This window comes from Pseudorasbora parva, chromosome 22, assembly GCF_024679245.1.
Source record: "Pseudorasbora parva isolate DD20220531a chromosome 22, ASM2467924v1, whole genome shotgun sequence".
Lineage (NCBI taxonomy): Eukaryota > Metazoa > Chordata > Actinopteri > Cypriniformes > Gobionidae > Pseudorasbora > Pseudorasbora parva.
The window spans coordinates 4,109,464-4,180,821 of NC_090193.1; the positions used below are offsets into that span (position 1 = coordinate 4,109,464).

Here is a 71,358-nt window from a genome sequence, read left to right on the forward strand (position 1 = left end):
AGTTTCCCTGAGAGCATATGGCTGGATGGCCTATATAATGGCAAACAATATTAATAAAAGCAACAGTACTGTACACTAAATTGCTGAAATCACCAAATGATGTGCAATTTCTGCACCACTAACGTCATCAAATGTAACAGCAAAAACTATTTTCAAAAAGTCCCCCATCTGCTGAGACTCAAACAGATGGTCCTGGCCCAAAGCTCATGGTTGAGCCAATGTTGGTGTTGAGCTGTTCAGGATGTTTAGACAGTCTTACAGAGTCACCGTGTTGCACTTTTCAGAGGACTCAAGCTATGCATGGCTTTCTTATAGTTAAACTGGGATATAGGCCTAGTACTTTAACATTACACAGTTCAACTTCACCCAAAAGCCAAACGTTTGCACTCAAAATTCTTTAAAAATATATGATCTGTTTATTATCTAAGGATGTTGATAGAGTCCGGACCTGACACATGGGGAAATGAACACTTATGACAAAGCATTGTGATAGTTGATCACCATCATGTCATTTCAGGGAATGCTTTACGTAGGGCCATATTCTGGCAAAAACAAAATGGTATTTTAATTCCTTGTTTTATATAAAGAGGTTGCTTTAAGAGGGAGACGACAGTGTGTGTCACCTCAAAAGACCCAGGAGAAAACAGCGACCCTTCTGTGCAGTTCTGATAGGGGCCCCTTAATTAACACCATTGATGAGCTCAGAACTGAACATGAAGTCTTTCAGCTCACTGAGAATGCTCTCATATTCTAAACGGCGGTAAAAGCCATTGTGAGAAAGGCGATTTTAACTGCACACTGCAGTCTGTGAGAAACAGAGAACTATCACAAGCCAGTGCAACCAAGCAAATAAGTATACGTGTGTTAGTATGTGTGTGAAGATACTTCGTGGCAGTGAATAGGGGGCACTGGGGCCAGAGAAGAAGGCGTTCAATGTTCAAAATAAGTTAAATATGTATTGCAATATTAGTACGATTAATTAGTCATACTATTCGTCTGGTAGTCATGTTAGCACTTATTAAAAATGAAAAAAAAAAAAAAACTAAATTGTATTTCGTTCGTTTTTATGTGCATGGCACCGGACAAATGGGTGTCTATGGTTCCAGTCCAGATTGTTATGCCCTTCCCTCGCTAACTTCCTTCCGTTTCATTTACTCGGATGTACGTCATTGCTTACGTGGCACAAGTGCCCACTACTGGCGAACATCTCAGTGGAACGCCCTCAGTCACTTGGAATTCACTATGATTGATTTATTATTTATAAATTTGTTTTATGTGCCACTCTATATCCACTGTAAGTTGTTAGAGAAAATATGTAAAATCCTATACACATATGAGCTGTTGGAGAAAAATAAAATTACACACAAAAAAAAAAACATATCAATATAGTATAAACTTTGACTGGGAACATAAGGTATTTATAAGAATTATGCGATTAAATCTCAACATAATTAATATATTATACACTGTTATGCTATTCATTCTCAAAAATAATTCATATATCACTAAGTTAAAGGAACTGTATGTAAGAAATGTATTTTAGTTAATCATAAAATGGCCCTGATATGTCACTAGACATTAATATATCATGTTAATTTCAAATACTTATATCACTGATAACAGTAGTCCGGCCAGGATATTGTCATTTAAAAGTTGTTGTTGCAGCCCTCAGCTGATGTTGATGTTGTCATGTTGTGTTTTGGCCTAAAGCTCCGCCCTCCACCTATCGACCAATCACGAAGTCAGAAGTGTTTCGACATCCGGGTTGCCAGATCTGCTCTAGTTACCACAGCTGAATTGTGGGATATAGAGCTGCTTGAAGTGTACATCGGAGTAGACTCGCTCCCTCTGTAAAAATCGCGGGGACAAGGGTCTGTCCATATAAACTTCCCTCACCCACTTCACGAAGTGGAACACACTTCAAAATGGCGGCGGGGATTCCCCCGAGAGACAGTGCTTAGGGAAGTTTGTAAGTGTGCTTGTCTAAAAGTGGAGTGGAACTATTAGACATGTATTTTTTTTTAAACACATGTGACCTGAGGCTGTGCTCTAATTGGCTCGTTTCAGATTTTAGCGGATTAATATTGTTTTTATATATTTTGGCCTAGTGTGATTGGACCGTTCTCGACTCAAGTAGGTGAAATATCTCTTCCGACTTCCGAGATTCATTTAAATTAAGTTTTTTTCTTTATCTTTCACAAGGCGTTCAAATGTAGAAATAAATAAGTATCATGGAGCTTGGGTGAACTTTGCTAGCTGGATGTGATAAGTTATGACTTTTATTGTTTCCTTGTTTGCTATTTCAAAGTCCTGTCACCAAAGCATTGTGGGCAATGACACAGAAGGTCAATGAAACAATCCAGTTTAACTTGAGGTGATCATCAGGGTCCAAGCATAATGGACATGTCTCTTTTCAAATAAAATAAGTGTCTCTTTATGGAAGTTTAAGTACTATATTAAAATAGACAAATAATATAGTGTCTTTTCTTGGACATAAATCTAGCCTGACAAGCGAGACACACATCAAGATGTTGGGTCTGGGAACTCACCGCTGACAGGCTCAGTCCGAGAGGCGGGATAAAGGCGCCCCGTGCTGGATTCTTAAACACCTCTGATTGGCCCCTGTGTTCAAATGCTCAACATATTAATCTGTGATTGGATACAATGATCAACACGCTTCACCGAGCATTTAAACAGACGTGGGAACGTTCGAAGGCAGGATCCCTAATATAGCCGTTGATAGACGAATCCGCTGTGACACCTGCTTTCAATCACTCCATGTGTGTCTGTGTAAGTGCTCGGTGAAGAGCGTCAAAGACGTCTTGCTTGTGAACACTATGGCCAATCAGAGGTGTTTAAGAATCCATTCAACAGCGCTCAAAATGCTAGAGGGAAACGCTATCGTCACATTTTTAACGATTCAGTACTTGGTACCAAGTCATTCCTTAATGTCAAAATAATTTATAAACAGTTTTATTTTTTAAATTGTGAAAAAGAGTAGAATATTCCCTTTGTTTTATGACTAGCCTGTTGTAATTACCAGGAGCTTTATATAAAAACAAAGAGTCTGTGCTACGTCCTCATTTGCAGAGCTAAGTAAACAAGTGTGTAGTTGTTTCCAGAGTTAGGATGTACTTGCACTCAAAGCAGTTTACTTAGTAGATGGCATGTTGCATTTACTGCACACACACACACACACACACACACACACACACACACACACACACACACACACACACACACACACACACACACACACACACACACGCACGCACGCACGCACACACACACACACACACACACACACACACACACACACACACACACACACACACACACACACACACATTATACAATACAGTATGTTGTATGTATACACTAAAGCGCTAAATAAACCGTTATAAGATGACAGAGTGATGCAATCCTAGATGTTTCTTATCCAGATCACAAAGCTTAGAGCTTGAAGCTCATTTGTCCACTCAAAGCACTTCAACTTTTGAGCTTAATTACAGACTGCATGCATGTAAACAATAATGTGCAAAAGATAGACTGCAAAGCTTTCAGTGAAGGTGCACATCATGCATTTCAGTCCAAGATCAGAACTCCTTCCTTTCCTTTTTAAATCCATCTATAGTTTATTGATGGAAAGGGCCTGCCGGACTGCAGATGCACACAGCCTGTCCTGATTCAACATAACACAACTAAACCGCAATCTACTTCCTTCAGGGAGGACTGGACCTCTACAAAACTAAACTCACAAGAATCCAATCCTATTCGCACCTCTAAACTGTCAGTAGCATGAATGTTGTTTGGTGCAACACGCAGAGCTGATGTGGAAAAGTTGCATGTGTCATGTTGTATTCTGGGCATGTTCGCTGTGACGGTTCATCCACAGATTATCAATGTATCTGCTCTCCTGAGCTGGTTATGTGATGCATGAGCTGCTACTTCAAGGTAAAGCGTTATCTAATGCAGTATAAGACCTCACACATAACCATTTCTTTTATTTCTGCGTGGAGACATTTTACCTTCGGCTCAGATAGCAATTAACTGTGCATCAACGCATCAAATGAAGACCGTCTTGATTTGATAAATGCATGGCAACAGTTGCTGAATTGTGGGTGTTGTGTGATGATACATACATGTACCAAATGAGCCAAGCCATCCTCATGCACTCACCATCTATTGCCCTTGCTGGAAGCACCACCTCCAAACTGTGTAAAACCCCCAAAAAGAGCAATCCGACCAGCAGCCTGCCGGCTGCGAAGCGCAACATTATATTTCACAGAAAGAAAGAAAATCCAGAAACAAAAGAGCAAATAAAATGCAAAAGCAAGGTCCGATGATCCAGCAGAACTGCAGTCTGATCACGGCTGATGCGCCTCTCCAAATGCGCACACTGGCGCAAAAGGCTTCTTCTGGCACGCACGACTCACGTATTCCTTGAATGCATGGCACAACCTATGGATAATATATGTCTGATACAGGGCATCACCATGGAGACAGTGCGTTCAAACCATTCCTTTGTTGAGGATGACAGCCAGCGCTCCGCTCTGTGCCAATGACACCTCTGAATGTGAGCCCGATTCGCTCTGTTGCTGCTGGTAACACAGATTGAGCGAAATGTGTGGTCCAATCCTGAACTAGTGATGTTCGACTCGTGAACCGGATCACTTGTGCATGAACCGCGAGTTGCGAGTCGGAGATCCGACTGTATGGGGACATATTATACTCATCAATATAGCCTACATTTATTGTCAGAATTATTATTATTTTATTTTATCACAGTAGCTAATCAGTCATTTAGCCCAGGCCTACACCTTAAATGTAATAAATACACGTAATAACATAAAGATCTGGGCAACACGAATATATCGGGGGGGGGGGGGGGGGGGGTAATTATACAGGCTATATATATATATATATATGGATGTATATTCGTGTTGCCCATATAATGTTATTTCGTGAATCTATTGCATTTAATGTGTAGGCCTATGACTGATTAGCTACTGTGATAAAATAAAATTAATAAGTCTGACACAAAATGAGCCAATAACTGATAAGTGACATGATTACTGAAGCTTTAAATTAATAAAAATATGTTTGTCGACGTGTATAAAGCGTGTAAAATTTCACGGGACGTAAAAGAGCCGATGTACTGGTCAACTGAAATAAACTGTTCAAAAGAACCGATTCCCACGAACGAGTCAGACTTCCCAACACGAGCCCCGCTGGCTGCTGTGTGACGTCAGGAGGAGAGCTCCATCTCCGTGTTAAGCGATGGAGAAGCGCGGAGCTTCGTGATTGGCTGATGTGATGTCGGAAAAGTGTATCAACCAATCAGCAACATATGCGTTGACTCGACGCCGAGAAATACGACACCCCCAATGCGTTAGAAGAATTAGAGATTTATTATTGCGAAACTGAGTACTTTGAGAGTTTTAACGACGTCAGGACATCTTATGTATATAACACGAACGATCTGTTAAGTTATTTTGAACTGGGGATAGTATTTATTTCAAATAGGAAGATTAGTTCTAGTGCATTGCAAAACACAGAAGCACAGGAGGACTATAGCATCCTCTTAATACTAACCTATATTCTCACATACTCATGTTTAGTTCCTGTTCTAATCTAACATGTTTAGTTCCTGTTCTAATCAGTGCTTTGAGGATTTAAAGAAAAATTAATAACACATAAACAACGGCGTGAAACAAAATGTGAGGCATATCTGAGCTTCTCCCAGGGTGTGTGTGGGAGTTTAGAAACATCTCAACTAAAACCAAGTAAGAACCAAATAAACACAGGGATAAACATGTGCATGGGTTGACACTGACAATCAGCCTTTATTCTGCTCAAGGCTCACAAATAGAAAATACTTTGAATGACTTCGTTAACAAAAAGGAAACACTTAGCTGGCAGCTAGCATTTGCAACAATTATTCCTTTTCTCCAAGAGGGCAGAACTGCTTACCATGCATTCAGAGCTCAGCTCAAATCCTGTTGTGTAACTAAATGAGTTTATCCAAGAATCTCACTGTGACCAACTGCGCAAGAAAATAACAACTTTCAGTCTAACGCACTAACAGATGGCCAAGAACACAAAATACTGTAGGCCTATAATACAGAAGGACACTTTGACAGAGAAAATGTTCTCATACACACTGTAAGAAATGTCCATAAACATGTGATACTGTTATAAGTAATTTTAGGTAGACCTATAGATTTTTTCACAGGTGTTTTACTCCTGTTTATTACTCATTGCATTGTGTTTTAGGGTAAAACGTAAACAGAATATTATTAAACAGACAGAAAACCACCAGTAGGTCTCCCTTTTCCACTTTTCTCTTTACACCCCAAAAAATTATTCTAGCTGTTTGCTGAGTTTATTTAAATAAAATAAGCTGAAACAACACAAATCTTTAGTTTTTTACTAAAGTCATTTTACTTGATTTTATTAGGTTAAATGAAATAAAATTTGTTAAATGTTAAGTTAACCTAAACCATTTGTGTTGAGACTACATGAATAATTTAAGTTGCGCTGACTGAACTGGGCAGTGTATTTCTATTTCCCAGCATGCTTTGCATAAGGATGTCTCAGGAGAGTAAATGTTGAAATGAAGTGCTGTTTAATGGGTTTTTTAGTGAAGGGAAAGACCTGTTAATGCTTTCATGTTATATTTGACAGTTATATTTGACATTTAAAAGTTGTTATGTTGTGTTCTTTTTTTTTTGTTTTTTTGAGGTTACTATTACCGTGACGTGTAGATCTTGTGGTTAAGCTATGCTGTTCTGAAACTGTGCTAATGCCAGTGATGAGAGATGCTTTACTTAATTATATACTTGCATGTTACAAATAGCAATTGATCAAGTGTTGTTGACTAATAGTTTTTATAGAAATAAAGAAAACTAATTCATGTGACGCAGCTCCCATAGAATACATATGGGCATCAGTTCTATCCCTCTCTATCCTACTTTATCTAAATGGATTGACTTAAAATAATTTAGTCAAAACTACTAAAAAAAAATTAAGTTAATACAACAAGAGTACAACAAATTTATGTAGTTAAGCTGACACTATGAAATTAAGCTGTGCCCAACCATAGTAAATAAGTTGAATCAACCTTAATAAATTAAGTTGACCCAACTTAAGTACATTAAATTGGAATAACAGAATTGCATAATGCTGAAAAAGAGCAAGTTAATTATGTGGAAATACTTTCCATCATTTTTTTATGTTCATTCAAAGAGTCATTTTTTTGAGTGTACTAACATGCATAACAGAACAACAGAATGCAAAGGTTGCAAAGACTGGTTTAATTCAGGGCATTTAGAATCCATAAGGCTTGCATATAAACTACCTAACAACCTTTAACTTTTTTTGTTGTTGTTGTTAAAACGATCCCAAATCAGTGTTTGAAAAAAAAATGTTCAAAACGATCTCCTGTTAATGCTAATACATACTAAATACACAGTCACACAATACTGATGTCAATAATTTGATTACAACGTAACAATAATAATAATTTGTGTTTTGTGATATGAGCTAAGCGATAGTTAGATTTGAATACAGGTGGTAGCGCAACTTACTGTAGGCCTAATGCTTTTTTTCTCAGTTGGTCAGAACAAAAGTGGCAGACACGTTACTTGTTCAGATTACATTTTCAGTGAAAATTATTATTTTGGTCATTCTTCCAAGATGTAGAATCTGCGATTCTGAAGTACAGTATTGGTGAATGAATGACAGCCACACACACTCCTCAAAACATTATATTAATCCGCGCTGAGGAACCGTGCCGATGCACAGCCCACGTAAAGATGATAATTCCACAACTAACTGCAATTGCAGGTTTCAAACAGAGATGGCGACAAAGAGGCAAAAGTTACCAACTGCAGCTTTAACTTTCATTGCATTTTATTTTCATGCAGCAACCGGATATATTTTATATTTGGACCATAACATTCAAATTCCAAGAAAAATCACATGTAAATGTTCTTTGAATCTTTGAGCTGTTCTTTGGGATAAAAAAATGTTAGTCTGGTTGTAAACAATAAACCTTTGCAGCCTTGGAATGACTTCATACACTGTTAACCCGGATAAGTTACCAGAACTCAAAAAAAATGAGGCAATCGATTGCCTCAAATTTTTTAAGTTGATTAACTTAAAAGTCACAAATTTCCAGAACTTAAAAAGTTGGATTACCTGCTACTTGTACCTTTTAATAACAGTTAAATTAAAGTGCTCATTTTGCCCAACTCAAATATTTGCAGTTTATGACTTACACATTTCTGTTAAGGTAACTCAATTATTTTCAGTTATTATAACAAAGTTTTGAGTTTTCACAGAACTTTAAAAATTAAGTACACAACCACACTATTTTATGTTAACAAAACTTAATTTGTGTTGGTTTGTGTTGTCATTGTTTCACCATGCTGGGTACTACCAATCAAAACTTCCCCATGGGTCCCAACATGCATTGCAGCAAATGTGTCTCACAAACACAAAGCAGCCAGAGAAACACTAATATTACACAGTCAAGGGTCTAGACCCAACTGAAGCAAACACTGATCTCCATCATGGTGACTTCCATCGAAACTATTATTTTCATTAAAACGGAAATAAAGTCAATCCGGTTAGTTATAAGTTGGTTCACATATTATTTTTAGGTTTAGTAACTTACTTACTGAATTTTTACTTACCGAATTTAAGATTGCACACAATGAAAAAAGTCTCCATCTTAATTTGAATTACCAACAGACGAGGTGAAAAGACCGCCTTTTGTAAATGTCCTCCAATCAGTGAATTAGTTCTCTTGTTGCCAGACAGAACTCCTTGAATAGACAATCGCATCACAATCACAAATTTTTGAGTTCTGGTAACTTATTTGGGTTAACATTATTTTTTTATTTAAAATCCAAAAGTTCTTACTGAACATGGCTCGTCAGAATTGCAATTCCTTTTTTTTTTTACTCTTTCATAGAAGTCAGGTTAATGTACTACATTGAAACAACATTTTAGCAAGACAAAAGTGAGCTATTTTAATTATTTATGATTTTGAGTTCATAAAACTTGAAATCTTAAGTTTATATATTTCATTCTTAGCATGTAATTACTTAAGTTGTTAAGTTAAAACATTTAAGTTGTATTTAATTTATGTTTTTACGTTATGCTTACTTATTCACAAAAAAGTTCCATTTAATAAAAAAATATTAGTTAAAATTACTCAAAATGAAGACCATGTTACATCAACTTGAATTATTTAAGTTAGTAGAACTTTTTCTAAAACTTTGAGTATACACTACTTAATCTATTTAATTAGTTTGAACGTTCGGGTGTTTGTTTGTTTTCTCCATGCACAGTACATCAATGTAGACAAAACATGATAAATAAGAGAAACTGTTATTTGGTTTTTAATGGTTTATTTGTGTGAAACACTTTTCAAATAAGAGCAAGGAGAGACAGAAAAAAAAGACATGCTAATGTTTATCTAATGATAAACGTTCAAATTACACACAAAAAAAGCTATTCTTTATGCTCTTTTAAAAAAATGCAAAATCATACAATAGATGGGCTCAGTACCTTTATGTAAACAGGAAGAACAGTAATAATAACCATAAAAGGTATTACAAAATTATTTGAAAGGTTTTTTAATGTACAAGTTTCCAATGTACGTTCAAAGGGACAAATTTGTTCTTTGAAGCGCAGTCTTTTGTACCTTTCTATTTGAGAGTGCATAAGTCTAAGATTACATAATAACCATCATCATTAAGCCATTAGAAATCTTTTGAAGCAGACTTTCTGTAGTTCTGCATTCATTTTTGCACAATAACTGCACTATGTAACCGCAGTCTATGATCCTGATTCCCCAGGACTCTCTTCTTCAGGAAGAAGATTCATTCTCTTCTGAAGAGTTTTGTTCTCTTCGTATTCAGTGGTTCACATCGACAAAGTATTTATAATGCTGCCTTGTAAGTGTGTGGGTCTGTGTCTATGTGTCAATGCATTAAAGACACACATGAGAAGTGTGTTACGTGTCAGTTCCAGTCACGCTCAAGCCACATAAACCGCTTTAATCGCTCACACTTTAAGAATTTAAAGATGAAGCTTAAACATGCTTTCTTTCTGAGGAAAGAGAGTGAACTGGCTCTCTCCGTGTTGCTCACACATGGGCTGGCATCCTTCAGAAATGCCCCCTTGAGGAAATCATGAACTACTCTTCTGTCCAAACCCTGTCTGCTTTATTGGCAAGTCTCATATGGCCACAGTGTCGCTTCTGCAGGCATACAAGGACTTTCTTGGGAAGATGGGCTAAGAGCTGAGTAGGAGAACAGATTTAATGCTTTGTGCTAATTCTAAGTGTGCCGCACCAGTCCTGAAAAGTGAAGTCAAAGTGCTCCGATCGCCCCCAGGTGGCTGGATGCAGTATAGGTTATAAACCCCACCTTCTAACATATAATCTAATGGCTCATTTTCATCCTGATCTGGTTTGCGTTTCCACCGCCAACAGTACGCTTATGATAGGCGTGGTGTAGCTATCAGCGTCTTTTTTACATAAAGAAAGTGACACTGGATAACAATGGACGACAAACAGCAGATTCTTGCTTCTAAGCATGTGGCTGTTGTCACACGAAGACACGAGTTAAGGCTGCATACAGGAAGGAAAAAGACAGCCGAAAATGCAGGGCGATTCTTGTGAGAAAAAGTGACGATTCTCTGTCAACCAATCAACAATCTGCAGTGAGTCCCAGCGGTTCAAAGTGAAGTCTTTGTTGTATATTTGTTTCAGCTAGTTGTTATAATTAACAGTGTATTGAAATATCAAAACAGATTACTTTTACTTTAAAAATGCCCAATAAAGCACTCAAAATACTACTTAAATCATTACTATTACTTTCCAACCTTATACAAAATTATACCATTTAGAATCACCACAAGAGAATAAAGTGCTGGATATTTTGAGCTATTTGAGTTGCCGTAGTTTGCTGTAGATCTCAAGCAATGCTGGATAATGTAGTCTTCCAGTGAGCGCCAGGTGTATCAAAACCTGTGTGTAGACAGGTTAAGCGTTACAGTAAACGACACAAACAACATTTACATCTTATTTGTGGAAATTAGTCGAACAGGGTCATCAAATGCATATTATTTTGTTTTGAAATCTCCTACAACAGGTTAACAAGCATCAAAGGTTAAAAAAACACTTTTATTGGTCAGCGGTCAATGATTCGTTGGATGGATCAGTCGCTCTAAATCCCTCCATTCTGTGAGCTACTCTGCTCTGATTGGTCAGACGGCCCAGTCTGTTGTGATTGGTCTAACGCTTACAGCGCACTAGAGGTCTTCACGGGGCACCCGAGACCCGTGGACCCGGGATCCGACCCGGGACCCGTACGGGTTCGGGTCTATATTTTAAATGGTCAGCCGGGTCCGGGTCGGGTCCTAATCTATTACTTCGGGTCCCGGGTCTGTTAATGTTGTAGCCTATGTAATACGTCAATCGGACTCGGAGAACACCTGGCCGTGAGAGTCAGAGCGGCTTGTGTGTTTTGTGTAACTTACAAATTGCTAAATTAGGATAAGAAAAGTGTGAGCCGGGAAATGAGGTTTAGAAATACACAACATCAACAAAAACTCAAGCTCTCTCTCTCTCTCTCGTTCCCGCTCTCTCAGCCGTTTAGAAAGCGGGCATTTAATGCATGCGAGCAGTAATAATGTACTCAAGAATATATTTCAAATCAGCAACAAGAAATGATGAGTGAATTAAGCATGCTTGGAACAATTAACGTTACAGAGGAATATTGTAATACATCACAATCAAGGTACAAGGAAGGGAGACAACGGCTATATATCATTAGGTAGGCTGACTGAGACAAAGTTATTTTTTGCAGCTTGTTTATTAACTTGTTAACAGCAGTTTATTGTGTAATTTATGAGACAATCGGGTCCAGTCGGGTCTGTGTCTTCCCCGCGGGTTCGGTTCCGGCTATCAAATAAAAGACGGGTCCATGTCGGTTCCGGGTACTATATTTTTGGCATTTCTCGGATCTGCACGGGTCCGGGTCCAGTTTTTGAAATAATAGACGGGTCCGGGTCGGATCTGTGTTGAACATTGCGGGTCTCTTCGGGTTCGGGTGCGAATTTTTGGACCTGTGAAGACCTCTACAGCGCACACTGGAAACAAACGCCCATTACCATAAACTTCAGTTCCAGACACTTCCTAAAGATGACGTTGATTTTACCATATCAATCCCAGCGCGAGTCCAATGATGAAACATTGGAAGTTCTAGTAATTCAACCTGAACCTCCACCGCTTGGACGACTTGAGCAGTTTCTCAGTGATACAGGACTAATCTGAGATACATTATGAGATGTTGAAGCTGTAATTCCTCATCATCAGCATTAACAAGAGTACGTCCATCAACAAACCATGTGTGTGTTTCTCATTTACTGTGGAGCACCAGCACTAACGTGAATGACTGATGTATGACAGTAATAACATGAGTTACGTACACAATATAAAAATATATATGCATCAATAATTAATAATACTCACAGGTTGTGATTCTGAGGCTGGTCTAAATAAACTAAGCACTGGTCTAAGTACTGACCCATCTTTCAAGAGCAAGCATTTTGCGACCCTCACGTTCAAGTCCTGAGATTTGAGAAGTAGTCGTCAGTAAAATGACGTGTCTGAAGACAGGACAAAGGAGGTCTTTAACCTTGCGCACAAGGAGATCTGTTTTCTCTCTGGAGAAGCATTCAGTTTTTCTGCTAGCAAATTTGGTCATGTAAATAGTGAATCGGCCATGGTGCGATTGAAAAACTGGCTTTTAAAGGGAATGGGAAAAGAGAAATTATTGGTTTATTGCACGTTATGCCTAAAACACACCCATGACTCATTAAGAGACGAGGGACAACACTTTTGGACCATGAGCTCGGCACGCCGACCCTTTTTTCTGCCGTTAAATTAGCCTAAGTGCACTTGCGCCATGAGCTTCAGACCATGAGCTCAGATCATTAAAATATCCCATTAACTTTATTTATCATGCACTTTCGACTTTACTTTTTGCAAAAGTTTACATTCACAAACAGTTGTATTACACACTGCATAAAAGGGAATATTCGAAAAGACATAGATGCACTTTAAATAAGTTTAGTTATGTGATGCTATAAAAACCGGGGTGTTATGTTCTCGATTGACAGCTGAGATGGACAGCTTCTCCGAGGGAAATAGTCACTGAGGCACCAACAGTCTTTTTTTCGGGATTTTCAGGAGAAGACTGGAGTTTCAACTTTGATTTCTACAACTGTTTATTTGGTACCTCGGCTCCACTTGCTCACTACTGCGCAGACTCTGGCTCTGACAGATCCTGTCAGTGCCATATTGGGACAACGGCAGCTTTATTGGCTGTAGTTGCAACAATGGAAGAAGGTGAAGGTTGCCACAGTCTATGGCCACTCCCCTGCTGGAAAAGCCAGCATTACTGGTCAGATATATTTTGATGCTGGGTTTTTTCTGCACAGCTTGTGCTAATGGTCATTCATTGGCAAGTTTAGCTGCAACAGAAAGCCATCTCTGGCTGAATTTAATGGACATCCTGCGGCGAGTTCAGAAGGACAAGATCTGTCTTTTATAGTGACCCCATTTTAGCCATCACACATATGGTTCTCAGATCTAATCTCTCTTCTGAAGAAACCTCCTTGGAGAATCCCAATCACAGACAATCTCTCTCATGTTCGGGGCTTGCTATTGCCCTACTGTCTAGAGATATGAAGACTATGGTCTGTTAACAGATGCAAATGAACAAAGACTTGGCTCGACTAAACTTTGAACGTGTAGTAAACAAGAACTTAAACATGAACAGAAACTCACCAACAGCAGGTGTATCTCCCGCCAGCGGCTGAAAGGCAACCCCAGCCGTTGTTGCACTTACTGTGGACAACCACGCACACACAGAAGAGCAAAGATACATGTCTAATATAGTTTGATAGTTGATAGTTTTAGATGGGCTGAAATGACAGGTAGGGTCAAAAGCCCCCCTTCAAAAGGGTCTAAGCCTGCTCCTGCGTGACACTGCGTTGATGGTCATACTTTTCTATTTCTGCAAATCCAACTATAGCCCCGTTTCCACCACAGGAACTTTACCCAGGAACTAGGAACTTTGGGTGGTACTTCGTGTGTTTAGACCGCAGGAACCAGGGTATAAATGAAGTTCCGGGTAAATATTTCCCCCTCCAAACGGCCCTGCTCGCGAGGTAGTACTTTTTCAAAGTTCAGGAACTTTCGAGGGCGGGACTTGGGCGCTGAACATGCTGATTGGTTTAGCTCAGGCAGCATTTTAGTTCAACCGGCATTTTTAAAAGTCTTTTGCGAGGTTCGTTCTGCGTTCAGTAAATATCAGTCTTTGCTCTCTGTCTGGTGGCGCGCGGTCGTCTCAGCCATCTCACGTTCAATGTCCGTAATAGCTGATAATAATATACATTGTCATTTTAAATCTAGCTTTACAAGCTTTCTGAATATGCTGCATGCTGCTGAATCTGCATATTAGTGCTCTTTTCTGTCGTTGTTAATTACCTCTTTAGTAAACCTATACATAACCAGCAAAAGCAGCACAGCTTGAATCTCTTCCATACTCGTTATTTTTTTTTTTTTCACCATGTAAACGACCTGACCGATTACTTTTAAGTGTGTGTCCTTACATGACGTGACGGCGCGCGGCGCGCTCATGTTGACAAGAGAGGAAAGTACATTTTTCTGAGGGGTAAACTTTTTATTTCGTAAGTTATGAAGATAATGTTGGAGTAATGACACAGCGTATATTGCCCCAGGCAGTTTTTACTTTAACTGCGCCTGACAGAAGATTTTTTTTTCTGAGATGATTATTACACTTTACAACAAATAGTTATAAATAATACTGTATTAGTCCTGGTGGCCGTTAAGAGTTGCTATGGCTACAGTAAACACACTCCAGCTTCTGGAGAAAACAGCGTTGACATTTTTGGTGCGGCAGACAAACTGCATGTGACAAAATGATTGCGATTGAAAGTCATCACATGTAAACACCAGATCGGTTTAGATAACGTCTCATGTAAACAGTTCACTAAATCTTTCAGTCGGTACACTTAAAAATTATTAATGTCCTTCACTGATTTGGAGGAACAGTCGCGCGCAGTCCTACATCACCGGACTAATTTGCCTAATCTTCTCGGAACTTTATCGCGGTCGAAACGCAGACAGCTGCAGGTCTGGGGGGGAGAAAAGTTCCTGTAAAAAAGTTCCTGGTACAAATTGTTCCGGGTAATTTTGGTGGAAACGGGGCTTATGATAGCACGAGCACGCCCTTATGGTGTGTCGTTCCACTGAAGCCTCATAAGGATGTGCTCATGCTATCATAGACGGAGGGTGGGAGAAGCTAGTGCCGTCTGCCAACGAAACTGCATGATTCAAAATGGCTTCAGACAATCTTCACACCCGAGGGTGTTCCCATTGCATCAACTACTGACGCAGCGTCTCCTTCCCTACCGAGGAACCAAAGTTACATGAGTAACTGACATTTATTTATCAAGTCGTGTTTTTGGATTCTTATTACTGTAGTTTTTGTTTGTTACTTGTTCAATAAATCAGCAACTGGGTTTCAATTTATCATGTGTCATGAGAGTTACATTATTAAAAACTGGCACAATATTTTTGGACATAACTTTGAACAGTGTAACTAATGTTAATAATAATTAATAATAATAATATTTTTATCATGTGTCATGAGTTACATTATTTAAAACTGGCACAATATTTTTGGACATAACTTTGAACAGTGTAACTAATGTTATACTATATTATTATAATATACATTAGTGACATTTCTACACAGTTGGATCCTTTAGGACACCTGTAAAGTACAAATTATAAAACTATGTGGTTACACTTTATTTTATACACTTTTTTTTAAGGTGGCCGTGTTACAGTAAAATTATGTATTTAAGTACTGAGTAATATTAATGTACAACATGTACTCACTATAGGGTTGGTGTGGTTCAGGTTAGCTGCATGCAATTAAACACAATTTATGTTAATTACTATAGTAACGTGTGTAACAAAAACACTGTAAAATAAAGTGTTACCAAACATTATTTCAGAATTTTCTCTGAATGTTCAAAACATCCAGTTTTCCCAATGTTTTAAAATGTTGTTTTTTCTTGGTTATACTTTATTAATGATAAGGGAGCATTCCATTGTGCAAACAAACGTTGTTTAAACAATAAATTATGTTTTGTTATTTTGTGCAAGAACATTTTTAAAGGCCAGATAGCTTTAAAAGGACATTTCATTAACATTAATGGAAGAATGTTTGTTTATAACTTTAAAAGAGCCTTGCCAGAACATTAGCCAAAGACAATATTGCCAAGACCTACAACCTGCTGTTCTTCTGCTCAGGATCGCCATTCATTAGACTTCTCTGAATCTCAATCTAATGAAAATTTATATTTTCCTTGATTAAATACAGAAATTAACACATGTGATATGTTGTATTAAAGCTCCGTTTAAAAGTAAATTTATGGTCATCATCAATATTACTTGGGGCAGATAGTGCTGAAAAAAATCCCATGTTATGAGTACAGCGTGTTCTATATCGCCCTTATTTGACTACAAACTGTGAGATGTTTCAGGCATGGGAAAATGCACAATGCACTCTTTGTCTCAACAACTTTAAACTCCCTTGGAGTTGTTGGTTTTGGAAAGTGCTACCTGTCTCCCTGAGTTAGGCTTTTGTGAGTCCTTGTCAAAACAGGATAAAGGGTCGACAAGTGCAACAAAAAGTGAGGAAGTGCCTTTGAAGTCAGTTCAATGTTAATGACCCTTTAATAAAATAAAATAAATCATTGTAATTGTGGCAGCCTACAGAGCAGACATGAGTTGTCCATGGAGGATCTTCTCCTAATATAAAGCAATGGAACAAACCATTGTATTCATGTAGATTTTTGCTACATAAGCATTACGTAACTGTCTGAAGTATTTTAGTTATGGTGTTAGTGTGAAACTCTTGGTATATGATACTGCCATCCAGTGGACAGAGGAGACAAAGCAGACAGAACGGCCTGATTGTCCACTTCAGTTTAAAAATCTTGCTTATTACTTACAACTAAAGGGTTTAGCTCACCAGTAGGCTACTTGAGTACTACTACTATTGCGAAAATTCTCAAATCAACAGCAGGCGGTCGATCCTTTTCCTATTTAGCACCTAAACACTGTAACAGTCTTCCCCAGACACACTCTGTCAGTTTAAATCTAGACTAAAAACACATCTCTTTAACCTGTCATGCACATAGAACATTAACAATTTATATTATTCAAATCAGTTAAATGATTGTTTTAGGCTGCATTAAATACAATTTGAGGTTAAATCTTCAAATGAAATAAAGTATCACACAACATTTCATTATATAGTTTTTCAGTTAGTTGTACAAGAGTCTGAATACTTTTAAATGTTACTACATAATATCTGCTCTGAATGCTTAGATGTGTTTTTATTTCTCTACAGAACATATAAATCAAATCCTCATTCAATGCCTTTGGCCTTTAAGTCATCTTTCACTCTTTTCAGGTACTTAGGATCTGGATAGCCGTTACTGAGGACAGAAAAGAAAGAAATACAAGTTCAAGTACAGTGATATGTAAACATAATTGAAACCCAAGAAAAACTTAAAATCTTTGACTAGTGGTTTTGCTGGAGATGATGGACAATTGAAAGCAGAATTTATTGAACTCATACCTTTTAGGCCCACCGTACTTGCTGGTCTTATGATGGATATCATTCCAGGTGACCACATTATCTGCACCTGTAGTTGTAGATCTCCCGACAGTAAAGATCAGTTTCTGTTGAAAAGCTCTCTGCAGCAGTGCGAGCACTTCATTTCCTTCACGATTGTCAGGTAAGTACGCTCGACGATGTGTCCAATAATAACGTTGTCCAGGGTTTGGATGTTTCTCCTAAAAAAGATCAGAAAAATAGTATATTACCAAATCCTTAAACTATGTAATAAAGCAAAATGATTGCAAACATTATAAACGCTATAAAGATAGCTATAGGCTATTTTATTATTTGAATGTAAAATTGTATGTTTGTAAACCTTTAATTGTATTTACTAGTTTTGCTAATTGTTTCCTAATGTAAAAATAAAATGGCACTTGTATTTTTTTTCCTAAAAAATGCTTCTTCTTTTTTTATTGCGTATTTAACCATGCAGCAAATGTTTTAAAATATTTAAAATATATAACTTAACTGATAGTATTAAACGTTAAAAATGTTAACTGTTGATTAATGGTTAACCAGTTAATTATGTCACAGTTTACATGTACACACTCACCACAGATAAACTTGTGCTCACATTAACGATTTTGCAACCAAGTTCAGATTTCTGCAGTACTGTATGTGTGCATAACACAATATTGCCAAAGGTGTTGGAACGTTGCCTTTACATGCACTTTAATGCCATCCCATTGTTAATCCGTAGGGTTTAATATGGAGTCGGCCCACCCTTTACAGCTCTAACAGCTTCAGCTCTTCTGGGAAGGCTTTCCTCAAGGTTTAGGAGTGTGTTTATGGGGATTTCTGACCATTCTTCAGTTTTACAGTCTATGATTTTTAAACTACATATTATAGAATCAAAACATTTTATACCCAAATGTCAAAACATTTACTCTAATCAATAAAGAACATTACTAAAGCCCCAGTCTTGCAGATCATTAACTAAAAAAAGTTGGTTTAGGGTTTAGTTACCCTTTATCCTTTTGTTGAAGCAATGGTCTGCAATGTCTCAGTGGTTCAGGAAGCCTCATTTTGCCATCACTATGACTAACAGTTGAGGTTGTAATATTTAGTAGTGAGGAAATGTCAGGAATGGACTTATTGCACAGGTTTCAACCTATCACGGCCCCACGCTTGAGTTCACTGAGCTCCTGAGAGCGACCCATTCTTTCTCTAATGTGTGTAGAAGCGTCTGCAGTCCATTTAGTCAAAGTATTTTAAATGTTGTCTCATCCATTTTTCATATGCAGGAATATGAGAAAATATGCATTGTGCCTTGATGACTGATTTGTTTACTAAGGAATAATGTGCAGTCAGACAGTCATTATCATAAAACATACCCTGACAGAATGCAAGATTTCAGTAATATTAATACTGAAGGCTTCTGATATCATTCTAATACAAGTGATAACAGAGACGCATGATGCCTCCAGTTGTGTTTGAATGAAGCGAGAGTGAGTCTGTGTTGTGATATGAGAGACATGAAAGTAGAAACTAAAAGATGTCTGTCTCGATTCTCAACAATGCACAAGACATACCAGCATGAGAAAAACTATAAACTATATGAGGGAAAAAAAATCACTACGAATCCAAACGATATAGAGGTTTCATCAGCTGTATTATGTATCTGTGTAATAATAAACAATATGATGTGTATGTCTAATGTGACAATTCCAGTTTTTACCAAATAAAAGTTCAGTTTGACATATTCTTACCGTTTGAATACCATTGGGTATGCTGTAGTTGATTTCAATAGTCCCACAATCTGGATATCCAGGGAGTCTCGATCTTCTCGTTGTTACAGTCATTGTTCCAGCCGGTTGGTTTCCCTCCAATATCCCATACACTTCCTTACACACAGGACAGATGGATCCCAGACTCTTCTCTAACTCGCTTATACAATCCCGACAGAATTCATGTCCACATTTCAGTTTTTTCTTGTCAGTGAAGCTGTCCATACAGATAACACACGTCTCCTCTTCTGCAGGAGCGTCTTTACTCTCATGTCTAGAACTGTCTTTTGATTCTTCACTGAATCCAGTGTCTGCTTCACTTCGTCTTCTGAGATTCACTCCCTCATCCCGTACGGATCCTCCCACTGCTCCGGATCCATAATCAGGTGTCTGATTCGGTTTGATTCCTCTTGCGTGAGGAAAGTCTCCTGAGTAACCAATCCATTTCTCTCTTCTTGTCATCTTGTCATCAAACACACTCTTCTGAAGTTTGTTCTTAGATTGTTTTTCCAGTTTTTTTGTCTCTCTTTTAATCATGTCTGTAAATTTCTTCGGTCCAAAGAACAGACAGTTTCTGGAAGACATAGTGAAAATCATCTTTGCCTCCTCTGATTGAACGGCATGAAGAGCCTTTTTAACAATATCTGAATCCATGTGATTATGATTAACGGCAGCATCACTAAAACTACCCACACATCCGTGAACGAGTTTGTTAAAGTCCTTGATGGTTTTAGACACAGAATCAGGGCTTGAGCTCTGCAGATGTTTGATTGAAACTGACACTTCTGCACGAATAGAAACTCCATGCTGTTTCTCAAATTCTTCTAACTCTTTTCCATAAGCGTGTTGCAGGTACCAGAACTCAAAGAGGGGGACTGTGAATCCAGCTGGTGTCTCAGAGGTCATTCCAGCAGTTTTACTGGTCTCAGCTTCATTTGGAGCTCTATCAGATGCAGACACGTCCTCAACATTATTTGTGTCTTCTGTTCCAGGCATATAGCTGATCACCTGAAAACACATGATGGGGTCTTGACTTTATACCATAAGTAAAATTTAAATTTTGATCAAATTATTGCTAAAACTCATGGATTTGTTTATTCATTTCTACTACTAGTAGTAGTAGTAGTACTACTGTGATAAGAGTCAGAACAGAAGAGTCAGAACAGAAATTATAGCATTAGTCAATCTCCTCTAGATGGACGAGGTGGACAATCATGGACATGTATTTCTTGGTGTAATGGTTCGAATTTCAAGCTACATATTTCTAAAGAGATGTAGATATAGATTTTAGGAAAGAGTCTTTAGTGAGTGTAACCACTACTAAATCTGAGACTATTCAGAGCATCACAGAGTGTAAATACCTTGGGATTGTCTTATATCATAAATTGAAGTGGGATAAATCGACTAAAATCATAAAGACTATATTCTCCCAGGACGTTGGTGTCAATGTTAACTCTTTAATATTAAAAGAGTTTTATAATGCTTTTATTGAAAGGGTTGTTACTGTGAGTGGAACTAAATAGTCCACGTAAAAACTTTTGCAAGTAAGTCGTTTGGTTTTCCCTTAGCATGCTTTGAAAAAAATGACCAAACTAGATCTCTTAGTAAAGCCCTGAAAATAATTTCAGACCACAGGCACACATTGTCCAGTGTGCAGTTTGAGCTTTTACCTTCAGGTTGAAGGTTATGAATGCCAGTGTTTTATAAAATATGGGGAAAACAATCCTTCTTGCCATAGGCAATTACGTTTTTAAATAAAATATAATCTCCTTTTTTTATAGCTTAAAACTGAGCGGGTCTCAGTGATGATGATTATGAGTTGGCTGTATTAGGTGATAGATGTGTTCTTTTTTTTCAACTGATTATGTGTGAACGCCAAGTGTATTGAAACACACTAAAACAAAATTTAGTTTCAGAGAAACCAAGAAAGACAATAATTGTGTTGTCATAATTCTACACAAAGTAAACATGATACCTTTGATGAGGGAATTCCATTCTTGTACAGCATGGATGTCGAGTATGGTACAGTCACACAATGTGTTTCATCTGGACAAATCCATGCAGTCACTTCCTTTTTTTCATGTTTAAACCGCAAAGGTATAGACTTGAGTTTTTTTAAATCTTCTAGAGCTACAGAGAAAACAAAGAGGCAATTTAATGCTAAGCCTATAAAGACAAAACAAAATTGGTAGTCTCTGGACATGATTCTATAAAATAAACTGTAACATACAGAATGTGTGCAGAGTGCAGCTCATTCAAAAGACAGCTCAATTAAATCAGTCAGGTAAGATATATTAGCAGTAAGAAACCATTTTGTTTAGTGATTTTACTGGAATGTATAGCGAACAGCAGAAAAGCAATAGAGAAGGGAACTGTGCTGTGTGTGAGAGAGAACAGTACTGCTTTTGCTTTCAATCACTGATGATAAGCATAGCAATTTAGCAAAACATTGGGGGGGGGGGGGTTGAATTCAGGATTCAAGTCAATCTCATGTCAATCTTGAGTACCTATAGAGTAGTATTGCATCCTTCATATCTCCAAAAAGTCTTTAGTTTTATTATATTTATAAAAGAAAGATAGGCTGTACTGAGTCTTTCCGGAAAAAAAAATAGCAGATGGAGGCGTATCGTGTGGGCGGAGCTAAAGAATCACGAGCGCGCAGCAGCTATTGCATGAGAGCCTCTGAAAGCTGTGACATCCTCAAGCGTGGAGAAGAAAACGTTACCCTAATAAACCATGGCTATCAATAAGATTCAACTAATACATATATGATCCAGAATCAGATCCGGAGGCTGAAATAAATTGAACAGGAGAAGCAGCAACAGCAGGACGTTCGTCTCTGTGGTATGGACTGTATTTAGTGGCCTGTCAACATTTGTGTTGGTTTACTCCTGGTATATGATGAAATGATTTGGTTTATGGAGTATTGTATGCGACTAAACCTTAGCAGTAGCAAGCAAAACGGTTTTGCACGTCAGAATAGTGTATAAAATACAATGGAGTAGCGCATTTGAATGAAGAAGCACGCTTTGTGAGAACAGAACTATAGTAGTCAGCTAAAAAAATATATTTAAACACACACCATACACCGCATGCTCCATTGATAAATTAACTATACATGATCATGTTGTTTACTGATGTTTACTTACGCGATGATAGCTAACAACATAGACATTTGAAGCAGTTTTACTCACCGCCTGCTTCCAAAGCAGTACCATGAACCTTTATCGTTGGGACCTGTGGCTAAGGGGGCGGGGTTCTGTGAGGTCTGCAGCGGGAGAGAGAGCTCAGAGCGGAGCGGCAGGTAAGTAGGTCAAGCACAGATGACGAACACCTATTTCTGATTGCAGTAATTGGCGTGGACAGAGCGCATTTAAGCCGCAGCCGGGAGAGAGGCGAGAGAGAGAGTTGGACTGGGACTTGAGAGACTGAGAGACTGACACAGAGAGTCTGATTGAGAAGAAGTGATCCATATCATGGAGAAACGGAGAGACTGACACAGAGTGTCTGATTGAGAAGGAGCGATCCATATTGTGGAGAAACTGAGTTATCACACATACACTCGTGTGTTGGTTTTGTTTTAAAAAGACTGAATAAAGAAAGCGAGTCCCAGTCAAAGCCGACCCCTGTCTTCTTCCTTCCTAACACAACGAACATTACAACAGGAATGCTCCATCAAAAGCACACTTTTTTGGTAACATTGTTGATTTCGTGAAGTCCTGAGACAGCAGTGACCGTGGAGATCCACTTTTGCAACACGACTGAAGTGTGATGTTGTGCCGCTTCCCGTCATTTGTGTGTTCAAATCGGTTCAAATCCAATGCTATGTGGGCGCGTTAAACTTGCTTGACGTCGCCCATAGGAATAAAGTGGAGCGCGGCACGACAGAAGTGTTGCACAGACGAGTGGATCTGCACCTTGAGAGCAGGGTTTATGGGCGTCGTGCAATTGGTCTCTTGCTCTGGTCGCTCGCGCGCGCACCCTTCCAAGAGAAGAGCCCGTACGGGCCATACAACAACATTCCGACCCGTTGACATCAAGCCGACTCATACTCGAAAAAAAACTCTCTGAAACTTGTGAGAAACCGGAAGGAGTATTTTTGACACAGAAATACTCCATCAAACGTCCAACATAGTTTTTGAAACTTTGTCTATGTTTAGGATGGGAATCCAAGTCTTTAACAGTGTAAAAAGCTCAGTATGCATGAAACAGCATTTCACCCCCCCTTAAAAAAAAGAAGCAATTCCAATAATTCCATTTAGTAATACTGGCATACGCACTTATAAAAAGCACAAATATAACTTATATACACAGCAAAATCTGCAGAGTTAAATCTGCAGACTCTCCTCAGAGTAAATGTAAAATTGGTCCCACTCTACAGAGAGTTAAAGATATCTCAAATATAATGAGATAATTAAGAGATTCATTAAGTGATGATCGATCATTCGTGATGAACACCTGCTGTTAACAAGTAGAATCACTGAAGTAAAGAGAAACACAAGAACTACAACTGACTTCAGCCACAGTCTTAGATGAAATCAACGGAAGATAAAAGAAGACATTTAGGCCCTGTCCAGAAGAACAGAGTATATTCAAAACCGTGGCTTTTTCTATGCGGTTTGGCCATTAGTACACTTGCAAACGTATTATCCAATCAGTGTTGTGGTGTGGACAGTGAAACCAGAGATTTCCGCTTGTTATGTCAGAACTGGCAATAACCTTTTTTCAGGCTTCTGATGGGCCAACATGGTTGTATGGTTAGGGTTATATTGTTGGTTTGGCATTCTCTTGACAGCGCTTCATAGCGTGTTTTTGCGCTTTCATGTGGATGCAATTTTTTATTAAATGGAGGAAAATTTGGAAATTTTGGAAATTACCTGTTAACGTGTAAACTATGCCTAAATCTCTCAAGATCTTAGCAGAGGAGGATTAAACAACTTGGATTAAGCAGACTGACTTTATTTCTGTCAGACGTCTACAGAAGCTCTTATTGAGAATTAACACAGGTTTAGATGTTGCTGTTATAAAATGTTTGGTCACCATTATGGTGATCAGTGTAATTAATAGATCGTTTTCAGGAACATTACTTTCTTTACTTTCTTGTCACAGATCAGGAATTCAGAATTTTGATTTCGAAATACATTGCGGGGAAAAAATGCTGACTAGTATAAAACTTGTGGCTTTTTTTATTATGTAGCATTGGAGCTACATACTGACTGAGAACTTTACAATAAGCTTTCATGTGTTAACATTAGTCAAATGCATGACATATCATGAACATTAATGAACAATAAAAAATATTTTATATAACAAACATATTAAACTAACAAAGATGAATAAATGTTTTAAATGTATTGGTCATTGTTAGTTCATGTTAACTAATGCATTTATTATATTTAGAAATGGGGCCTTATTGTAAAGTGTTACCCCATTTCCTATATAGTGACCAATTTCACATCGAGTGTTGGTCTAATGCATGTGGTACTTGTAATTTAGAGCAGTAGGTTCATAACCCTTAAAGTGCTTAAGCTATTAGTAAGTAGCTTCAAAACCACAGTAACACTGTGATCATTACTTTGTTCATTGAAAAGTAATCTGATAAGTTCATTTGTGTTATTAGCATGTTGTTACCCCAGCTTTTTTTTTACCATTGTGCATTAATTGGAAAAATAAAATATTTTAGCTATTTGAGATTTAAAATAGAAAAAAAAGTATTGTACATGAACTATCATAAATCATCATATCACCTGTTGATGGTGTTATCTGCACCTCTGCACAGGATGGAGGATCCAATAGTTTAAGATGGTGGACAGATGCTTTTTCTTCCAGTCTTGACAAACAGCTCTGAAGAGCTTTCTGTAATGTTGCTCTCCATCTCTCTGGAAATGGTTCTGTCCAGTCCACTTTGATTTTAAATTTGGCAATATCCAGTGGTGCTGAAGGTTTTGGCTTTTCATCTCCAGCTGTATAAATGTCCTGTTATAGGGAAAATAGTTAAGAATGCAAACTTACATGTCTGAATTTCTGAGTGAATGACTGAGTATGCAGATGTGGCAAATTCAGACCATCAACTAAATTATAGAATTTCTAGTGGTTTTATATTGTTAGGGTTTTATTCAGAGTATGATCCTCAGAAAAGCTATGGCTCAAACTCTATTTACTCAATACCTCTTCTGGCTGTAAATATAGCTGATCCGATGTGAAGTTTTGATGCTTCATGTCATCCAGAGTTGTTCTAGAGTCTTGACCTTCAGTGCCTGCTGTATATAAGTCTTCCTAATATTCGGGGGGGGGGGGGGGGGACAACATCTTGAAACACAATTTGAAATTTTAATAATACATTTACAACTTACAGTTTCTTTATTTTAACTTAATGTCTGGGATAACGGAGTAAAGCTGACTGGTGATGACAGAAGAACCATGAAATAATTATTGTCTGTCAAATCTTCTTTCTCCCACAGGATGATCCTGTCTTACTAAATCTGTTTGGTTTCCCCTGTTTGATTTTTAAGAACCATTATTTTGATGTGTATTTTCTGTTTCTATGATTCTGCTGTTTCACTTACAGTTTTGAGTTCCTGTCTACCTTTGTTTCTATTGCTGGCTTTTTTGTTTCCACATTTACTCTTGTTTTTTGCCATTGCAATTCATTACCAACACCTGTGCCTTGTTTAGCCTCACATACATTTGGCAAAACGAATCAAGTTCGATACAGTGCTTTAATGTGAAATGTGTTGCTTTTCTGTTCAAAACAGAAGGTCTGAAGGCCAGAAACCTCAGCTGTCTTGGCTGCCATACCAAAATCCATGAAAGCCATCTTGAGGCATTTTGGACTAGCATCTAATGTGGTGAACCCTCCAGTGATGGTATCACCTTCATCTATGAAAACGTTGTCTGTTGTCGCAAAGCTTTCTAGCCCAGCACTTCCATGTCCAGTGGCCCCAGCTTTTCCAAGTCCAGTGGTCCTGGAGGTCTTCCCACTACTGGCTGTGCTCTCCGTAATGGCAAGAGCCATCCTGAGTGTTTGGGCCACATACACATCAACAGCTTCTTCAGAGGTTGCAGTGTCTGATCCTGAACTCTCAATCTGCCATTTAAAAGCAAAGGAGGCTTCCTCTGAACCTTCTGTGCTCCAGTTTTGGCCTTGGAGGCTGCCGTTGAACTCTCTGTTGCCACCTCAGAGGCCAACTCTGAACTTTCTGTCATGTTCTCAGATTCTCCATGTTCACAGAATCCATGTTCACGTCCTTGGATTCTCTGGGCCCCCTGTCTCTGTTTCACCATGGCCTCCTGACACTAAGTGGTCTTCTGCCCCACCATGGTCATCTTTGCCAACTCCACATGGTCTTCTGTTTCACCCTGGTGGCCACTGGCTCTATCTGCTCCAGCCTCTTGTTCTCTCCAGCTCTGTCTGCTTTGCCTTAGTGGTCTCCTGCAGCTGCTTCTCCTTGGTGGTTGCCAGCCTAGCCTGCTCCACCCTGGCCCCCTGCTTTATCGACTCTGCAATGGCTCCCTGATCACACCTCTCTAATTCTATCTTCACTGGCTTTAGGTGTCAGCTCACATCAAGTTCAAGCCATTGGTGCTTGCTTACAGGACAGCGATGGGTCGTTATGTGTAGTGAGTTGGCTCACGTGATTTAAGTTTCGCGCTTCAGAACTTCCGTTAAGAGAACATAGTGAGCATTGATGCACCTTGAGTTTTGTGGTGCATTGTGGTGTTAGGTGTTGACAGTTTTGACCCATAGACCAGATATGCAAAATGAAGACCAGGAGTCAGGATGTTCAATCATCGGAGATAATTTTACTGAAGAATAGTTTGCAGTTTCATCAGTAGAGTCAGCTTCAGAGTCTCTCAGGGCGGTGTCAGGCCAGACTCTATTCTACCTTACACAAAATTACCACACCAGTTATACCAATTTCAAGGGCATGATTTACATCATTATGGACACGTGGAATATTACTGATTGTCATTAAGTCTAAACAATGAGTCACGCGAGAATATATAGGAGATGTTGTTGTTGTTAATCAGGATGTATACATCAGACAATCCCAAGATTGGGGTAGTATTGACTTCAGGGGAGCCCTAGAAAGACGCTAAGAGGTCTAGGGTGTGAGAAAAGCGGTCCAATCTAGTCAGAAGACCTGCACAGAACATGTAACACACACACAAGACTCTATGGCGCATCTCTCCTCCAAGGTTAGTGTGTCCTGTAAGCTTATCAACAGGACAAGATATCAACACCACATGACAAACGAATCTCCAGAAAAAAAAGTATGACTAATGTCATCTATCTCATTCTATAAAGAAATATAAAGAAATATAAAGACAAAAATGTACTTCTATCAATGGGAAAAATCACACTATATAAATGGGAAGAAAATCACAATTGGGAGACTCAAATCCTCCCACCCCTTCCTGTCCTGGGGTTACTAACAACAGGCAGGATTCACCTCTTGGAAGTTCTAACTTTCTCTCCAAGGCCCTGTTGGTCAGGCCCCAGAGATAGAGGTCAGGCTATCTATGTCAGGGCACATAGATAGGGGTCAGACTGTCTTTGTCAGACCATCTCTGGAAAGCAAATTAGACACCATACAGCAGACACTGTTCCAAAGCCGCGGTGCAGCCGAGCAGAAAGCTGGATCTCCCATGGTACGAAGCCTGGTGGTGGGGACTTGAAGAAGCAGGTGGCCTGAAGATCTGAGGGTGCAGGTGGAGGATTTCAGAGTGATGAGTTCCTGTAGATATAGAGGTAAATGTACGTTGATGCATTTATTGTCACATGCCTGTCCTGTCTTGTGTGCACATGTGGGTTTTGTCATGTCTTGCATGTGCTCCTGTCATTGTCTGATCCCTCCCCCTTGTTATCTGATTAGTGTTAATTTCTCCCACCTGTTCCCTCTTGATTTCTTCCCTTTATAAGCTCCTTGTGTTTGTCAGTCTGGGTTGGATCCTTGTGTAATGTCTGCGTCTTCCGTCCTCCCCGTGATTCTGTTGGTTTGTTTAAGTTTGTATTTATATTATTCTATTATGTGTTTTTCCCCCTCGTGGGTTTTGTTTTGAGTTTATGTTTTATTTTATAATAAATTATCATTTTCTGCACTTGAGTCCTCGCACCCTTTTCCCTTGTCTGTGACGTGACAGAAGGATCCAACCATACAATGAGGACTCAGCAGAGAAGTTCTCCCTCGGTGCCAGTCCCGGGGGTCCCGAGTCCGGGAATCCCGAGTCCAGACATGGCCTGGAGGGCTGTTATGGGAGGCTTTGTGGTGGCAGTCCTGCATGCGTGGAAGGAGCACAGGGCTTTATCCGAAGCCCCGGAGGGAGTTCCGGTGGTCCCAGTTCCGGTGTCATCCATAACTCCGGTGGTCCCAGTTCCGGTGGATCGTGTTCCGGTGGTCCCTGTGCCGGTGGATCGTGTTCCGGTGGATCGTGTTCCGGTGGTCCCAGTGCCGGTGGATCGTGTTCCGGTGGTCCCAGTGCCGGTGGATCGTGTTCCGGTGGTCCCAGTGCCGGTGGATCGTGTTCCGGTGGTCCCAGTGCCGGTGGATCGTGTTCCGGTGGTCCCAGTGCCGGTGGATCGTGTTCCGGTGGTCCCTGTGCCGGTGGATCGTGCTCCGGTGGTCCCTGTGCCGGTGGATCGTGCTCCGGTGGTCCCTGTGCCGGGGGATCGTGTTCTGGTGGTCCCTGTGCCGGTGGATCGTTTTCCGGTGGTCCCTGTGCCGGTGGACTCCGTTCCGGTGGTCCCGAGTCCGGAAACGGCCTGGAGGGCTGTGATGGGATGCTTTGTGGTGGCAGTCCTGCATGCGTGGAAGGAGCACAGGGCTTTATCCGAAGCCCCGGAGGGAGTTCCGGTGGTCCCAGTTCCGGCGGATCGTGTTCCGGTGGTCCCTGTGCCGGTGGATCGTGTTCCGGTGGTCCCTGTGCTGGTGGATCGTGTTCTGGTGGTCCCAGTTCCGGCAGATCATGTTCCGGTGGTCCCAATGCCAGCAGGTCGTATTCTGGTGGTCCCAGTGCTGGTGGATACTGCTGGACTGGAGAAGTTTCCCCAACGCCCTGCCTGCGCCGCTGAGGCGTCCTGCTCTCCCTGCGCCGCTGAGGCGTCCTGCTCTCCCTGCGCCCCTGAGGCGTCCTGCTCTCCGTGCGCCGCTGAGGCGTCCTGCTCTCCGTGCGCCGCTGAGGCGTCCTGCTCTCCGTGCGCCGCTGAGGCGTCCTGCTCTCCGTGCGCCGCTGAGGCGTCCTGCTCTCCGTGCGCCGCTGAGGCGTCCTGCTCTCCGTGCGCCGCTGAGGCGTCCTGCTCTCCGTGCGCCGCTGAGGCGTCCTGCTCTCCGTGCGCCGCTGAGGCGTCCTGCTCTCCGTGCCCCCCTGGTCCGTCCCTCCCGTGCCCCCCTGGTCCGTCCCTCCCGTGCCCCCCTGGTCTGTCCCTCCCGTGCCCCCCTGGTCTGTCCCTCCCGTGCCCCCCTGGTCTGTCCCTCCCGTGCCCCCCTGGTCTGTCCCTCCCGTGCCCCCCTGGTCTGTCCCTCCCGTCCCGCCCTGGTCTGTCCCTCCCGTCCCGCCCTGATCTGTCCCTCCCGTCCCGCCCTGGTGTGTCCCTCCCGTCCCCCCTGGTCTGTCCCGCCCGTCCCTAGTGGAGCGTCTGGTAGCCGCTCCTTAAGGAGGGGGTAATGTCACATGCCTGTCCTGTCTTGTGTGCACATGTGGGTTTTGTCATGTCTTGCATGTGCTCCTGTCATTGTCTGATCCCTCCCCCTTGTTATCTGATTAGTGTTAATTTCTCCCACCTGTTCCCTCTTGATTTCTTCCCTTTATAAGCTCCTTGTGTTTGTCAGTCTGGGTTGGATCCTTGTGTAATGTCTGCGTCTTCCGTCCTCCCCGTGATTCTGTTGGTTTGTTTAAGTTTGTATTTATATTATTCTATTATGTGTTTTTCCCCCTCGTGGGTTTTGTTTTGAGTTTATGTTTTATTTTATAATAAATTATCATTTTCTGCACTTGAGTCCTCGCACCCTTTTCCCTTGTCTGTGACGTGACATTTATGTGTGAGCAGGAACATTTTGTAGTCAATCCTTGATAAAACAGGAAGCCAGTGCAATGAGTGTAGGATGGGTGTAATGTGATCATATTTACGGACTCTCATAAGGACTCTGGCAGCGCTGTTATGGATGTATTGAAGCATTTGGATATTTCTGCCAGAAATCCCACTGAAGAGTCTGTTGCAGTATTCCAGCCTGGTGAAGACAAAGGCATGGACAAGTTTCTCTGCATCTGGAAGGGTTAGAAGGAGACAGAGTTTGGAGATGTTTCAAAGGTGGTGTAAGGAAGTTTTACAAATGTGCTTAATGTGGTCATTGAAGGTCAGCTGTGGGTCAAACCGAACCCCTAGATTTGTGACTGAGGAGGAGAAAGTGATGACCTGGCCGTCTAAGATGAGCTGGGATAAGGGAGAGGAGTGGATCTGATGAGGGGTGCAAACCAGTAGTGCCTCAGTTTTACTGGAGTTCAGCTGGAAGAAGTTACTTCCCATCAATGCCTTAAAGGGGGGGTGAAACACTCAGTTTCAGTCAATCTCATGTCAATCTTGAGTACCTAGAGTAGAGTAGTATTGAGTAGCACTCTATAGAGTAGTATTGCATCCTTCATATCTCCGAAAAGTCTTTAGTTTTATCATATTTATAAAATAAATATGGGCTGTACCGAGTCTTTCCGGAAAAAACCGAGCGCCTGGAGGCGTATCGTGTGGGCGGAGCTAAAGAATGACAAGCGCGCAAAGCGGTGACGTCCTCAAGCATGGAGAAACCCATCTATCTCAGCTAATACAGATAATGATCCACAATCAAATCTGAGGCTGAAATAAATTGAACAGGAGAAACGGCAACATCAGGATGTCCGTCTCTGTGGTATGTACTGTATTTAGGGGCCTTTGTGTGCAGTTTATGAGGACATGATTCGGTTTATGGACTATTGTATGTGACTAGACCTTAGAGGTAGCAAGCAAAACGGTTTTGCACGTCAGAGTCAGAATAGTGTAACGTTATACAGAACAACAATGGAGTAACCGTTAGCGCATTTGAATGACGAAGCACGCGATCGTATCGTTTACTGATGTTTACTCATGCGATGGTAGCCAATAGCAGAGACATTTGAAGTTGATTTACTCACCGGCATCTTCCAAAGCAGGACCGCTCTGTCAAAAACACACTTCTTTGGTATGATTTGGTGAAGTCCTGTGACAGCAGTGACCGTGGAAATCCACTTTGCGACGCGACTGAAGCGATGCCTTGAAGCTTCCCGTCATTTCTGCGTTCAAATCGGTTCAAATGCAGCGCTGCCTTCCCGGAATGCTGTGCTGAAGCGTTGAAGTCGCTCGACGTCACCCATAGGAATAAAGTGGAGCGCGGCGCGACATAAGTGTTCACGGACGACTGGATCTGCTCCCTGAGAGACTGTTTACAGCGTGCATTTCCTCTCTCTCCCTCTAGTTACGCGCGCGCGCACCCTACCGGGAGAAGAGCCCGTACAGCCCATACAAGGACCTTCCGCTCTATTTAACGTCAAGTAGACCCATACTCGAAAAAAACTCGCCGAAACTTGTGAGAAACCGGAAGGAGTATTTTTAACACAGAAATACTCCATCAAACGTCCAACATTAGTTTTTGAAACTTTGTCTATGTTTAGGATGGGAATCCAAGTCTTTAAAGGTGTAAAAAGCTCAGTATGCATGAAACAGCATTTCACCCCCCCTTTAATCTCCTCAAGACATGTGGTGAGTCGTGACAGTTGTGGAGGGGCTCAGGGCAGTTTTGATATAAAGTTGCGTGTCATCAGTATAATGAAAAGATAGTCCGTGTCTGCTTATGACAGGACAGAGGGGAAGCATGTAGGGGATGAATAAGATTGGGCTGAGAACCGACCCCTGCAGAACACTACATGTAACCGGGAGCAGCCTGGACTCACATTCTCCCAATATAACACGCTCAATCCCTTCAGAAAGGTAGGATAGAAACCACTGCAGTGCTGCTCCAGATAGTCCAACTGTATTGTGGAGGCGGTCCAGGAGGATGGTATGGTCCACGGTGTCAAATGCTGCTGATAGTTCGAGGAGAAGGAGCAGTGATGGTGATCCTGAATCAGCTGTCATTAGAAGGTCATTTGTCACCCTAAGCAGAGCTGTTTCGGTGATGTGGGCCGAGCGAAAGCCTGATTGAAATATCTCAAATAGGTTGTTATTTTTTAGATGATTGTGGACTTCCTTCTCTACGTAGAACCTTTGACAGGAAGGTGAGGTTGGAGATTGGTCAAGTAATTAGCAAGGACCCTCCAGGTCTAGGGTTGGTTTCTTAAGTATAGGACGGATGACAGCAGTTTTAAAGGCAAGAGGGACGTGACCAGTTTTAAGAAAGAGATTAACAAACTGGGTGAGGATTGGGCTGACAATGGGAATGAACGACTTGAGTACAACAGTCGGGATGGGATCCAAGGTACAGGTGGACGACTTCATTTTTTTTATTGTTTCCTCAATGTGGCTCTGCTGAACCTCAGTAAAGTGTGGAAGGGATGGTAATCTCCTGGGTGAGTGGTTGGAGAAAGGTGGAGACAGGGAGGAAGAGCCAGATATTGAAGAGAAAATGTTATTGACTTTAGAGCTAAAAAGTCAATAAAGCTGTTGCATCGCTCCACTGTGGTTTCAATGGATGAAGATGACTTCGGCTTCAGGAGATAGTTTACTGTGGAAAAAAGCTGTTTAGAGTTTCCAGTATTTTTATTGATGAGGTTGGAATAGAATTGAGAACGCGCACCTTTCAAGGACTTAAGATAAGCTTTTTGATGGTCATGGAAGGCAAGCTTGTGAACAGTTAGACCAGACTGTTTACAGCGGCGTTTCAGGATACGGCCCTCAGTTTTCCTTTTCCGCAGTTCCTGTGTGAACCAGGGAGCAGAGCGTTCAAAGTTGACTACCCGTGTCCTGATAGGAGCATGGAGGTCAAAAACACAGCTCAGAGATGTATTATAGTGATCCATTTATAACCACTGCGTATAAACAAAGCAGGCCCTGAAAGAAGCGTATGCAGCTTACAACACATCATTTGTGATTTAGTCTTAAAAATGACTTTGTTGTCAAATAACACCTCATGCTGGGTCCTTCCTCTCAGAATTCCTGACACTACATGCACCTCAGAACACAATATGGGATAGACCTTATAAATGATTAATCATTTCAGTTTGAATAATATCCATCAGTTGTTTGCAAAAATTATAGCTTATCAAACTTAATACAAAATTTGTATGATACTTTGTTCAAAAGATATAGGGCAAGAGTTACTAAAAGCTTGTGCCAGCGCAAAACCTCTTTTGGCATTAAAAACTATACTGTCAGGATTTACTAAAGACACACAGTGATAAATTAGCTGACCTTATTGCATATGCATTTGTAGGAGTTTCCCTTTCAGGGAGGAGATTATTTAAATGAATAATGCAAGGTGATTTACTAAGGTTTGCACTCGTCAATTTACTGGTATTTGTGTCATTATTTACCACACAAAAAAGCACGCCTTAAACCAGACGCTAACTGGTAGATTGCGTTGGAAATTATCAGTCTGTGTTCTTTAATTTGTGTGTCGTCAGTAGATCACATGCAGAACCGTCCACTCCCATCTGCGCTTTTATAGAATTGCTTTCTCACGCTAATTTGCCCTGTTTAGTAAATCTGTCCCATAAACGATATTTATATAATTAAATGGTTTATCTCTTATATGCAATTCATAAATGAGTTCTAAAGTTACTTACATATAGGTCAATATCCATTGGCTCCTCTTCCTGTGACATGGCTGTAGAGAAACTTCAATCAGCAGCTGGAAGCAAACTTTAGCTTTAAGTAAATAAAGTAAAACGAACCAGGGCCATAACCGTTGTGTACACATAAAACACCCTGGAAGAGGTCTACGCCACTTCCTACGCATAAATTGTGATTTATAAAAACAGATTTTTATAATCCGAATCATAAATACTGTGCATGCACACAATAGCAGCTCAATGAAATAAAAGAATGATATAAAATCTGTTTTACATCTAATATACCCATATCATTAATGGAGTTAAGCACTTAAATTACATTAAATCATTATCCAGAAGCTTAAAAAAAAATGTCATATTGTAATAAATAGGCATATTTGCAATGCTTTTGGACACTTCCTGTGGCATGCTGTATTTTAATGTTTTAACTACAGCTTGGAGTATGATAGCTGAGAAAATATTTTCACACAAATAATGATCAATAATGTGCAATAGGTAAATCTGTAAAGTTTCTATATCTGTAAAGTTTCCTCTGCAGTCCAATAAGAGCATTTATTGTTTTTATTATGAAACAATGTCTTATTTCCAAGAGCATTTTTAAGAGAACTTAACATTCAAAACATAGAAATGAATGGCATTGTAGCCTACATAAAGTTACAATGTACCCCACCTATGGGTATGTTGTCACATTTCACTTCCATTTTTTAGGGGTAAATGAAGAAAAGTGTATACACTGCATTAATGAAACAAAACCACATAATTGCACTAGATGTGTTAAATAAATGTTGGAGAAAATAAATACTCTGAATCCCAAGTGGATTTACACAAACTGGGAAAGTCAAAAAGCGTTAGATTGTGCCCAGCTATGTTAAGACTGAAGCGACAGTTTTTGTTTCGTTTTAGTTTTGTATAGTTTGTAAAGAGCTATTAAAAGAAATATACTACTTTTAAACATTGATTGATCTTTATGTCTGTATATTGTGGACTGCAGACGTCGCGTATGACAGTCGAAACTACGGTAGGCATGGGCGTAGATTACGCGGGGGACGCGGGGGACGTGTCGCCCTCACTTTTAATAAAATGTATTTTCGTCCCCCGCACTTTTACTGGGTCTCACCGATCCTAGTCGACCCGCTCCGAGCGGGATTCGAACCGGCGTTACCCTGCGCGGGGGCGGGCAAGGTAACAGGAACGCTAAAAACAGTTCCCTATATTGAGGGAACTTCACACTGCGTCGGAACGACGAAATGGGGATGCTCCCTAAGCATCAGCGGCTCTGAAGTCTGAATAGAAACTAGACCAATTCGATTGGCGTGCGTGATGACGTCATTGTGACGGCGTACCCGGAAGTATAAAAGGGGAGCCGGCGCATAATGGCGGCAGTCTTTGCTCTTCAGCAGGCGCTCTATGTTACATTGTCTGTCTATTTACTGTTGTTCTGTCCAGTTGCGATTGAGTTGTGTGTGTGATTAGTTTAAAAAGTGTGAAAGTATGGAGAGAGAGTACAAGCAGTGTGTGCATCCTTGCCCTCGCTACATCTCGGGCTCGGACACACACATGCTTTGTGTGCAGTGCCTGGGTGCTCAGCACGCTCGGGCGGCTCTCGAGGGAGCCGCCTGTGAGCATTGCGAGCGGCTGACACTCAGGCTGCTCCGCTCTCGACTGGCCGTGTTCGATGAGGCCGGCCAGCCTTGTGAGCCCCGTGGTTCTGGACCCGCTGTCGCTGAGGCGGCTCGGCGTCGCAGATCATGGGGCTCACAGCGGGATTTGTCAGAGGGTTTTGGGACTGCTGCGGCACCTTCCCAATCCTCCTCTGACAGTTCCGATGATCTTCCTCCCCGTGTGGAAGCCCGCTCTGCGGCATCTTCCCCCAGGGTGGAGGGTCAGATGCTCGTTCTCTCCGGTTCCGAGGAGCCGGAGGGCGCGGGCATCGAGGCGGGGGATGAAGCGGGACTCTGCACGTTTCATCCACCCGCCCATGAGGAGCTGGTTGAGGTGTTGACCCGGGCGGTGGCCAAATTAAAGATCGATTGGCCACAAGAAACGCAGGAAGTCCAGCCACCCAGCAGGCTGGACGACCGGTTTCTTTCGCACCGGGTCCAAACACCGCGCCGGGGCTTACCTTTCTTCCCAGATCTGCACGCCGAGGTGTGCAGATCGTGGAAGAAGCCCTACTCCTCGCGTGTTTCCAATCCCCCGGTGTTGGATTATTCCAATGTTCTGGGGGCACGCGAGGCGGGCTATGGGGCGATGCCGCGGGTGGAAGATGCTCTCGCGAGCTATCTTTCGCCCGAATCGGCATCGTCCCTGAAAGCTCCGGTGCTGCCCACCAAGCCATGTCGTGACACCTCGGCTTTGGTGGGCAAGGCTTATATGGCGGCTGGTTGGGCTGGTAGTTCCCTGCACACTCTTTCCATTCTGCAGGCCTACCAGGCCGACCTCCTGAAAGAGCTAGACGAGGGGGAAGGTCCCTCTCCGGAGGACATTCTAGAGCTGCGGAAGGCCGCAGATTTGTCTCTCCGCATTATCAAGGAGACGGCCCGTGCCATCGGCCGCTCCTTAGCTGGAATGGTAACTGTGGAGAGACATCTCTGGCTGAATTTGTCGGGGATAAAGGAGAAAGACAGATCGTTTCTCCTTGACTCCCCGATCTCGCCTTCTGGTCTGTTTGGGGACGCGGTTAACGCCGTGGTCTCCAGACACCAGGAGGCGAAGAAGCAGTCAGCGGCCTTCCAGCAATTTCTCCCTCGCCGCTCTAAACCAGGAAAGGCTGGCCCTAGCGGGCAGCCTCAGCCGTCTGCCAGCTCCTCGCATCGGCAGATACAAAAAGAGAGCGTCGCCTCTAGAGCCCCTCCTCCGGGAGCCTGGCAACAGAAGCGGCGCTCTCACCAGCAGCCAACCGCTCCTAAGGGCGATCTAAGGAACGTCCTTCAGGCGCGGAAGGCTGCCTGGAAGAAGTCCTAGCCTCGGCAGGGCTTCTAAGGGCGGTCCCCCCCACGAAGAGACAACCGAGGTTGTTCTCTTCGGGGCGCCCTGGGGAAATCAGTGTGGTAATCCCGCCGTCTACGACGCTTCGGGCCACATTGATTTCCTCCGAACGCACGCTGTCCCATCCGCCTCTGGAAAGACCTGCGGTGGGACAGTTCGCGCGTCCGCACATAGAGACTCATTCCCAGCTTCTCCCTGCCGGTCAGCCGCTTCAGGGGGTTGGGGACGAGCCTCGTGTAACACCCGACGCCAGCCTCGAGAGGCTGGTTCCCTTAGTAGATTATCTCGGCGCATGGAAATGCCTTCCGAGTATTTCTACTTGGGTCCTGCAGACTGTAGAAAGAGGTTACAGACTGCAGTTCGGTCACCCTCCTCCGAAATTCAGGGGGTTGAACTGGACTGCAGTGGTACCAGAGCAGGCTCGGGTAATGGAACTAGAAGTAAAAACCTTACTGGCGAAGGGAGCCATAGAACAGGTTCCTCCGCTGGAAAGGGAGTCCGGGTTCTACAGCCGGTACTTTATAGTTCCCAAAAAGGATGGGGGGTTGCGTCCAATTCTAGATCTACGGCATTTGAATCAATCTCTCAGGAGGTTCAGATTCAAAATGCTCACGATCCCCACCATCGTGAGTCAGATCCAGTCCGAGGACTGGTTCGTCACGATAGATTTGAAGGACGCATACTTTCACATCCCCATCCTTCCGTGTCACAGGAAGTATCTGAGGTTCGCTTTCGGGGGCGAAGCATACCAATATCGAGTACTTCCCTTCGGCCTAGCCCTCTCCCCACGCACTTTCACGAAATGCATGGATGCAGCTCTAGCTCCAATGAGACTTCTGGGCATCCGTGTATTGAATTACATCGACGACTGGCTCATATTGGCCCAGTCGTACGATATGGCAGTTCGGCATCGAGATGTCGTTCTGACCCATATAAAGTGCTTGGGGCTGAGACTCAACACGAAGAAAAGCGTGTTGACGCCATCCCAGAGGATTACGTTCCTAGGGATAGTATGGGATTCGACTACGATGCGGGCACAATTGTCTCCCGCGCGAGTCGAGACCGTACGGGCGATGGTCTCGGGAATAAGGCTAGGCCACAGCGTCACTGTGAAGCGCTTTCAGAGAGTGCTGGGGCACATGGCGGCAGCGTCCAACGTAATTCCGTTCGGCCTGCTGCACATGAGACCCCTCCAGTGGTGGCTGAAAACCAGGGGGTTTTCCCCCAGAGGGAATCCCTTCCGTATGATCAGGGTAACGCGCAGATGCCTTCGTTCCCTAGTCATATGGAAGAAACCTTGGTTTCTGTCCCAAGGGCCAGTGTTGGGAGCGTCCTGTTGCCGGAGATCCGTTTCAACAGACGCCTCCCTCACTGGTTGGGGCGCGGTCATGGACGGCCGCTTTGCGAGGGGCCCGTGGGAGGGCCGTCATTCCTCCTGGCACATCAACTGCCTGGAGATGATGGCGGTCTACAAAGCTCTCAGGAGCTTTTTCCCGGACCTCCGCGGCCAACATGTCCTGGTACGGACAGACAATATGGCTGTCGTAGCGTACCTCAATCACCAGGGAGGATTGAGATCGCGCCCTCTATGCAGACTGGCGCATCTGATTCTCCTATGGTCCCAAGGGAAACTGTTGTCCATCAGGGCAATGTATGTCCCAGGGGTTCAAAATCAGGGAGCAGACATCCTGTCGAGGCAGGGGCTGAGGCCCGGGGAGTGGCGGCTCCACCCGCAAGTGGTGGAGGCCATATGCGAGAGGTTCGGCCCAGTGGAAGTGGACCTGTTCGCGTCTCGCGAGACGTCCCACTGTCCACTGTGGTTTTCTCTCACGCATCCAGCCCCGCTGGGGTTGGATGCCATGGTGCAGACGTGGCCGAGGCTGCGTCTGTACGCCTTTCCCCCGATCGCTCTGCTCCCGGGAGTCCTGGAGAGGGTCCGTCAACAAGGGGTCAGCCTACTGCTAGTGGCGCCCCGTTGGCCGACCCAGGGTTGGTTCTCGGATATCATAGCTCTGCTGGCAGGTCAACCATGGCAGATTCCTCTGAGGAGGGATCTCCTGTCTCAGGCGGCGGGCACGATATTTCACCCCCGTCCGGAGATTTGGAACCTTTGGGTCTGGCCCCTGATGGGGCCAGGTACCTAGAGGCTGGCCTGTCGGCAGGGGTGGTAGAGACCTTACTCAGCTCCAGGGCTCCATCTACCAGGAGACTGTACAGCCTCAAGTGGAATGTCTTTTCCACTTGGTGCGGGGAACGTGAGGTGGACCCAGTTAACTGCCCGGTGGCTTCAGTGCTGGAGTTCCTCCAAGATCGTTTCTCCGCGGGTCTGACCCCGTCCACACTCAAGGTGTACGTGGCTGCCATTGCGGCTTTCCACACACCTCTGGGTGATGGGCCTTTGGGTAGGCACCAGTTGGTTGTACAGTTCCTCCGTGGGGCTCGGAGGATGAGGCCTGTGGCTCAGTCCAGAGTTCCTACTTGGGACTTGGCAGTGGTTCTCGGAGGTTTGGCTGAGGCCCCCTTCGAACCATTGGAGCTGGCGGAACCAAAACAACTGACCTTTAAAGTAGCTTTTCTCCTCGCTATTACCTCTCTTAGGAGAGTGGGAGATCTCCAGGCCTTGGCGGTAACGCCAACTTGCCTGGAGTTTGCCCCGGGTGGAGTAAAGGCTATTTTGCATCCTAGGCCGGGTTACGTACCTAAGGTCCCATCAAGGGTGGTCAGGTCACTGGTTCTACAGGCATTTCATCCTCCGCCTCATGTGACGGCGGAAGAAGGGAGACTTCACCTACTCTGCCCGGTTCGGGCACTTAGAGTTTATTTGGAGAAGTCTGCACAATGGAGAAGATCTCAGCAGCTGTTAGTGTGCTTCGGTTCACCTAAGAAAGGGTTGCCTGCTTCTACTCAGACGATCAGTAATTGGATTGTCCAGGCAATAACCATGGCCTATCGGGTGCGCAATTTGCCTTCACCCTTGGCCGTGAGGGCTCATTCCACCAGAGGCATGGCCTCTTCAGTGGCCCTCCTTTCTGGGGTCCCCTTGCAGGATATCTGTGAGGCGGCTGGGTGGGCCACCCCGCACACTTTTATCAGATTTTACAGCCTAGATCTCCCTGCGACGCCTGGCGCTAGGGTGCTCCAGTCCTAGCTGTGCCCGGTTTCCGGCTTCACACTAGGGCAGGCGCTACCCTCGGTGTGGCCTAGTGGGTACTCATCCCCATTTCGTCGTTCCGACGCAGTGTGAAGTTCCCTCGATATAGGGAACGGCTCGGGTTATGTATATAACCCTTGTTCCCTGAGAGGGAACGAGCACTGCGTCGCGCCGCCACACCTCGGCACGCCTGGAGCGCATGCTTCAGAGCAAAAAAAAACTGCCGCCATTATGCGCCGGCTCCCCTTTTATACTTCCGGGTACGCCGTCACAATGACGTCATCACGCACGCCAATCGGATTGGTCTAGTTTCTATTCAGACTTCAGAGCCGCTGATGCTTAGGGAGCATCCCCATTTCGTCGTTCCGACGCAGTGCTCGTTCCCTCTCAGGGAACAAGGGTTATATACATAACCCGAGCCGTTTTCTTTAATCTCGGTTGATAGCGCGCTTATTGAGGTCACGGGCAAGTGTATTTACATAGAAACCAATGTGAATAGCCTACATCAAGATTTAAATACAGAGACAAAAAATAATCTATGCATGACATGTAATTTTATTCGAATCTAAATATGAGAAGGGCGCTCTCTCACAGAAAGTCCAAAAGTGTATTCGTAGAGGTAATATCCAGTCACGCTGGAGCTGCAGCTAAAGGAAAACAATCGTTATGATGATGAAACGTGACGACGACAATCAGACGATTGCGAAAATAAATGCTTTATGTGTGTTTTTCAAGTCATCTCAATGTAGGCTATTTATTGAAAATAAAGTAGCCTGAATAATGCAGCTTTTAATGTTTAGTATCTTCTGCTCACCAAGGCTGAATTTATGTAATCAAAAATAGTTAAACAGTAATATTTTGAAATATTATTACAAATGAAAACAGCTTTTTTCCTATGTGAATATATAGTAATTTATTCCTGTGATCAAAGCTGAATTTATCATCATTACTCCAGTCTTCAGTGCCACATGATCCTTCACTAATCATTCTCATATGCTGATTTTATAATCACGAAACATTTATGATTATTATCTGTGTTGAAAACAGTTGTGAAGCTTAAAAATGTTGTGGAAACCATGATAGCCTACATGTTATTTTTCAGGATTCTTTAATGAATAGAAAGTTCGATGGACAGCATTTATTTAATAAATTATTAACTTATGTAATATTAAAAATATCCCTTGTGATCAATTTAATGCATGTCTGATCAACAAAAGTATTCATTTCTCTCTTTTTTAATTTTACCACAAATGTTTAGATGGTTTCCACAAAAAATTAAGCAGCACTATGAGCAGCACAACTGATAATAATCTTAAATGTTTGTTGATCATCAGATCCTCATATGAGAATGATTAGTGAAGGATCATAGGACACTGAAGACTGGAGTAATGATGATAAATTCAGCTTTGATCACAGGAATAAATTACACTTTACTATATCTTCACATAGAGAACAGCATGGTTTACATCAGAATATATATATTTTTTTACATTGCATAAAATCTATGGAGTCTTAATACACAAGTGTTTGTAGTATATAACCCAATCATAAAATTGGCACAAAAAATAGGAGAATAATGTTATATATAGATATTAATTAGTGGTTATTGTTCAGCAGTGTATTTGATATCTTGCCCAATTAAAAGCAAGAGATGCGATAAATTATATTGGTCCAAAACTAAATAAATGGCATTACGACATTTCTGTCCCCCTCACTTCTGAAAAGATGGCTACGCCCCTGACGGTAGGTATAGCCTATGGCTATTCATTTTATACTGCGCATTATTTGTCGACAAGTAACTATCTAGTGAACCATTAGAGAACAAATAAAATATAAAATCTGCCTACTTACTGAAAACCGTGAGCTTTGTGAGCGGTCAACCTCTGTGCCGCACGAGCAAACCTGAGGAGCTGTTTCACTTTCAACAAGATGAAACCTAACTCTCTCTCTCTCTCTCCCCCCCCCCCCCCCCCTTGTGAAAGAGAAGTAAATGTAACAATCTAACAATTTAAGCGGAAGATAATGGATGGATGGATGGATGGATGGATGGATGGATGGAACAATTTTTTTAACGACTTTAAAAGTCTAATAATAACGACATGTTTATGTTGTAGCCTTGGCCTTCTACACTGACAGGATACGAAAAAAAATAATATCATGTAATATACAAAATACGGAAAAATTGTACATGTTCATGGCTCAAGCAAAACCTGGACAAGCACAAAATTAATGTTTAAACAACTGAAACGTCCACCGACGGAGGTTATCCACACATTTAAAAAAATACTATATAGCTATATATACTATATAGCAAGAATTCCTTAGTAAATACTTTAGTGTTTTTGAGTCATATTATAGTAAAGATACTACAGGAAATTGTAGTATATTGTATTTACTACACTTTGTTAATTTACTGTAGTATGTTTATTATAGTATGGTTCAAAAACACTATAGTAATTACTATAATTTTACTATAATATACTATAGTATTTTTTCCTGACAAAAGTTGTTTTTCTAGGCTTTTGAATTAAGAACTTGTTTATATTTTATACGCCTCAAGTGTAAAAACACACCAGTTTAAAATTAGCTGAAATACAAAGTTATCTATATACCTGCAATTGGACATTTTTAGAAAACTAGAATATCTGTTAAAAATACAAATTTAAAGGAAAGTACAGGGTTCAAGAATTAACATCTTGTTTATTGAAAAAGAAAAACAACCCTCACTGTTACAGTAAGGTTTGCATTTACCATAGAAGTAATAGAGCCAATCCATAAACATTAAAATACATTAAAGTGTTATAGCCACATAAAACATGTTAACATGATTTCAGTGTGGGGAGAAAAAAAAATCACTTAACGTTTTATGTGTAAAATTATATCCAATATTACAACTTTGTTCCCATGATGACAAGGTTTCAAGTAAATCTAGTAAGCAATGCCATAACACATATTGTGTAGAACAGATGTTTAATTGCACTCATGTTCACTTTATACAGACCTCATTCACTTCAATAATACAAACTTTACTATAATCATGATTTTCTAACATTATTTTTTAAAATAAATTCTTGTTACTTGTCCTTGTCACACATAACATGTGCTTAGTCATATCAGTAAATTATGCATAATTGCATGCAACTAAGTCTAAACCAAATCCTATCCCTAACCCAATAGTAAGTACATGTATTTAATTAATATTACTCAGTACACTGTAAAAAAAAATCAGGTCTCTAAATGTGACTGATTACATCTACATTTTTCAGTTGGCCAAATTTAATTTCAGTGTATTAAATTGCATCAATTCACAGAAATTCAATTTGGCCAAAATTTACATGTGATCAGTCCCTACATTTTCAACTGGAGACATACATTTTTTTGTACAGTGTACTTAAAGATATAATTACACTGTAACAATGACAACTTAACATAGAATGTAACCAAAATATTTCATTTAGTAATCAATAATATGGTACAAATTATGTTGATTGAGCTAAATGAGGGTTGGTATACTAGACTGACAAGCCAGAGCCACATCAAGATGTTTGGTCTGGAAACTCACCATTGACAGCTCAATCTGAGGGGCGGATAAACGGTTGTCTTTCATACTCCCTCTTCTCGGTGTGCACACAATATCACTACAACCAACCAGAACAATGAAGGTGAAGCAGAGCTAGTTGACAAATTAAACATTCGCCGTATCCGGTCGGCAAAACTCAGAACACATCTTCTCTTTTTAAGAATGACTTCAGTGCCGTTTTTTTTATCTTTTCTCAGAGAAAAGCTTAACTCCAAGTCTTCCAGAGTCGCGGTCAAAGCTGATTCGAAAGACCGCCGTTCGCCAGTTTCTGTGTTTACTAGAAGCACGCAAACGCAACTCGGCCGTCATTGTGTTAAGCCCCGCCCACCGGCTCTATAAACGATGTGATTGGCCCGACCAGAGTTTGCCGTTTACAGCTCAGAAGTGTACTGAGAGTTGCTAGACGACACTCGAGGCAGATTAGATTTGCTGCCGCTAGGGTGTGTCTAGATTTCTAGGCTATTGGTATACGGCCTGAAGGAGTTTGAAGGCTGGATGGAAACACTGGGAGAGGAAAGACAGGACTGAACTGGGACATTAATCCAGCCAGACAGGACCAACAGAGGACGATGAAGTTCGAGGATGGGAACTATGGTGGGAACTGGCTCGGCATGAAAGTCTATTAACAGCTCCTCACTTATCTGTTTCAAGGTCAACATGGCTACAGGCTCTGGCTCCAGGATGGACATGGTGGCAGCATGTCTCTGAGATAGACATGGCAAAAGGCCCTGGCTCCATATTAAGGGTGGGCTCCGTGTCCATGGCTGCATGGGCTCTGGCTCCGGATCTGCAACTCAACCTAGCAAAGACAGCTTCTCATCTTCCCAGCCACTTTATCAGGACAGCACAATCTCACCATGCAGTGAGGCTCAGCAACAATAATCCCTTCTTGTTCAGCCAGAAACTAGTCATTTTTAATGACCAGCGGACCTTTAAAGACCACATTGCTACAACAGCACGATCATGTTTGTACTGTACATCATAGGGGTGTTCCCGACTGAGAATTTACACATTCGAATAAGAATTGTCGAAACTTTCTATGGTCGACTGATAGTCGAATCATCTGTGTGTTTGAATGAGTTAGGAGGGGCACAACACTAGTCACAACAGGTTAATTTGACGGTTGTTTTCCTTTACACACTGCACACAGCAACCACTTTTAATAAAGCGAACAAAACGGCCTGCCAACTGACAGACGAACTGAAAAGGGCTTGTTTATTTAGGTTTAAATAAAAGGTAATGTGGTGGATACACATTCGTAAAACATTTTCTCATAACATTTTTAAGCCGCAATCGAAATACAGAACACCACACAAATAAGAACATTTTAATAAATAAACCTAAAAAAAATCCCTGCCTAGAGAGAAAAATAACAGTGCGTTTACATTTACAGTTCTTAAGCCGATTATGTCGTCTGGTCGCACACCGGACGCGAAGCTCAGCGCCGCGTCTCAGGTAGGCTATCTCACAAAGGACACTCAAATTATATACACGCGAGTCAATTTTTAATCGACTTCTGACAGAAGAGCTGCAACTACTAGCCCTAAACAATAGCAATAATAGCAATAAACAATAATATTTTAAAAGGAAAAGCAACATAACATTCCAAAAGACAAGATGAAAAACCAGACTGAACCAACTTACATCTAATTCATCAAATCTTCCACCACTAATTTGTACCTTTTTTAAAATAATTTATGAATTCACCATTTATAATCATTAATATATAGTTTTTCCATAGCCCTATTGAAAAGAAAAAAACAACTTGTATTTCAACTGTGTAAACATGGAGCTCCAGAGCAGAGGGGTTGCATTTTTTTGCAGACTATTAGTTTTAGATTCATGTGTTAAAACCAATGTCACTTTCAAAAATAAATATTTGAGATAGTTTCACACAAAAGAAAAGTTCAATATATAGAATTTTTGTAAACTGCTCAAGGGTCTGAATACTTGAATACTTAATTAAAAGTATAAAATATTTATAATAAAATCTAATAATCTGTAAATACTAGGCGTAGATGTGCATTTGGGAACATAAATCAAATCCTCATTCAATGCCTTTGGCCTTTAACTCATCTTTCACTCTTTTTAGGTAGTCCGGATCTGGATATCCATATCTGTGGACAGAAAAAAAGAAGAAAAAAAAGAAATAAAAGTTAAAAAATACTGCTGTTATACATACAATTCAAGTAAATTTGAGATGTTTGATTAATTGTTTTGCTGCACATGAGTGACAATTGAAAGCAGAGTTTACATGAGTTGGTACCTTTGGGGCCCGCCGTAATTACTGGTCTTATGATGGATATCATTCCAGGTGACCACATTATCTGCACCTGTAGTTGTAGATATCCCGACAGTAAAGATCAGTTTCTGATCAAACGCTCTCTGCAGTAGTGCGAGCACTTCATTTCCCTCACGATTGTCAGGCAAGTACGCTCGACGATTTGCTCCATGATAAGGCTTTCCTGGGTTTGGATGCTTCTCCTAAAATTGATGTTTGATGTATTACTACACCATAACATTAAACAAAACTACGTACATACAGAAAAGGATCTACAAGGAGGTCACATATAAAATTGTGAGAAAAGTGAAGTGTAGATGGTATTTGTACTTTATATTGTGTGTTTGTGTTTTCAAAGTGCTTCCTCTACATCAGGAGTGTCCATTTGCGCTCCTGGAGGGTCACTGTCCTGCAGAGTTTAGCTCAAACTCCGAACAAAGTCACCTGAACCAGCTAAGCAACATCTTATTAGGCATAATAGATACTTGTAGGCTGGTGAGTTGAGGCAAGCTGGAGCTAAACTCTGCAGGACAACTGTGGCCCTCCAGGAGCAGGTTTGGACATCTCAGGCCTAGAGGAATGATTTACTGGGAATGCAGTCTGAAGACCTTCTGCAAGGCGCTTTTCATATTTTGTGCATTGTGATTTTTTTATTAATCACAGGTCAATCACAATTCAGTTTGACATTTTCTTACCGTTTGAATACCACCGGGTATGCTGTAGTTGATTTCAATAGTGCCACAACCAGGATATCCAGAGAGACTCGATCTGCTCTTATTTACAGTCATTGTTCCAGCCGGTTGGTTTCCCTCTAATATCCCATACACTTCCTTACACACAGGACAGATGGATCCCAGACTCTTCTCAGAACCGCTTATACAATCCCGACAGAATTCATGTCCACATTTCAGTTTTTTCCTGTCAGTGAAGCTGTCCATACAGATAACACACGTCTCCTCTTCTGCAGGAGCGTCTTTACTCTCATGTCTAGAACTGTCTTTTGATTCTTCACTGAATCCAGTGTCTGCTTCACTTCGTCTTCTGAGATTCACTCCCTCATCCCGTACGGATCCTCCCACTGCTCCGGATCCATAATCAGGCGTCTGATTCAGTTTGATTCCTCTTGCGTGAGGAATGTCTCCTGAGTAACCAATCCATTTCTTCTTCTCGTCATCAAACACACTCCTCTTAATTATTTTCTCAATGTCAGCAATGGCAGGACCGAGGTGCTCTGGCAGTCCAACGAGCCTCCAGCGACTAAAAACATCTTCTGCAAAAACAGGATGATGCTGCTGCTGAAGCTTTTTTACTGTTGATGCCACAAGAGTTGCGTCTGAAGGGTATTTGAGTTCACAGGTGACAGCGGCTGAGGCAAGTTTCTGGTAGAGGTGTGTTAAAGCTCTGGTGGCATGACTTTCGAGATTAACACGATCTCCTTTGGATCGAGCTTGAACTTTAATGGTTCTATTGTTCTGCAGTTTGTCTTCATGAAATGACACTCCATAGTTTGTTTCAAGCTGTGATAATTGCTCCTTATAGGAAAGTTTCATCAGATCCCAATGGACCTTGTCCATCTCAACTTGAGTTGGAAGGTCCTTTGTGTCCATGTTCAATGAAGACATGCTTTATGGAGGGACGTTGTCGTCTTTATTCATTTAACTTGATTTTTCATTGAATTGGCTTTCCATTCTTGTGTCTTCTACCTCTCTTTTAACCATTTGTAAATGTATTTAGTCCAAAGAACAGGCAGTTACTGGCAGAAATCATCCTCTTTGCCTTCTCTGACTGAATGTGAAGAATGGCCTCCTTCACAATATCTGAATGATGATCAAGCAAATATATATATAATAAACAATAGCATAAAAACAACAAATTATTTCCATGTTGTTTTTTTGCCACATAATTTAATTTTATTATGTACTGAAAGCACATACTCTTTTCCCCACTCTCCTTCCCACTCAAATGAACACACATTAAGTACGGACACACACTTGTGTTGTCAGCGCTGCACTGATGATTTTATCCGTAAAATACTTTAACAACTTAAAAGCTGCATGACATTTCTCACTAACGAGATAATAATGGTGCTGTTGTTGAAGCAGATAAACTTACAGTCTGCGATTAAAACAATTCCCCTAGGCTACAACAACTGAGAGCATGAAATGCTTTGGATGCAGGAAAGTCAGGCACTTGGTACACACTTGGTCAGAGTGTGGAAAAAGAAGTTGGGGAGGTTTCCGATTTGAGTGTGGACAAAGAATAACATCTTGGGTTACGTATGTAACCTTTGTTCCCTGAGAACAGGGAACGAGACACAGCATCAAGAACGCATAAGGGGAACGCCTCCAGTGTGACAGGTGCCTGAACTACTATCAAATCACTGCAATTCTATTGACCGGCGACAGCCTATGATGTCATCAATGTGTGACCAGGTTGTATATAAGGGCGCCTTGCAAACATGGCACCATCTTTCGTCTGAAGGGACTGTTCGGCAGGCAGGCTCAGAGGGAGGCCGAATGCCACCAGGGAGGCCTGACCTGGTGTAGATTTTGTGGGACACTTCGGCTTGGCCAACCCTGTCTGCTTGGAAGCAGAGCCTCTGGACATTCGCCTGCTGATGAGGCATCCAGACTAAGGGACTGCGAAACGGCAGTGTCCTCCTTAAACCGGATCTCGGAGACGGGTATCGTGGAGAGCAGTAATCAGCATAAGGCTTTCTAACCCTTGCCAGTGAGGGGAATTTGTCTGTTCGATATCCAGGATCTACTGAGCACATATATTACAGGGATGCTCAGGAGGCCCTATAGGCCTACAGACTGATCTAATTGGAAGGCTTCACAAGGGGCCTTCTACCATCTGATCAGACCCAGACGGCTTCAAGCTCATAGAAGACCCACAATGAGGGGTGCCCGGAACCTGCCTGGCAGGTAAACCAAGCTGTAGGCTGAACAAGCAGATCCCCTTCCCTAGGGATCGCTTGGCAGGAGCGGTGTCTCATCGCGCTAGGGTATGTGACCGACCTCAGGTGTTACCAGCTAAGCCAGAAGACAGCAAGTACCCATAGCTGTCAGCAAAAGGCCAGGCCTGCTACCCCATGGCAGGTGCTCAGGGAGACCTGAAGGAGGCCTACCACCTGACCCGCCAATTCTATAGGGAGGCCTGGAGTGGCCTGCTACCTATAAGCAGCCAGTGCTAAATGCTGCTAACCAGTAACCAGGAGCCCGCCTCAGGGAGGCCTGCCTTTGTTTCCAGGCCTCGAACTGATAGCAGGCCTGCAGGGGCGGCTTCTCGCTGACAGGTTTCCAAAACTGGCCACTTACGACCCTGGGCTGACAGTAGCTCCTCTGCTGGCTGACGAATAAACACTGGATATCCAGTTATTACCTGGGGACTGAGGCCTGTAAGGGACCTACTAGTTGACGAGGTTTTCTACTAAAGCAGACATCATTGGTGAGTATTTCCCGAGCACACATGGGCCGCACACAGGGTGCCTCTCAAGGCCAACTGCTTGGTTGTGGCCACAATGCATGTCAAGTCGAACAAGCCTATTGTGTTATTTTCTCATTTGTTTGTCTTTCATGCGACTATCTGCTATTTGCTATTGGCTCATTGTTTGATTTCTTCCAGGTGTTTCTTGTAAATTTTTTGACCTACTATATAGTAGGGAAATATTTGATTTCGGACACCTTTACATGGTAGTGATGTTAGGTTCTTGTGTGAATCGTTCTTTTGAGCCGGTTCTCAGCAAGGAACCGGTCGAGCCGGTTCACTAATCAAACTGAATCAAACTTTAGTTCTGTGATGATGACGCAAGATGCAAAAGCTGAAGTAGCAGGTCCGACTGAAAAAGAACCGACTGAGGCCACTCAAACATCTGTCGAAGTTTGCCGAGGATTTCCGAGGCGAGGGTGATTGAGTTGACGACGCAAGTCGGAGGCACGTAGACTACTGGAAATATGCTTATTATGATGATTACTGTTATAAAATAACATTTTATAAAAAAAATGCAAAAACCATACATTTTATTTTAATTTATTGTGCATGCAGATTATTGTTAAGCGATATATATACATTTATAAGACTGGTTTATTCTTTTTATTTCTATAGCTACTTTAGACATGTACCCCTGGTTGGTGATCAGTGCCTGTAATGTGTGCTGTAGTAGCGAAATTCAGTTGAATCCGACACGAAGGATAAATTATTTTCGAGAAGAACCGGTTTGCGGAAATGAATCGGACTTTGCATCACTATTACGTAGTATTGGAATTATCGTAAATACTAGTTTACTAGTTAAAAAATTAGATCACCTTTCATACATTAACCAAACCAACAACTGCATAAGGGCTGACTGTGCATGCTCAAGCAGAAAACAATGAATTTGCATTACCTTAACTCGATTAGCATTCAGACAAAACAGTTCCTGAAGACGAAAAGATGGGGTGCTTCCCAATTCTTATTTGTGCATCCTCGGTTCCTTTCCTAGCTTCCTTTCCTCATTCCTTAGCTCCGCCCCTTCAGGGTGCGAGGGAAGGACACGAGGACGGAGGAATTGAATCAAGTGAAATGATATATCCTCACTCCCTTTAACGTCACTTTAAAGCGGCGTCAGTTACTGATGACTCTACACCGCTGGATTTAGTCGGAATCCTTGAACATTAGAGATAACTATTTATATTATGAGCTTCAGCCTCCACAAAATACCACATTTGTCCATATTTTAATTAATATTACCAGTTATTATTAACAACGAATTAATCATTGTATAGTATTAGTTTCTATTTGGTTCTTGTTCTAGCATCTAACGAGATATGTATTATATATCCATTTAAATGTCAGCCTTCTATGAAAATGACGCCATAGAACCTGTGTAGCAGGTGTGGCACTATAAGGAAAACTATTCACAAAATGAGCTCCAAACACAGATCGAAAGTGCTTTGTGGTGTCCAAAGCCCTCACTTTAGGACTCTGCCCTAGACACAGAATATTATTGTACAGCAAAATAATGCACAATATTTCTTATTTATTCCGAAATTTTGCTTCCCTGTGTGAACTTTTGAATCCTGGTTCACATATCATGTATACAAATCTTAAAATAGAAATGTACAATTTTTTAAACAACACCGCCCATAAATGCATGTATTGTATGCAAGGATCATTTCAACTTCTATATTGACCACACATCCATACAAGGGAATTTAACCGCACAGGACACTTCCATTCCCCTCGGAACACAATGTGGGATGGACCTTATAAATGCTTAATCATGCAAAAGCCATCCATCGGTTAAAATACTTAAACCATAGAAATCAATGGCACATAGGCTACATAAACGGAAGGGCATGTCTTGGCGAAGAGACTGAAACATTTAACAGTAATTAAATGAACGACAATGAAGAGTTCTGTTGGTTGAAACATAAACCTTCAAGTCATTGCAGGAACATTGTTTTGAAAATGAATTCAGCTCTGCTGTTGTGTGTGGATGAATCTAATGGCTGAGGTGTAGCCTGCTGGTGTGCAGTTTCACATTTGTCCCGAGTTCCGACAGTAGGCTAGTAAAAAAATATTAGGCTTTCCATAAGCAACCCCAAAACTGAGCATTAGCTACTTTTAGTTTCGTTTTCTTTTTGTATGCTAGGATAGTTTGTAAAAAGCTATAAAAAGAAATAGGCTATTATTAAACATTTAATTTAAATTCGTGTTTATGTTTGTCTTCATAGTAGCTACACATTTTATCTTTTTATTATTCGGACTACGGCGGTTGTTGACAGTCAAAATGACGGTAGGTAGCCAATGTTTATTGAATTGACTGCGCATTTATTGACGACAGTATTCTAGTGAACCATTAGAAAACAAATAAAAGGAAAAATCTGTAATTTAGTCTTGTACCTACCGAAAACCGTGAGCTTTGTGAACGGTCAACCTCTGTAGCCTACCGCACGAGTCAACCTGAGCAGCTGTTTCACTTTCAAAAAGGACGCGAGCGGAGCAGCGCGACGCGACGCGTGGCGACCATAGACCCAGTCCCGCCGCTTCCATCACGGGCTGCGCTGAGGGGGCCACCACAAGAAAATTCTCTCAGCACCAGTAGGCTAATGACGCTTAGGGCATCAAGACGGCCAGCGGCGGGACAATAGCCCGAAAAAAAGAAAGACAAATAAGTATATATATTTTTCTCTCGCAAATAATTAATTTTAGGTAGGCTATATGCTGGGAAATGTCTTATTGTTAAAGAAAAAAGTACAACATGTAACCGTACGTTTTCTAGTCTGACACGAAATATATTAATATATAATATAATAGGTTAAAATGCAGAACATTGTAACATGTTCATGGCTCAAGCACAACATGCTCAAAATAAATGTATAAACAACTGAATTTATAGTAGGGGGAGAGCTAGCCTGGATGCCGGGTGAACTCAGCCCCGCCCACAACATTTGAGCTCAGGCAGTTCGGTCTGGACTTCATCCATAGAGGAGTAATTGTGCCTGAACAGAAACTGTTCGGACCAATGGTGATGTGGGTATAAGTTTAAGGGTAAAGTTAGGGTCAGGTGTGGTGGTGTGGGTCAGTTTAAGGGTAAAGTTAGGGACAGGTGTGGTGGTGTGGGTCAGTTTAAGGGTAAAGTTAGGGTCAGGTGTGGTGGTGTGGGTATAAGTTTAAGGGTAAAGTTAGGGACAGGTGTGGTGGTGTGGGTCAGTTTAAGGGTAAAGTTAGGGTCAGGTGTGGTGGTGTGGGTCAGTTTAAGGGTAAAGTTAGGGACAGGTGTGGTGGTGTGGGTCAGTTTAAGGGTAAAGTTAGGGTCAGGTGTGGTGGTGTGGGTCAGTTTAAGGGTAAAGTTAGGGACAGGTGTGGTGGTGTGGGTCAGTTTAAGGGTAAAGTTAGGGACAGGTGTGGTGGTGTGGGTCAGTTTAAGGGTAAAGTTAGGGACAGGTGTGGTGGTGTGGGTCAGTTTAAGGGTAAAGTTAGGGTCAGGTGTGGTGGTGTGGGTCAGTTTAAGGGTAAAGTTAGGGTCAGGTGTGGTGGTGTGGGTCAGTTTAAGGGTAAAGTTAGGGTCAGGTGTGGTGGTGTGGGTCAGTTTAAGGGTAAAGTTAGGGACAGGTGTGGTGGTGTGGGTCAGTTTAAGGGTAGAGTTAGGGACAGGTGTGGTGGTGTGGGTCAGTTTAAGGGTAGAGTTAGGGACAGGTGTGGTGGTGTGGGTCAGTTTAAGGGTAGAGTTAGGGACAGGTGTGGTGGTGTGGGTCAGTTTAAGGGTAAAGTTAGGGACAGGTGTGGTGGTGTGGGTCAGTTTAAGGGTAGAGTTAGGGACAGGTGTGGTGGTGTGGGTAAGTTTAAGGGTTAAGTTTGGGACAGATGTGGTGGTGTGGGTCAGTTTAAGGGTAAAGTTAGGGACAGGTGTGGTGGTGTGGGTCAGTTTAAGGGTAAAGTTAGGGACAGGTGTGGTGGTGTGGGTCAATTTAAAGGTAAAGTTAGGGACAGATGTGGTGGTGTAGGTCAGTTTAAGGGTAAAGTTAGGGTCAGGTGGGGTGGTGTGGGTCAGGTTAAGGGTAAAGTTAGGGTCAGGTGTGGTGGTGTGGGTCAGTTTAAGGGTAAAGTTAGGGTCAGGTGTGGTGGTGTGGGTCAGGTTAAGGGTAAAGTTAGGGACAGGTGTGGTGGTGTGGGTCAGTTTAAGGGTAAAGTTAGGGTCAGGTGTGGTGGTGTGGGTCAGTTTAAGGGTAAAGTTAGGGTCAGGTGTGGTGGTGTGGGTCAGTTTAAGGGTAAAGTTAGGGACAGGTGTGGTGGTGTGGGTCAGTTTAAGGGTAAAGTTAGGGACAGGTGTGGTGGTGTGGGTCAGTTTAAGGGTAGAGTTAGGGACAGGTGTGGTGGTGTGGGTCAGTTTAAGGGTAGAGTTAGGGACAGGTGTGGTGGTGTGGGTCAGTTTAAGGGTAGAGTTAGGGACAGGTGTGGTGGTGTGGGTCAGTTTAAGGGTAAAGTTAGGGACAGGTGTGGTGGTGTGGGTCAGTTTAAGGGTAGAGTTAGGGACAGGTGTGGTGGTGTGGGTAAGTTTAAGGGTTAAGTTAGGGACAGATGTGGTGGTGTGGGTCAATTTAAAGGTAAAGTTAGGGACAGATGTGGTGGTGTAGGTCAGTTTAAGGGTAAAGTTAGGGTCAGGTGTGGTGGTGTGGGTCAGTTTAAGGGTGAAGTTAGGGTCAGGTGGGGTGGTGTGGGTCAGGTTAAGGGTAAAGTTAGGGACAGGTGTGGTGGTGTGGGTCAGTTTAAGGGTAAAGTTAGGGACAGGTGTGGTGGTGTGGGTCAGTTTAAGGGTGAAGTTAGGGACAGGTGTGGTGGTGTGGGTAAGTTTAAGGGTGAAGTTAGGGACAGGTGTGGTGGTGTGGGCCAGTTTAAGGGTGAAGTTAGGGACAGGTGTGGTGGTGTGGTTAAGTTTAAGGGTGAAGTTAGAGACAGGTGTGGTGATGTGGGTCAGTTTAAGGGTGAAGTTAGGGACAGGTGTGGTGGTGTGGGTCAGTTTAAGGGTGAAGTTAGGGACAGGTGTGGTGGTGTGGGTCAGTTTAAGGGTAAAGTTAGGGACAGGTGTGGTGGTGTGGGTCAGTTTAAGGGTAGAGTTAGGGTCAGGTGTGGTGGTGTGGGTCAGTTTAAGGGTAAAGTTAGGGACAGGTGTGGTGGTGTGGGTCAGTTTAAGGGTAAAGTTAGGGACAGGTGTGGTGGTGTGGGTCAGTTTAAGGGTAAAGTTAGGGACAGGTGTGGTGGTGTGGGTCAGTACATTGTATCAAAATATTAATTTAAATGTTAGTACATAGTAGTTAAGACCACCTAATATAAAGTGGCCTAAAGTTAATACCTTCCACCACTAATTTGTACTCATACACTCATGTACATTCATACAGTCTTGTTCAAAATAATAGCAGTACAATGTGACTAACCAGAATAATCAAGGCTTTTAGTATATTTTTTATTGCTACGTGGCAAACAAGTTACCAGTAGGTTCAGTAGATTGTCAGAAAACAAATGAGACCCAGCATTCATGATATGCATGCTCTTAAGGCTGTGCAATTGGGCAATTAGTTGAAAGGGGTGTGTTCAAAAAAATAGCAGTGTCTACCTTTGACTGTACAAACTCAAAACTATTTTGTACAAACATTTTTTTTTCTGGGATTTAGCAATCCCGTGAATCACTAAACTAATATTTAGTTGTATGACCACAGTTTTTTAAAACTGCTTGACATCTGTGTGGCATGGAGTCAACCAACTTGTGGCACCTCTCAGCTGTTATTCCACTCCATGATTCTTTAACAACATTCCACAATTCATTCACATTTCTTGGTTTTGCTTCAGAAACAGCATTTTTGATATCACCCCACAAGTTCTCAATTGGATTAAGGTCTGGAGATTGGGCTGGCCACTCCATAACATTAATTTTGTTGGTTTGGAAACAAGACTTTGCCCGTTTACTAGTGTGTTTTGGGTCATTGTCTTGTTGAAACAACCGTTTCAAGGGCATGTCCTCTTCAGCATAGGGCAACATGACCTCTTCAAGTATTTTAACATATGCAAACTGATCCATGATCCCTGGTATGCGATAAATAGGCCCAACACCATAGTAGGAGAAACATGCCCATATCATGATGCTTGCACCTCCATGCTTCACTGTCTTCACTGTGTACTGTGGCTTGAATTCAGAGTTTGGGGGTCGTCTCACAAACTGCCTGTGGCCCTTGGACCCAAAAAGAACAATTTTACTCTCATCAGTCCACAAAATGTTCCTCCATTTCTCTTTAAAGCTACACTGTGTAACTTTTTTAGTTTATTCTTAGCTAAAATCACTTAGTTCTTTCAAAAATATATGTGCTCATTAATGTATATTTACTTCTTTCAAGTAATAATGCATTCTCATAATTTTATAATATACCATTAAAAATACATAAGTGTTGAGGGTTCGGATGGCGGTCGCCATGTTGCTCCTCCATCTTGAAAGTACATTTGCCAAAGAGGGACATACCCGTAAATTCAAGCTTCGCTTTTCGCGTTTTTACACTCGATGGCACCGTGTCGAATGTGAAGAGGGGGATTGCTTGAGGCTGCTATATGATGATGATGGAGGATCACTCTTAAGCCCCTTTCACACTGCACGTCGGACCCGCAATATTCCCGGAGCATTGCCGGGTCGCCTTCTGTGTAAAAGCAACCACGTCCCGGAATTGATTACCGAATTCGACCCCGGTCGGGTACCTAGTAATGTATCAGAGTCGCCAAGGAAGCGGAAAAGAGAATTAAGACGGCAACGCAACGGGCAAATCAACAAGACAAAAGTAAATATTGGAGTGGCCTTTCCAAGATGGAAAGAGCTCATGAGGAGCAACGATTTTAAAAAGAACGCCGACGTTGCCTGCTTTCTTCTCGACAGGTAATATTAATTCAGCCTATTTGTGTATATTGGAAGTTTTATTGTTGCTTGGCTAATTATATCATGGTGTGCTGTGCATAACACTAGAACGACGTCTAGGATAGTTTTCCTCGCGTCAATGATGAAAAAGTATTGTTTACCTTATAACATAAATCCGTGTTCTATGACGGATAACATGAGATTAATATTTTAATTGCATTATAATTTGTTTGCCTTACGCTAGTGGTGTTGTACAATATACAGAATAATGATAGCACTGATAAAAGTTCCTTTACTAAGAGCTTGCATTCGTCTGGGAACCTGATAGCTGATGTTAGCAATGAACTGGTTATTATTCAGTTCTATTATTCATTTTACATAGATTAACTTGATCATAGATCATTTGGTAAATTAAATAACTGCAAATTATAATAGTTTTCAAAAATTACCTCATCACTTGAGTTGACGCAACACTCACCGAAAAGGTCGAACTGAAAGCCATGACTAAATCGGCCACCGTAGGAGTTGAAACGAAATCGAAATTGAGAGGAGCAGAAACTATTATGCGCTGGATGGTCATATACCGTTTCACCACTAGATGGGAGAAAATATCACACAGTGTAGCTTTAAGCCAGTTGGTGTTCTTTGGCAAATTGTAACCTCTTCTGCACATGCCTTTTTTTTAAACAGAGGGACTTTGCGGGGGATTCTTGAAAATAGATTAGCTTCACACAGACGTCTTCTAACTGTCACAGTACTTACAGGTAACTCCAGACTGTCTTTGATCATCCTGGAGGTGATCATTGGCTGAGCCTTTGCCATTCTGGTTATTCTTCTATCCATTTTGATGGTTGTCTTCCGTTTTCTTCCACGTCTCTCTGGTTTTGCTCTCCATTTTAAGGCATTGGAGATCATTTTAGCTGAACAGCCTATCATTTTTTGCACCTCTTTATAGTTTTCCCCTCTCTAATCAACTTTTTAATCAAAGTACGCTGTTCTTCTGAACAATGTCTTGAACGACCCATTTTCCTCAGCTTTCAAATGCATGTTCAACAAGTGTTGGCTTCATCCTTAAATAGGGGCCACCTGATTCACACCTGTTTCTTCACAAAATTGATGACCTCAGTGATTGAATGCCACACTGCTATTTTTTTGAACACACCCCTTTCAACTAATTCAACTAATTGCCCAATTGCACAGCCTTAAGAGCGTGCATATCATGAATGCTGGGTCTCATCTGTTTTCTGAGAATCTACTGAACCTACTGGTAACTTGTTTGCCACGTAGCAATAAAAAAATATACTAAAAACCTTGATTATTTTGGTTAGTCACATTGTACTGCTATTATTTTGAACAAGACTGTATATGATTTTAAAATATAACTATTTAAAATCACATTAGGTTTTCCCATATTAAAATAAGCGCTAAACATGTTTTATTATGATTTGAAGATCATGACAAAAAACACTGTTGCCTTCACTTGTACTTTATATGATCACTTGACTGTTCATATTTGCATCATTATAACTTCAGCATGAACATTTCAAAACAACTAGGCATTTTATTACAATTAAACATCATGAAAGCCCATCACCTAAAAAAAAACATTCAAAGTGCCAGGCAAAAGTATTTAGACCCACTGAAAATTTGTTCTCAACTATTTTTTATTGCATAATCATCTGCTCTAAGTGAAGCCAATATGAGGGGTTTCAGAGTAGATATTTAAGAAAGTGTAAATCAGACATATTCAACTAGCATAAGTCTCCATTTATAATCATATTCAATCTAGCCTTCTTTTGTCGTAACAACAACTGTAGGTTGTTTGGAGTTAAGTATCCATCAGTATTGCACACTGACTGTACTGTTTTCCCATTCTTCACATCAGATTTGCTCATGGACTTTTCAGTTGGTTGTAGACTAAACATTTTGAAATAGCACCACGGATTGTCAATAGAACTCTGATTAGGACACTGACTGGGCTATAGGTAGTAAATAACTGGTGCAATACTCACATTTTGGTTTAGCTATTTAAATGTTACTGTTGACTTTTGCTTCAGATCACTGTCCTACTTAAAGAACATTTTCACTCAACCTTCAGACGTTTAGCAGAGTAAGGCTCTCCTGCAGGTTTTCTGTGTATTTTTTTCAAAATCAAATTGATATCACCGAAAGCCACTAAAGAAAAAGGTCTGATGTTATACTGTATTTCACCTGCGTAAACATGGAGCTCCAGAGCAGAGGGACTGCATGTTTTGCAGACTGTATATTTTATTTTTATTTGTTATTAAATCCAATATCACTTTAAAATGTATTTCAATTATTTCTGAAAGTAAATCATTGCATATTGAGTTTCATATATAGTTTCATTCAAATATATAGATTGTTTTTGGTAAAATGCTCAAGGGTCTGAATACTTAATGAAAGCCACTATATATAACATATGTATATTCAAATCTAATAATCAATAAATTGTTTATTGTTAAATATTAGACTTAGATGTGCTTCTGGGAACATAAATCAAATCCTCATTCAATGCCTTTGGCCTTTAACTCATCTTTCACTCTCTTCAGGTAGTCAGGATCTGGATAACCATAACTGTGGACGGAAAAAAAAATAGAAATACAAATTCAAATACACTGCTTTTACATGCAAGCCAAATAAATATGTAATGTTAGATTGGTGGTTTAGCTGGACATGATAAACAACTGAAGACTTTAAATAAACTTGTACCTTTCAGGCCCACCGTACATGCTGGTCTTATGATGGATATCATTCCAGGTGACCATATTATCTGCACCTGTAGTTGTAGATCTCCCGACAGTAAAGATCAGTTTCTGTTGAAAAGCTCTCTGCAGTAGTGCGAGCACTTCATTTCCTTCACGATTGTCAGGTAAGTACGCTCGACGATTTGCTCCATGATAACGTAGTCCTGGGTTTGGATGCTTCTCCTACAAATGTGTTTAAAAAATATATTGCTGCACCATAACATTAAACAAAACTATGTCAAAATATAAAAGGATCTACTAGAAGGTCATAGATATAAGACAGGTTTGTGGTTTATAAATAAGAGCTAATTGTGAGAAGTGTAGAAGCTATTTTTATACGTTTTAATTTGCGTGTTTTCGTTGTTTTTCTGCAGTTCTGTGCTTCCTTCTGCTGGAGGGCCACTGTTCTCTTGTCTGGATGTTTCTTGTAATCCTGAAGACTTTGATTATCTGGTTCAGGTGCGTTTAATACCGGTAAGCATTGGAGTTAAACTCTGCAGGACAGTGGCCTTCCAGGAACAGAACAGCTGGTGTTATAAAGCCCAGCAGCCTCATGTATAAAACTTTTCTTAGATTCCATCCTAAAAGATTGAGCGGACAATGCATCACCCTGTTTTACTATACATAACATAATCTGCATATAATATCCATACATATATATTCCCATTCACATGAACATTTAACAGCAAGCTATAAGACATTAGGAAAATATGAGATACGGACTATAAATGCAATTTGTGCCTTCAGATTAGATCATTAAAATCAGTCAGCTTAAATCAATTCAAAATAAATACTATAAGTTTGTTATATTACGATATAATTACACAAATACTACTATATTACACACAAATATACTACTACTATATCAAAATATGCTGTTTATGTGATTTTTTGGTTTAAATCCAGGTGAATTTAATTTATTTAATTATTATTATTTAGGCCTCAGGTCTTTCAATCTGGAGGAATGGTTTATTGGGAACATATTCTATAGACCTTCTGCAAAGTTTTTTAATTTTTGACAAGACAATCACAATTCAGTTTGACATATTCTTACCGTTTGAACACCATCGGGTATGCTGTAGTTGATTTCAATAGTCCCACAATCTGGATATCCAGGGAGACTCGATCTTCTCTTATTTACAGTCATCGTTCCAGCCGGTTGGGTTCCCTCCAATATCCCATACACTTCCTTACACACAGGACAGATGGATCCCAGACTCTTCTCTGACTCGCTTATACACTCCCGACAGAATTCATGTCCACATTTCAGTTTTTTCTTGTCAGTGAAGCTGTCCATACAGATAACACACGTCTCCTCTTCTGCAGGAGCGTCTTTACTCTCATGTCTAGAACTGTCTTTTGATTCTTCACTGAATCCAGTGTCTGCTTCACTTCGTCTTCTGAGATTCACTCCCTCATCCCGTACGGATCCTCCCACTGCTCCGGATCCATAATCAGGCGTCTGATTCAGTTTGATTCCTCTTGCGTGAGGAAAGTCTTCTGAGTAACCAATCCATTTCTTCTTCTTGTCATCAAACACATTCTTCTTAAGTATTTTCTCAATGTCAGCAATGGCAGGACCGAGGTGCTCTGGCAGTCCAACAAGCCTCCAGCGACTTAAAACATCTTCTGCAAAAACAGGATGATGCTGCTGCTGAAGCTTCTTTACTGTTGATGCCACAAGAGTTGCGTCTGAAGGGTATTTGAGTTCACAGGTGACAGCGGCTGAGGCAAGTTTCTGGTAGAGGTGTATTAAAGCTCTGATGGCATGACTTTCGAGATTAACATTTTGATCTCCTTTGGATCGAGCTTGAACTTTAATGGTTCTATTGTTCTGCAGTTTGTCTTCATGAAATGACACTCCATACTTTGTTTCAAGCTGTAATAATTGCTTCTTATAGGAAAGTTTCATCAGATCCCAATGGACCGTGTCCATCTCAAGTTGAGTTGTTAGGTCCTTTGTGTCCATGTCCAGTGAAGACCTGCTTTGAGGAGAAAAGATGTTTTCTTTATTCATTTGACTTGATTTTCCATTTAATTGGCTTTCCATTCTTGTGTCTTCTACCCCTCTTTTTATTGTGTCTGTAAAGTTCTTCGGTCCAAAGAACAGGCAATTACTGGCAGACATGGTGAACATCATCTTTGCCTCCTCTGACTGAATATGAAGAAGGGCCAGCTTCACAATATCTAAATCCATCTGGTTATGATTAATGGCAGCCTCACTAAAACTATTCACACATCCCTGAACAAGTTTGTTAAAGTCCTCATAGGCATTAAAGACGGAATCAGACCTTGAGCTCTTGGTAGGATTAATTGAGATTGACACTTCTGCACCAATAGAGACTCCATGCTGTTGCTCAATTTGCTTTATCTCCCTTCCATAAGTGTGATGCATGAACCAGGACAGATAGAGGGGGACAGTCAGTACAGCTGGTGTCCCAGAGGTCATTTCAGCAGTTTTACTGGTCTCAGCTTCATTTGGAGATCTATTAGATGCAGACCGGCCCTCAACATTATTTGTGTCTTCTGATGCTGCAGCTGAAGGCATAGAGCCGAACACCTGAAACCATGAGATTTGATTAAAGGACTTTATACCTATAGTGAAGTTGAAATAATTTACAAAATTATTTGATTGTTATTTGATTGGTGTTGCGTCATCACATAGCATGTAACGGAATAGCAAAAAACTACAAAGGGACACCGGTTCACAACCGAGTTAACTTTTTCGCAATAAAGCAAACCCCTCCTTGGCATGAAGAGACGTGGCAATGTGACACAGTGTCTCGTTCCCTTCTCGGGAAGACTTAAACTGAGATGTCCCATTTCGAGGGAACTCACACTGCATCGATAACAACAATTTGGGTGGCATGATACTCCCACCACATGGCCAGAGCCCTGAAGGCATCTGAGCATGACTCTGATCATATGAAATGGATCCCCCTTTGGGGAAAACCCCTTGGCTTTCAACCACCACTGTAGGGGCTTCATGTGTAGAAGGCCAAATTGTGTTATGTTGGACGCAGCTGCCATGAGCCCCAGAACTCTTTGAAACTGCTTTACAGAGATGTTGTGGCCTAGCTTGATTTTGGAAACCATCGCTTGTATGGACTCAGGAGACATATGTGCCCGCATCGTTGTCGAGTCCCATACTACTCCCAGGAACGTGGTCCTCTGGGAAGGTGTCAACATGCTCTTTTTTGTGTTAAGTCTCAACCCCAACTTTCAAATATGGCCAATGACAACATCTCGATGCCACACTGCCATTTCTTACAAATGGGCAAATATGAGTCAGTTGTCGATGTAATTTAGTAAACAAGATGCACTGGAGTCTTAGTGGAGCCAGAGCTGCATTTTTGTATTTGTTGAATGTGCAAGGCGAGAGAGTTAGGCTGAACAGAAGAACCTGACAGTGGAACGCTTTGCCCCCCAAAAGGGAACCTAAGGAACTTCCTGTGACATGGCAGGATGGAAATGTGGAAGAATGCGTCTTTCAGCGCTATCGTGAGAAACCATTCCTCTGACCTGATCTGATCGATAATAGGAATGGTCAGCATCTTGAACCTGAACCTCCTCAAAGACAGATTTAAATTCCCTAGATATATAAAGTACCAGCTGTAGAACCCAGCCTTGTTCTATGGCCTCCTTTACCAGCAGTGAGTGAACCTCTTGTTCCATTACCCAAGCCTGCTCTGGGACAACTGCAGTCCAGAACACCTCACTGAAATTCAGGGATGGCAGACCGAACTGCAGTCTGTGCCCCTTTTCTATAGTCCGCAGGACCCATTGAGATATATTCAACAGGCCGTGCCATGCGGGAAAATATTCCACTAAGGCAATCAGCCTCTCGAAGCCGACCTCAAGTGGTCTTACACTATTGCTCCTGACCTCTTGAAGCAGCTGACTGGCAGAGTCGAGGACGATTTTCGGTGTGTGGGCGCATACACTGCCCAGCCACAAGCTGACAGCTTTCTTCACCACCTGAAACCTATCGACAACTGTCACAACAGCACTGCTAAATAGGGCAGAAGGCGAAATCGAGGCATCAAGGATGAATCTGTTCTTCTCCTTGATTCCCGACAGATCCAACCATAAATGCCTTTTGAGCCCCTTTCACACTGTGATTCCGGCAAATACACGGATAATGTGACCCGGCATTTGTTCCCGGGCCGCTAGATTTGGTCCATTCTCACTGCCAGCGAAATACCGTAATATGTGCGCTTTCACACACAACCCGTAACAGTCCCGGATCGAGTTGACACGTGACATCCGGATGTGACGTATAATGGCGAGCGATCTCAGCTTCAGCGCGGATAGGAAGGAGCTCCGTGGTCTCGACTTGTGTCCAGTTTGCGCACATCTCTGCTTGTTTAATTTGAGTTTCTTTTGTATACGAACACTCTCTGCGTTTAAAACACCGACTAGCTCTTCTGGCACTGCAGGGTTGTATTATTGAAAAAACAAGATCTAGGAGTCACACGATAACTACGTACACGTTGCGGCATTAGTTTTGGCATTTGTTCACACAGCGCTCGTCCCGGATCGAACCCCGCAATGTTAATAGGTCCCCGACCCGGGTTCAATTCGGTAATCAATTCCAGGACGTGGTTGCTTTCACACAGAAGGCGACCCGGCAATGTTCCGGGAATATTGCTGGTCCGACATGCAGTGTGAAAGGGGCTTTGGTTACCAGTGCTAACATGGAGCGGCTCTATTCTGTTATTATTCTTATCATTATTCTTATTATTATTATTATTATTAATATTACTGTTATTATATATTACTAGTACTACCACTACTGCTATTATTATAATCATGAATACTACTATACTTATACTTGTCATCACTACCTCAAAAAAAAAAATATATATATAAATAAAAAAAAACATGGAGCGGCCAATGGAACGGGCCGTCTCCTTAGTGACATTGGGAGACAGGTCTGCAGCTTTACAAAGCTCTGCAATATCTTTAGCCCATCGTCTTCATCGAGATCTTTAAGAAGGTTGGCCTGGTATGCTTGCAAAATAGCCATGGTGGTGCTTTCACATCTCTAGTTCGGTTCATTTGGTCCGAACCAAGGGCAAACAATTATACATTGTTGCATTTTTCAGCTTTTTTGGTTCCTTTTCACACCACACTGATTGCTTTGGTCCGAACCAGTTGAAAATAACCAAAACGCACGCACGTGACAACATCCACATCACTCATTGGCCATGGCGTATTTCCTAAACTGCTTTTCGATTGGTCAGAATTTACGTGTGGAAAAATTCCAACAGAAGAGGCAAAGCCAGCAAACTATAATAACACTATGGAGAGACGACTGCGGGCGGGTTTTGTCCCTGGCCATAATCTACTACACTGTGTGTATTTACCACAGTATGGAAACAATACGTTTCTATAATGACACGCGGATGCAACGTGAAAACAACGCTCTAATGCACTGCAGACGGCGAGCGCGCATCACTCGTCACTTCAAGAGGAGGCGTGCATTAATTATTAACTCTTGACATGCTCATCTTCCCGAAAATATTGCCAACGATCTATCAGGTAATAATATCATGCACACAATGTCAGCGCAGCAGACTACGGCAGCTGGTTCAGTCGAAAAATGATCAGTACTTTTGCAGTTGGTTCTGTTCGAGGTCGGATCACGTTCTCACCACAAACGAACCGCTCCAGAGTTTGTTTGAAAGTGTACCGAGACCTCCTCGCACCCGAGTGCGATTGCTGCTTTCAGACCTCACCAAACGAACCGCACCAAAGAGGGAAATTCAACCGAACTAAATGAGGCAGGTGTGAAAGCACCCTAAGCAAGTAACAGCCTGACCCGCAGCCATGCAGCTGATGTGTCACAGCAGGGTTTGGTGGGCAGCACCGGGGCTTGAAGGGATGATGCAACGTCAGGTGATAAATAACTGGCTAAAGCCTCCACAACCTGTGGCATCATCCCATAAATGTTTTCTATCACCCGCAATGTTACAATAATTAAATCAAATAATTAAATCAGGGATGATTTTTCCATGATTTACACAACTCATTATGTAATTAAGGAAAGAATGGTAAGCCCCGACGTTAAGTTTGCATTCTGTGAATCAGGAAGCGCTCATTCAATCTGCTTTAAATCGGTGCTTCCGGACTCTCATGTGGCCAGCTGATGTTAAGTCTGGCCACTGCATGCGTTACAACCTCAAATAGTTCCTCATAAGCTTGGACATTAAGTGGTCAGCGTGCTTCAGTATCCTCAGCCTCGATGCCAAGCAAATCCACTTCTTCAGAAGCGAATAGCTCGAGCATTGGGCTCTCATTCAAGCAGAAGAAGCCGCCATGCTGGCTTCTGCGTGGGTTGGGAGAGCATCAGAGCTGGTGGATGATGACAGAGAATGTGCCGTAGCAGTCTCAATCTAATTCGACAACTCTCTTTGCAAGCCCCATGATCCCTAATTTTCCTGAAATAACTCTACAGAAGTGACCAAGGCTTACCCACAAATGGTAGAAACTAAAAGCAAAAGGTATTCGCAAGTGACAATGCCACCAAAAAATATAAAACCGGTAGCCTAGAAATCTAGACGCACCCTAGCGGCAGCTAATCTAATCTGCGGTGAGAGTCGTCTAGCAACTCTCAATACACTTCTGAGCTGTAAAAGCCAAACTCTTGTCAGGCCAATCACATCGTGTATAGAGCCGGCGGGCGGGGCTTAACATAATAACGGCTGAGTTGCGCTTGCGTGCTGCCTACTAGTAAACACAGAAACTGGCGAACGCGGTCTTTCGAATCAGCTTTGACCGCGACTCTGGAAGACTTGGAGTTAGGGCTGTCACAATTATGAAATTTGGTTGACGATTAATTGTCCAATAAATAATTGTGATTATGACAATAAATTGACTGTTTTAGGGCTTTGACGATTAATTGTCATACAAATCGTTGTGGTTATTTAGTTGATTCCCTTGTAAGTTGTTACTTGCAATAACACATTAATACACTTAAAGCCTAATATTAAAGTAATTTATTCAATAAAAAATTTGTATCTTTCAGAAATGTGTACTTTTCCCTGGAAAATTCATATTGCTTGTCGAAGTTGTGGAGCATTTCTGTAAATGCTGGTTTCTTCACAGTATTAAAAGACTGCATTTACTTAGCGATGTATCTTATGACACTCTTGGTCAGTGTGCGCCGTGCAGCATTTTATTCTGCACCGTTTATATTTTGTTGCTACTCTGTTTTATTACTTATAATAAAAAGAAAAATTATGAAAACAAATTTAAAATTTAAAACTGTGTTTAAGTGAATACTCTCCAAGCGATAATTTTGACATAGGCTATTTGTTGTGTGTATTTGATGGTTTAGGCGCGCACACGAAGCCAAAAGTACTATAATGTGCAAGTTGCGGTCGGTTTCAAGCGCACGCGCATAAGCTGCCTTAAAGCTGGAAACTCTTGCGCGGATTATTGTGCTTTTAATAGCTCTATCTATTTATTAACAAACAAGTTCCCCAATTTAACAACAGTGGAGCCTGCATTTTACAATAATCACAGATTGTGCTTATTCTGACGTTAAGTTTGGGGTTTAGGGGAACCAATGCTGGCAGCTGTGAAGGGAAGGAAGTTGCGCAAGACGAAACGCAGGATTTTTAATATCTATTTATAATTCCTGGCAACCAAAATCAAAAATACAATTAGATAAATATCACAGGCCTAAAGTGTAACCTGACTAAGCTTTTGTTGGCCATCGTCGTCACTCATGTAGGGACTGCCGTGCGCGCTGTATACGCGTGAGAGATCGCTCTTTCTCTCTCTTCTGGTTTGCGACTAGCAAAAATCTAACACATGGTTTAATATTATTGTTTATAGAAACGGGTAGCAATACAGAATTCGCAAAATAAGGTCTATAAAGCAATTATAAATAGTATGTGTATTTTCTTCATTGCTCCAGTACCGACAGCAGAACCGATAGCGTCAGAGCTTATCGATAATGCTGTCTTTCATAATCCAGCACAGGGACTGATTTAATGCCGGGTTTCAGTACCCATCCCTAGCTCTAACTCAAAAGGATGGAGAAATCAACAGGGTAATATCATCTGAACGTAATGCTCAGCGTAATCAGAGATGGGCATAAATACATGGAAATGTATTTAAAATACAAATACAAAATACTGTGAGGAAAAATTTATTTAAATACAAATACAGTATTTTGTTTTTTGAAAAAACACCAAATACATGTGAAATTGGCAATTCAGTGAAGGTATCCATATTAGGCTGTAATCTATCTGGGCCTATTCTGAATGCCAAAAAGCATTTAGATGTGTGCAACTGCTTAGAAACTTTCGTTTTCAATTTGAATTTGAATTTCCTTTAGCGGCAGTTATAATAACACAAATTACGTCAATAACTCATTCGCCCTCACTTCTTTTTCCACTCCAACATTCCAATTATTCTTGCCCACTAAAAGCTGCACAGATATATGTGCTTACCCCGATAGGCCTATCTATGTAAATGATTTAGAAAAAGTTCCATCGATTCACATTTTATATTATTGCTACGAATCTACGATATGTATTGTCATATGATATCATTTATCCCTAACATGCAGTAACGTTAATACTTTAAACACATTTGACAAGCTACTTTAATCAACAAGTAGAATTGACCATGACATCCTCACCTTATTCCAACAATTTTGTAAAGTTGCCGATCCAAGGCTGGGTTGTACTAGCCAAGAAATCTAGACGCACCCTAGCGGCAGCAAATCTAATCTGCCACGAGTGTCGTCTAGCAACTCTCAATACACTTCTGAGCTGTAAAAACCAAACTCTGGTCGGGCCAATCACATCGTGTATAGAGTCGGTGGGCGGGGTTTAACATAATGACGGCCGAGTTGCGTTTGCGTGCTTCTAGTAAACACAGAAACTGGCGAACGGCGGTCTTTCGAATCAGCTTTGGCCGTGACTCTGGAAGACTTGGAGTTAAGCTTTTCTCTGAGAAAAGAACAAAGAACGGCACTGAAGTCATTCTTAAAAAGGGAAGATGTGTTCAGAGTTTTGCTGACTGGATACGGCGAATGTTTAGTCTGTCAATGAGCTCCGTTTCACCTTCGTTGCTCTGGTTGGTTGTAGCGCTATCCTATCGCGTGCAGAGGGAGTTTGAAAGACAACCGTTTATCCGTCCCTCGGATTGAGCTGTCAATGGTGAGTTTCCAGACCAAACATCTTGATGTGGCTCCGGCTTGTCAGGCTAGGGTTGTACAGCTGCGGCTCACCTGAATGAATATTGGGGGGAGGGGCGTGTCTGGTCTGAACTAGTAGATGCATGAAAACAGCTCCTGATAAAGAGGTTGCCTGGCTCAAAGTATTTTGAGTATTTTGAAAATACAAAAATACTCATGTTAAATGTATTTAAATACAAATTACATTCGATTTTTTCCAAAGGCTTTAAAATACAAAATACAAAATAGTATTTTGTATTTCAAATACCTATTTTAAATACATGTATTTGAAATACTGCCCATCCCTGAGCGTAATCAATTCAGAGGGAGACCGTAGAAGTAGAGTGCTGCAGGTACGTCGTTAATTAACAAATGATTCTTAAATATGACTCTGGACTACAGAGTTGTCTCAGAGAGTGATCCGTTCATTTTTTTGGCCACGCATGCGCGCAAAATCCCATAGGTTCTATGCATGAAACAGAAAAGATTAGTTAATCTCTCGACCTCGAGTCTTTAGTTTTTCCTGTTGTGCTGAAATGATGACTCGATTTTCTTTTCATTTTGCTGAACGAGATTCAAAGATCAGAGTCTGTAAAATGATCCGCACTTCCCGCGACTAACTACAGGGCCCCCTTGTGTCTTCTAATAGTGGGCAATAATAACGATCACCTGTAATGACCGTGATTAGACCAATTAATCGCGATCAACCCATTTTTTTATAATCGTGACAGGTCTAATTGAAGTTAAGCTTTTCTCTGAGAAAAGAACAAAGAACGGCACTGAAGTCATTCTTAAGAAGGGAAGATGTGTTCAGAGTTTTGCCGACCGGATATGGCGAAGGTTTAATCTGTCAGCTAGCTCTGCTTCACCTTCTTTGCTCTGGTTGGTTGTAGGCATGTGCCGATTTTCGATAATGCGATTTATCACGATAATGAATATGCACGATATTGTTATCGTGGGCACTTATAATATATCTCATTTATATCGTAAATAAGATATATTACACTTATAAATATCGTAAATAATAATTTATTAACAATTATTACATTTTTTATAATGCATTCAAGAATACTTTGCCCATCAACCATATAAATGCTCAACACCGCTGTATTCTGCGTCAAATGGACACGCGTTCAGATGTAAACAAGCCCAACGTGCATTTGCACATGGGTGAACGGGTGAAGGAGACGCGCTGATGAAGTGCCGCTTAGTGACAGCAGAGGGCGCTGATGGAACGGCAGAATGCAGTGGTTACCCCGGAAACCCCGCAAACAAAAGCATCCGCTAGTGAAGGAGTTTTTAAAACAGCCATTCGTTTTTGTAATCTCAATGTTGTTCATCACAGGCTCAGCACCAAATACTTAATACTTAAAGACTTAATAAGTTATTTATTTAAAAACTTAAACATTATGTTTTAATCTGGACTACAACATGCCCTAAAGATTAGAATTTTTTGGATTATTTGTCCAAAAGACATACGACTTCATTAGTTAACATGTTAATTCATTATTACCCAACTGCCAATGAAAAATACTTATAAAGAATTAATTATTTCTAAGGAATGTTAATTTCTTAGTTACAGTTTAATAACAAAATAACGTTTTTAATGGACCTAAGATAAAACTAACAATGATCAGTATTTCTTAACTAACATTACCAAAAACATTATACTTTCTGTAACAAATGTAGCTGTTGCTCAATCTTAGTTAATGCATTAAATAATGAGACCTTATATTAATTTGTTACCTGTTGTTCTTTATTATAGCCTAATTCTTTTGCACTTTAATCTGTTTGAAAAGTGTACTTTTACAGCTATGGAAAAAATGAAGAGACCACATAACATTGATTTCTCTTAATTTTTTCCAGAGCTGTATATATTTTTGGTGCATTGTATTATTGTATTTAAACATTCAGTTATATTTGTTATTACAAAAATAGTTCTTAAAGCTGTTTTGTTATGACAACACTTTTTTGCAACCTATTTCAATATCGTGATAATATCGTATACCGTGATAAAAGCTTAGCAATTAATCACAACATGAAAAATTGATATCGGCACATGCCTAGTTGGTTGTAGCACTATCCAATTGCGAGCACGCCGTGCAGAGGGAGTTTGAAAGGCAACCGTTTATCCGCCCCTCGGATTGAGCTGTCAATGGTGAGTTTCCAGACCAAACATCTTGATGTGGGTCTGGCTTGTCAGGCTATAAAACCGAGAGAGGAGCTGAAATCTCAGCCTCTTTGAAATCTCTTTGAAGTTATTTTTGGAAAACTGGGACGCCATGTCATCCAGACTAAAGAGGACAAGGACAACCCAAGTTGTTCTCAGCGCTCAGTTCAGAAGCCTGCATCTCTGATGGTATGGGGTTGCATGAGTGTATGGGGTTGCATGAGTGCGTGTGACATGGGCAGCTTACACATCTGGAAAGGCACCATCAATGCTGAAAGGTATATCCAAGTTCTAGAACAACATATGCTCCCACCCAGACGTCGTCTCTTTCAGGGAAGACCTTGCATTTTCCAACATGACAATGCCAGACCACATACTGCATCAATTACAACATCATGGCTGCATAGAAGAAGGATCCGGGTACTGAAAGGCCAGCCTGCAGTCCAGATCTTTCACCATTAGAAAACATTTGGTTCATCATAAAGAGGAAGATGCGACAAAGAAGACCAAAGACAGTTGAGCAAC

At 41.6% G+C, this 71,358-nt stretch overlaps 4 protein-coding genes across 13 annotated transcripts in view; all 4 read right to left on the reverse strand.

The window, feature by feature from the left end:
• Nucleotides 1-4,596, reverse strand: part of lrp1aa (low density lipoprotein receptor-related protein 1Aa) — a 244,372-nt gene extending 239,776 nt beyond the window's left edge. For all 7 annotated transcript variants that reach the window (XM_067431416.1, XM_067431414.1, XM_067431413.1 and 4 more), the window contains exon 1: nucleotides 4,180-4,596. In XM_067431416.1, coding sequence (XP_067287517.1) covers nucleotides 4,180-4,276 — 97 coding nt within the window. In that variant the 5' untranslated portion in view covers nucleotides 4,277-4,596. The remainder of the gene's footprint in view (nucleotides 1-4,179) is intronic.
• Nucleotides 4,597-17,183: 12,587 nt separating this feature from the next.
• On the reverse strand, nucleotides 17,184-42,402 carry dtx3lb.3 (deltex E3 ubiquitin ligase 3L b, tandem duplicate 3). 3 transcript variants are annotated; one of them, XM_067431478.1, is made up of 8 exons: nucleotides 42,315-42,402; nucleotides 34,319-34,383; nucleotides 25,703-25,810; nucleotides 25,282-25,510; nucleotides 21,510-21,664; nucleotides 19,517-20,542; nucleotides 17,766-17,983; nucleotides 17,184-17,622 (listed from the first exon to the last, which is right to left on the reverse strand). In XM_067431478.1, the coding sequence occupies exons 2-8, from the start codon at nucleotides 34,355-34,357 to the stop codon at nucleotides 17,553-17,555; spliced, it is 1,845 nt and encodes a 614-aa protein (XP_067287579.1). In that variant the 5' UTR covers nucleotides 34,358-34,383; nucleotides 42,315-42,402; the 3' UTR covers nucleotides 17,184-17,552. The 3 variants fall into 3 exon arrangements, with proteins under 3 accessions (XP_067287579.1, XP_067287580.1, XP_067287581.1); XM_067431479.1 differs by having other exon boundaries at nucleotides 34,319-34,359; nucleotides 42,315-42,352; XM_067431480.1 differs by lacking the exon at nucleotides 42,315-42,402 and having other exon boundaries at nucleotides 25,703-25,806; nucleotides 34,319-34,348.
• Nucleotides 42,403-45,812: 3,410 nt separating this feature from the next.
• Nucleotides 45,813-52,388, reverse strand: dtx3lb.2 (deltex E3 ubiquitin ligase 3L b, tandem duplicate 2). Of its 2 annotated transcripts, XM_067431481.1 has the most exons (4): nucleotides 52,215-52,388; nucleotides 47,020-48,141; nucleotides 46,310-46,527; nucleotides 45,813-46,160 (listed from the first exon to the last, which is right to left on the reverse strand). In XM_067431481.1, the coding sequence occupies exons 2-4, from the start codon at nucleotides 47,944-47,946 to the stop codon at nucleotides 46,091-46,093; spliced, it is 1,215 nt and encodes a 404-aa protein (XP_067287582.1). In that variant the 5' UTR covers nucleotides 47,947-48,141; nucleotides 52,215-52,388; the 3' UTR covers nucleotides 45,813-46,090. The 2 variants fall into 2 exon arrangements, with proteins under 2 accessions (XP_067287582.1, XP_067287583.1); XM_067431482.1 differs by lacking the exon at nucleotides 52,215-52,388 and having other exon boundaries at nucleotides 47,020-50,151.
• Nucleotides 52,389-58,132: 5,744 nt separating this feature from the next.
• On the reverse strand, nucleotides 58,133-65,408 carry LOC137058866 (E3 ubiquitin-protein ligase DTX3L-like). The gene is made up of 5 exons (XM_067432368.1): nucleotides 65,292-65,408; nucleotides 63,077-63,445; nucleotides 60,522-62,027; nucleotides 59,433-59,650; nucleotides 58,133-59,297 (listed from the first exon to the last, which is right to left on the reverse strand). The coding sequence occupies exons 1-5, from the start codon at nucleotides 65,406-65,408 to the stop codon at nucleotides 59,228-59,230; spliced, it is 2,280 nt and encodes a 759-aa protein (XP_067288469.1). The 3' UTR covers nucleotides 58,133-59,227.
• Between the last annotated feature and the right edge of the window lie 5,950 nt (nucleotides 65,409-71,358).

Excerpts from the sequence above, each read along its gene's own strand:
- LOC137058866 (XM_067432368.1), bottom strand. The coding sequence starts at position 65,408 with ATGCCACAGGTTGTGGAGGCTTTAGCCAGTTATTTATCACCTGACGTT. Across the intron at positions 63,446-65,291 it reads CATCAGCTGCATGGCTGCGG|GTGGTGAAGAAAGCTGTCAG; the intron begins GTCAGGCTGTTA and ends GATAGGTTTCAG. Across the intron at positions 59,651-60,521 it reads TACCCGATGGTGTTCAAACG|GAGAAGCATCCAAACCCAGG; the intron begins GTAAGAATATGT and ends ACACATTTGTAG.
- dtx3lb.2 (XM_067431481.1), bottom strand. The coding sequence starts at position 47,946 with ATGTCTTCATTGAACATGGACACAAAGGACCTTCCAACTCAAGTTGAG. Across the intron at positions 46,528-47,019 it reads TACCCGGTGGTATTCAAACG|GAGAAGCATCCAAACCCAGG; the intron begins GTAAGAAAATGT and ends CATCAATTTTAG. Across the intron at positions 46,161-46,309 it reads AATTACGGCGGGCCCCAAAG|ATATGGATATCCAGATCCGG; the intron begins GTACCAACTCAT and ends TTCTGTCCACAG.
- dtx3lb.3 (XM_067431478.1), bottom strand. The coding sequence starts at position 34,357 with ATGTCACAGGAAGAGGAGCCAATGGATATTGACCTATAT. Across the intron at positions 21,665-25,281 it reads GCAGATAACACCATCAACAG|CTCTAGAAGATTTAAAAAAA; the intron begins GTGATATGATGA and ends TTTTCTCTGTAG. Across the intron at positions 20,543-21,509 it reads ATGGAATTCCCTCATCAAAG|GTGATCAGCTATATGCCTGG; the intron begins GTATCATGTTTA and ends ATGTGTTTTCAG.